This window comes from Zea mays, chromosome 1 (genome assembly GCF_902167145.1).
Source record: "Zea mays cultivar B73 chromosome 1, Zm-B73-REFERENCE-NAM-5.0, whole genome shotgun sequence".
Lineage (NCBI taxonomy): Eukaryota > Viridiplantae > Streptophyta > Magnoliopsida > Poales > Poaceae > Zea > Zea mays.
The window spans coordinates 94,749,257-94,821,345 of NC_050096.1; the positions used below are offsets into that span (position 1 = coordinate 94,749,257).

At 46.7% G+C, this 72,089-nt stretch overlaps 1 protein-coding gene across 1 annotated transcript; it reads left to right on the forward strand.

Annotated features, from left to right (window-relative positions):
- The first annotated feature begins 31,444 nt into the window (after positions 1 to 31,444).
- LOC103637669 (protein ARABIDILLO 1) lies at positions 31,445 to 46,133 on the forward strand. The gene is made up of 12 exons (XM_008660227.3): positions 31,445 to 33,207; positions 33,295 to 33,453; positions 33,534 to 33,614; positions 33,704 to 33,835; positions 35,875 to 36,002; positions 36,128 to 36,215; positions 36,789 to 36,883; positions 37,351 to 37,414; positions 38,175 to 38,350; positions 40,224 to 40,445; positions 40,610 to 40,694; positions 45,488 to 46,133. The coding sequence occupies exons 1-12, from the start codon at positions 31,846 to 31,848 to the stop codon at positions 45,662 to 45,664; spliced, it is 2,769 nt and encodes a 922-aa protein (XP_008658449.1). The 5' UTR covers positions 31,445 to 31,845; the 3' UTR covers positions 45,665 to 46,133.
- Positions 46,134 to 72,089: the final 25,956 nt, after the last annotated feature.

Here is a 72,089-nt window from a genome sequence, read left to right on the forward strand (position 1 = left end):
TGCTTTCATGAGGGTGGAATGGGGTGCCCTTAGCTGAATAATTAGAGGATCCGGGGTGTAGTTCACGTAGCCGTCGTGCCGTCAATGGGGCTCGGTGTATGCGGCTCGCTCTGCCAAGTTTGGGTTCGCCCCTTGGGGAGGAGTGCGGTGCATTTAGGAAACCTAACGGGTGGCTACAGCCCCGGGGAATCTTTGTAAAGGCTACGTAGTGATGCCCTGCTAGGCCACCTAGGTAGTGGTCAATGGGGAGTAGCTCTCTCCGGGCAGAAAGGGAATCACGGCTTGTAGGTAAAGTGCACAACCTCTGCAGAGTGTTTGAAAACTGATATATCAGTCATGCTCGCGGTTATGAGCGGCCAAGGGAGCTCCAGTGATTAGTGGTACTTGATCAGAGACACTTTGGTTTACAGGTGGCAATGAGACTGATGGTTTTGGTTATGGTTATGGTGCTGGTAAGTGGTATTCTTTCCGTTTGGAAAGGGTACATCGGGCTAATAACTTGGGTTAATGCTAAAACCTGGCTTTCTATTAGTAAATAATAATCTGACCAACTAAAAGCAACTGCTTGACTTATCCCCACATAAAGCTAGTCCACTACAGCCAAATAGGATACTTGCTGAGTATGTTGATGTGTACTCACCCTTGCTCTACACACCAAACCCCCCCCCCCATCCCCAGGTTGTCAGCATTGCAACCACTGCTCAGGAGAAGATGAAGCCGTGGAAGGAGACTTCCAGGAGTTCCAAGACTACGACGAGTTCTAGGCATGGGTTAGCGGTAACCCCCAGTCGGCTGCCTGTGAAGGCCGCGTTTATCTACGTTTCTTTTTCGCACTTTGATTTATTGTAAGGACTATATGGACGTCTCAGACGTATGATGTAATCGACTATTATTTCCCTTTTAATACTATTTTGAGCACTGTGTCATGATGTCCATGTTATGTAACTGCTGTGTACGTGAATAACTGATCCTGGCACGTACATGGTTCGCATTCGGTTTGCCTTCTAAAACCGGGTGTGACACAAAGTTGGCCCAAGTCACTCTTGAGAAGGATGAAGTCATCTAGGTTAGGGATTTGGCTGTGTTGGACAATGTGTTGTGGATTGGCGAATGTCAGGACTACCATACCTTGCTGGTAGAGGTCATCAGAGAAAGGAATACAGCTTTGTCTGAAGTAGCGCAGCTTAGGGCAACACAGGTCAACCTGATGCAGCAGCTGAACAATGTTGAAGCTTGGAATACTAATCTACACGAAGAGGTTCACTAGTTGCATGCCCAGCTCAATCCTGTCAACCCGCCAGAACTGGGGGAAGCAGATGTCGTCGCAGCCGACAATGGAGGTGCAGTCTCTGGGGCCAGCAGTGTGCAGGAGTGGTTGTTAGTTGTCGCTATAGGATAGGCTAACCCTTTTGGATAGTGTTCCTAGGAGTAGGAACAAGACTTATGGTGCAAGGCCGATGTAATGATGGCTTCTGACGCGTGTGTGCGTGTGGGGGAAAACACTCTTTGCTTGTATGTGCATTTATATATTATGAAGTATGTGATGATGATGTTGCGCATGTTGGGATGTGATTCTTGCCTTACGATTTTTCACATGAAGTTTCCTTCTATGAGATTGTATGGCATGATTTCCTTATTTCACATGTGTTACGACATAACTCACCGCCTACCCATAATGAAAATGTGTAGATGGTGACTACTCGCCACATTACCCGGGGCCACTGGAGCTTCTGGCAGTGGTAACCAGGAGGGTGACCAAGAAGCACCACTTCCTCCACCTCCGCCATACACACCCGAGCAGTTCTTCGCACAACTTCTTGGAGCTCAGAGGAACATGGAGAACTTGCAGCAGAAGATGGAGGCAAAACTTCACAACATTGCTAACAACACCCGCCATGGGCAACCACAAGAAGCACATGGAGTTAATCAATATAGTAGCTTCAAGGATTTCATGGATACCAGGTCGCCGATATTCAAGGAAGCAGCAAAACCTTTGGAGGCACATGAATGGATCAACACTATGGAATAGATGTTTCGTCTGTTGAGACTTTCAGACGACCTCAAGGCAGAATATGCAGTGCACCAGTTGCAGGGACCTGCAGGGATGTGGTGGTCTCATTTCCGCGCCGCTTACCCTAAAAATGGATCAACACTATGGAATAGATGTTTCGTCTGTTGGTACCAATTCACTGCAGCTTTTAGAGAAAATTATATTTCACCAAGCCTAATGGCAATAAAGGTGTCATAATTCATGAGATTGACTCAGGGCACGCAATCAATGACAGAGTATCTACATGCTTTCAACAACCTGTCTCATTACGTGCCTGACTATGTGGACACTGAGACCAAGAAGATTGCTAGTTTCAAGAGGGGCTTAAGCCCGAAAATGATGAAGAGTATGGGGATTTCTTCCCGCACTTCCTTCAACGATTTCGTTAGCGACTGTTTGACTCAAGAGAACGACAACAATCTTAAATGGTTAGTAATCTTAAAAATCTCAAGGTGAGATTCCTTTAAGGGGGGAGGATTCTAACACCCCTGATGTTTAGCATACTCATTCACGGCATGTGCATCATGAAAGCATTATCATGAGCATCATCAATCATTTCACCACTTACATTAGAATCTTAAATTGTCACTAATGGTTGTGAAGTGAACCCTTGCTTGAACCAATAGAAGACCTAGGTCTCATAGACATAGATTATCATAGAGTGCTAGTGTGTAAGTAAATCCACTTAGGTAAATTAGATTGATAATGGTTGATCTTTCAACTCTTGAGTTCATGTGATGGTAGTTTCTTAAACTATATGTGATGATATAATTTAGTGAGTGTTGTGCTTGATAAATGAATTTCTCTCAAACACCAAAACTTAGGAGGCAAGCATTTGACATATGAATCTATTAGTTATAAGGATTCAAATCCCAAAAGGAATGAAGCTTAACCAAGAATGAAAGATTGGAAAAATGGGTAAAGGATGGTGTTGGTCTCAAATGTCGTGAATCAAGAACAAGGCAACACAATTGTTAAAGATTAGGGACCTTCGTCCTCTAAGACATCACCTCCCTACGGATATGATGATCTTCAGACGAAAGTCATCAAGGACTCACCTTCATCACTTACAAGAATGACAATTCATAAAGATGATAAACATTATCCATTCATATAACGATTCATATATTTATCTCATGATAAATATATGAGTAAAATTCATATTACATTGATACCTTTGGCTTGTTCGAAGGTGTCGGCGCGAGAGCAATTACAATCCAGCGTGAACTGTACGGGGGTATTGTTCACCTATTTATAGGCACGGGACGCAGCTCAGGTAAAATTACATTTATGGTCCCAATATGTATACATAATCATAACATGAACCATCAAGGATTAACTAGTCTTTTCCTCTTTGGCTCGGCATCATGCTTTGACCTTCGTCGCCACCTTAAGCCGAAGCTATCATTCTTCAGTGGTAGCTTCATCATTCGTCGCTATAGCTCTTAGATAATATCTTCGTCTCGAGGACCTTTGGCAGGGAGGATCTTCAACATCACTTTGCCAGTGATATCTTTGTCTTGAGGACCTTATAAAATGGAGTAATAAATTTTGACCTGCTAAAATGGAGTAATAAATTGGTAATCCCCATTAAGTTGTTAATAACTTCCATAACTCTTGTTACTCTTGTAAAGCAAAAAGCCAACTCTAGATATACCTTGCATACTCCTTGGAGTCTTTTACTTTCTTATTTCCTAGTTTTGGACGGGTCAGTCTAGCTAAGTACATTCCAGTACTCAGGGTGCTATTCCCAATGATTTGTTGCAGGTGGTCAGATGTACTACGGGTACTACGAGCACTGCTTATACCCGGCTACGGGAGATGACTAAGCCCAGGGCAGGGCTTCCCCATTCTCGTCTCATGCTTTTGGTGGGTTGACATGCCTAGTGTTAGCACGGTATTTCCAAACCCCCGCACGTGTTGTGGGTGCTAGTTAAATAAGTGCTTCCGCTAAACTTATCACTTCGGTGAATGCTACTTGCAGTTAATTTGGGGCCTGTGTGCCACCTTTATTGTAATAACTCTACATACTCCGATTTATGTTGAAAACTCTATGGAATGTTGTAACACTTGATGCAGCTAATGTCAGTTCATTATGATCTTGGTTGTGAAGGAAAAGTTCGAGATCCTTCGCGATTTCATCAAAACATGTGTTTATATGGGCTTAAGTGTGAGAAAATCACTACGACAGGTGGTTTGCATACTTGATCCCTTATAAATCTGCTCGTGTTGGCACACCTAACCCCTAACCATAACCTAAACATAAACCCTAAACCCTAAGCATTAACCCCTAGCCCTCAACCCTAAATCCTAAATCCTAAGCATCAACCCTTAACCCTAACACCAACTCTTAACCCTAACTGTAAACACTAACCATAGACCCTAACCCTAAAATCATATATTTACACTCGATAATACATTTGTATCTTTAATGACATAAATACATACATGGCTATTACAAATGATACCTTGCTATGGTTATGATGTATTGTCTGTTCTCTCTCATGAACTCACACAAATAGAACCCACAAAGCATCGATCTGGGTGGTTGCTTGTAGCACTACATAATGGGAGATAGGTTATTTAGTTGCAACATTGTCCTACATATGTACTTTTATGATATATATTCATTAATTCACATACTTACCGGCCATTTATAATGGATTTGTAGTGGCACGAATTTTTTTGATGTATCGTACTTTCCACCTTGAATCTTATAGAATCTAAAAGCCCTATGATCTAAAATAGAATCACCGTGTTATTCTCAAACTCTCATCGATAAAAGTATGCATGCATAGAAAAGGCTTATATAGCTCTAAGTGGCTGATGAGTTCTGCATAGCTCGAAGGGTCATAATCTAAGGAGTCGAGCACCAGTACCTTTCCATCCTTGGGATAAATGATGTAGCATATCCAGTGGTCCCTGTATGAATCAAATTTATGATGCATGTGTATTGAGATAATTAATTTTATTTATGCAAAACCACACTTACTTAAAGTTATACGGGGCCACTATACGTTCCCTATCTTGAAATTCAAGCATTGCGTGTCCTAAGTAGGAGGTGTATCAGGCTTCAAAACCCCCCCTTCATTTTCTTTATATGATCCTCAACTTCATCATCCGTCTTTCCCTGTAATTCTTTGTTGTCTTCCCAATTCTGAAAGTGTGATTTTTCTCATATATAAGTATTGGGTTGAGGTACTAAACCCTTTTACAGGCACTAGCATGTGGATTGGGACCATAACGGATCTCCTGCTGATCATGTTGCATTCTATAACGCACACGTGCATGTTAGATATTGAAAATTTATACAACTCACTAATAATAACACATATATGTGGAAGTACGAGTGACACTTACAATGCAAACACCGCTACAAGTTGCACGTCGAGCCTCTAAAGATTCATCATTAACCAAATGTCCTCGAAGGTAACAATGGCCTTTTTCACTTAAACCAACAAAAGCATGTCTTGGTATATATACACTGATGTTGTTGATGCCAACTGAAGATGCCACATGTACCAGTCATGCAACCTTTTAATACCCGTCGAGACCTTTCTTAGTTTCTCCAAAGTGAGTAAAGGTATGTCCGACACATATTTTTAGGCACATTTTTATAATCCTCCTTAGTTGGTTTCTTTATCTTTATGGTCATTATCTCAGCCTTTTTTGCAGACTTCTCATGCTCATCGAAATCAACAATACGTGACGTGTAGCTCTGTGCAACCCCTTACAAAAATCTTGATGTACCAGCAACAGTTTTAGTCTTCTTTTTTTGGAACGGGGAAACCAATTTTTGTATAAAAATCTAGGCTTCTTTAGCTATGGAGAAGGTGGATCCCTTGATGGTTGTGGAGAAGGTGGCTCCCTTGATGTTGGCGTAGACAGATGGTCACAGAGAGGGTGAGTATGGGGTGGAGAAGGTGGTGGGTCCATTAATGGTGATTCTTGTGGCAGAGACGGTGGGTCAAAAAGAGCATGTGGAGCAGCAAGTGAAGTTTGAGGAGGTGATGACGGTTTAGCAATAGGATATACAAGTGATGACTCTTGCGTTAGGGGTTGGGCATGCGACGATGATAGTGGAGGATCAACCAATTGGACATCTCATCGAGGCCAAAGAATGAAATTCTTGATAGTCAGTCCAAGTGTTCCAATACCTTCAGGCCTAGGGATGTCTAGCATGTCATCACCGGATGCTTGGACAATCGTCGTCACTTATACCCTACAATAATGTTTTGGAATGTTGTTTCCATGGAACTTGTGTCCTAGGATCGCTAGGCCTGTGGCTACTTTCTTTGTACGAAGATTGTTAATTCCATATCTTATAACTAGGGTGCACGCCATAGGCCTTTTAATGTCATCAACTCGATAGCGGTCCATATTTCTCGTAGACACGACAGAGCTTGGGACGGTTGTACAATCTATGGAAGATGGCAGTTGAGCTGCTAGAATTAGTTGCATCTATAAAGCTTGAGTGGTCATCTGTTAAATAGACATCACACTCACTAATTGTTGCATCAATTCTGGAGGAGGATTCGACAGTATTTGAGACATCAGGTCTTCGAACTCTTTCTTAGCCTCCTCAAAATAATATGTCATCGCTTGCTTGTATCGATCACGTTTCTTGTATAGACCTTCCCATTGTGGTCTGAATACTTCCTTCCATTCTTCCATAGACGACATGCCTCGTACACGACTAGGATGCTCAGGTCTACTAAGACCAGCTTTAAGGATGCCTTTCTCCCTTTGTGGCTTAAATATTCCTTCGCCCTGCTTAGCTCCCATTGCACATATGTTCTTTTCTGCTTCTTCGACATTGGGATTATTAAAAGACACACTAGACTCGGTTTCCCTAGGTTATCGAGCACAGATCTAATTAGCCTTCCTTTCACCAAGTTGCTCGAACAACGTCTGCAACAATGTGCCCTTCTTCTCGGCATCTTATTGTCTCCATTTAGGAATCTGACGCTTGTAACCACATGTGCCTAGGTGGTGGTACTTGTTCTTCTTAGACAGTTCTGAATTTGCTTTGCTTAGAGATATGAAATCTAGATTATTCCTCTGCTCTAGAAATACTACCTTTATATTTTTTTTATCAGGACTAGGCCTTTCTTTGCAAACTTGGTATTCATCTCACACCTCTATTTTCGGAAATTGATGGAAAACTACTTCATTATGTATTCCTTCATGAGTTCTTCTGAACCCCGAGGCAGAACAAACCACATTAATAGCTAATTCTACATCTGAATCTTGACATCATCTGACACATCTTTTTGTCAGATTGTGATGTCAAGATTATATCTATCTGAGAACTCAAGTGCAGAACTTAGACATTTTCTCTTCAGGAGATAGGGGCCGACCTTTTGGGCTCACATATGAGATTTTATAAGTATTGTTTAGAAACCTATTCAGTCCTCTGTCACCTCATTTCTAATCTCTTTGCTTCCTTCTCCTTGACCTCTCGGTGGTTGTCTCGATCGGCTCCGGGTCTTGGTGTCGTGCCACAGCTTCATCCATTGTCGCATGAAATTTAGGCAAGGCCTTCTATTCATGTAATAAAATGCACATGCATGTGTAAACATTGTGAAATCAGCTACTTAGGTACACACACAAAAACAAGGACATGTACTTTACCTCATCTTCTTGTGGATCATAATTAGGGTCATGTTCCAACTCACGGAGAGCAACCATATTTATGCTAGGACAAGGTGAAAGGGAAATGTGCCCTTGGGCCATTTCTAGTATATTTTGGTGATTAACTGCTCAACACATATTGAGTGAGCAATTATGTGCCAAATGATGAATGAAGTGCAAATCAACAAGAAGGTATGATTCTAGACTTATTACATTGGTTTTTGTGTACTAATATATTTGTCTAAGTGCTAGAATCAGAGAAAAGATAAAAAGGAAAAGACGTGGCTGGAGCAGCCAAGACTCAGCGCAGTCTGGCACACCGGACTGTCCGGTGGTGCACCGGACAGTGTCCGGTGCGCTAGGCTGGTTTCTGGCGAACTGGCCACTCTCAGGAATTCGTCGGCGGCGTACGGTTATAATTCACTGGACTGTCCGGTGGTGCACCGGACTGTCCGGTGATCCAACGACCACCAGCGCAACGGTCGGCCGCCAAATCCGCGGGCGACGCGTGGCTCGCTCCAACGGTCGGCAGGAGGCACCGGACTGTCTGGTGTGCACCGGACTGTCCGGTGTGCACCGGACAGTGTCTGGTGCGCCAACGGCTACAACTCTGCAACGGTCGGCTATGCCATTTTAGGAAGGCAATCTGCACCGGACCATGAACAGTACCTGTCCGGTGGTGCACCGGACTGTCCGGTGCGCCACCCGACAGAAGGCAAGAATTGCCTTCCCAGATTGCCTTCAACGGCTCCTAGCTGCCTTGGGGCTATAAAAGAAGCCCCTAGGCGCATGGAGGAGACACCCAAGCATTCCTTGATCATTCCTAAGCACCAAGACTCCATTCTCGCGCATTCGATTCTTTGAGATAGTGACTTGAGCCCCATTTGAGTAGAGAACTCCTTGAGTTGTGTTGTGAGCTCAAGTTGTGGTTTTGTGTGCGTGATTGTGCTCTTGTTTTGAGTCTTGTGTGTGTTGCTCTCCCCTCCCTTACTTCTGTGCTTCTTTGTGATCATCAATTGTAAGGGCGAGAGGCTCCAAGTTGTGGAGATTCCTCGCAAACGGGAGAAAGTATAAGAAAGGAAAACACCATGGTATTCAAGCTGATCATTGGATCACTTGAAAGGGGTTGAGTGCAACCCTCGTCCATTGGGACGCCACAACGTTGAGTAGGAAAGTGTTATACTTGGCCGAACCACGGGATAAATCATCGTGTCTTTTGTGGTGTTCTTCTCTGTGATCATTGTGTTTCACAAAAGCTCGGTCCTTAGCCACTTGGTCCTATTGTACTAACTCTTAACCAAGTTTTGTGGCTACAAGTATTTGATTTTTATAGGATCACCTATTCACCCCCCCCCCCTCTAGGTGCTCTCAATTGGTATCAGAGTCGTTCTCTTCACAAAAGGGACTAATCACTCGAAGAGATGAATCCTAAGGGAAAGGGGATGGTGGTCGACGACAAGACAAAAGAGTCCATCGTCAACGAGCCAAGAGATGATAAGCCCTCAGACTCTGGCTCGAGTCATAAGAAAAGAGACGGGAAGAAGAAGAGGCGCATCAAGAAGATCGTCTACTACGACAGCGACGAGTCTTCTTCTTCCCCAAGAGACGACGACGACGAGAAAAAGAAACTGGTTAACTCAAACTTTTCTTTTGATTATTCTCGTATTCCGTTTAACTCCAATGCTCATTTACTTTCAATTCCACTTGGGAAACCTTCGCACTTTGATGGAGAAGACTACTCATTTTGGAGTCACAAAATGCGTAGTCACCTATTCTCCCTCCATCAAAGTATTTGGGAGATTATTGAAAACGGAATGCTTTTTGATAGTACTGACAACCCCATTTTCATTAATGAGCAAATCCATAAAAATGCACAAGCTACCACTGTTTTGCTAGCATCTTTGTGCAGGGACGAGTACCACAAGGTGAGCGGCTTGGATAACGCTAAGCAAATTTGGGGCACCCTCAAGATTTCTCATGAGGGGAACGACGCCACCATGATCACCAAGATGGAGTTGGTGGAAGGCGAACTGGGAAGGTTCGCAATAATCAGGGGAGAGGAGCCAATGCAAACGTACAACAGGCTCAAGACCCTGGTCAACAAAATCAGGAGCTATGGAAGCACGAGATGGACGAACCACGACGTCGTCCGACTTATGCTCAGGTCCTTCACTGTTCTTAATCCTCATCTTGTGAACTCAATCCGTGAGAATCCTAGGTACACAAATATGACGCCCGAGGAAATACTCAGAAAGTTTGTAAGCGGGCGTTTGATGATCAAGGAAGCAAGATACGTCGATGAGGCATTGAATGGCCCAATGCCCATCTATGAGCCTCAAACCGTTGCTCTCAAAGCAACAAGCAGCAGGGAGGCGCTACCTAGCAAGGTGGCACAAGTTGAGGCGGCCGGGCTAAACGAGGATGAGATGGCCCTAATTATAAAGCGCTTCAAGACCGCATTAAAAGGACGCAAGGAGCACCCTAACAAGAACAAAGCAAAGGGAAAGCGCTTCAGCTTCAAGTGCGGTAAGACATGTCATTTTATTGCTCAATGTCCCGATAATGAAAATGACCAGGGGGAAGAAAGACATGGGAAGAAGGAGAAGAAGAAAAGCTATAGAAAGGCGAAGGGCGAGGCGCATCTTGGCAAAGAGTGGGACTCGGACTGCTCGACATCCGACTCCGATGATGAAGGACTGGCAGCCTCGGCCTTTAACAAATCTTTGCTCTTCCCCAACGAACACCACACCTGCCTCATGGCCAAGGAAAAGAAGGTGAGTGTTCTAGATTCCCCCAAGTACTCTACTTCTAGTGATGAGGACTCTAGTGATGATGAAGTAGATTACACTAGCTTGTTCAAAGGATTAGATAGAGCTAAAGTAGAAAAGATTAATGAGTTGATTGATGCCTTGAATGAAAAAGATAGACTGCTAGAGAGGCAAGAGGACATTTTGTATGAGGAACATGACAAATTTATTAGTGTTCAAAAGTCTCTTGCCTTAGAGATTAAAAGGAATGAATTACTAGCTTCTGAGTTATCTATTTGCAATGAATCTATTTCTATCTTGAAGACTTTGAATGATGATTTAAATGCTAAGTTAGAAGTAGTTAATAAATCTAGTCCTTGTGTAGAGCACGTTGTGATTTGTAATAGGTGTAAGGATTTCGATATTGATGCATGTGTTGAGCACCTTACTTCTATTGCAAAATTAAATGATGAAGTGGCAAGTCTTAATGCTCAACTTAAGACTTGCAAAAATGACTTTGATAAACTAAAATTTGCAAGGGATGCCTACACTATTGGTAGACACCCCTCTATTAAGGATGGGCTTGGCTTTCGAAAGGAAGCCAAGAACTTAACAAGTCAAAGGGCTCCCATTCCCAACAAAGAGAAATGGAAGGCCCCTATGGCTAGTAGTAGTCAAAAGAATCATGCTTTCATGTACCATGATAGAAAATATTCTAGAAACTTTCGTAGTACTTTTGACTCACATGCCATGAATGCTTCAAGTTCCAATGTTAATGGTAGGTCTAGGAGAAATTTTGTGTCTCATGCTCCTAGGAAAGTGTGTAATAAACCTACCACTTTTTTTCATGCTTACAACACTGCATTTGTTCTTTCATGTAAAAATAAGAAAGTTGTTGCTAGGAAGTTGGGGGCCAAATGCAAGGGAGACAAGACTTGCATTTGGGTCCCAAAGGATATTGTAACTAACCTTGTAGGACCCAACAAGAGTTGGGTACCTAAGACCCAAGCCTAATTTGCCTTGCAGGTTTATGCATCCGGGGGCTCAAGCTGGATTATCGACAGCGGATGCACAAACCACATGACGCGGGAGAAGAAGATGTTCACCTCCTATGTCAAGAGCAAAGATTCCCAAGATTCGATCATCTTTGGAGATGGGAACCAAGGCAAGGTTAAAGGTCTAGGAAAGATAGTTATTTCATCCGAGCATTCCATATCTAATGTGTTCTTAGTTGAATCACTAGGATACAACTTATTGTCTGTTAGTCAACTATGTAATATGGGATATAATTGTCTGTTTACCAATATAGATGTGTCTGTCTTTAGAAGGAGTGATGGTTCACTAGCTTTTAAGGGTGTACTAGACGGCAAACTCTATTTAGTTGATTTTTCGAAGGAGGAGGCCGATCTAGATGCATGCTTAATTGCTAAGACTAGCATGGGCTGGCTGTGGCATCGCCGTTTAGCACATGTTGGGATGAAGAACCTTCAAAAACTTCTAAAGGGAGAACACGTGTTAGGTCTAACCAATGTTTCTTTCGAAAAAGATAGACCTTGTGTAGCTTGTCAAGCAGGTAAACAGGTGGGAAGTACTCATCACAGCAAGAACGTGATGACCACGACAAGACCTCTAGAGCTACTTCATATGGACCTCTTCGGACCCGTCGCCTACCTTAGCATCGGGGGAAGTAAGTATGGTCTTGTTATTGTTGATGATTTTTCCCGCTTCACTTGGGTATTCTTTTTGTAGGATAAAACAGAAACCCAAGGGACCCTAAAGCACTTTTTAAGGAGAGCTCAAAATGAATTTGAGCTCAAGGTGAAAAAGATAAGGTGCGACAACGGGTCCGAGTTCAAGAATCTTCAAGTGGAGGAGTACCTTGAGGAGGAAGGAATCAAGCACGAGTTCTCCGCTTCCTACACACCACAGCAAAACGATGTGGTAGAGAGGAAGAACAGGACGCTTATAGACATGGCAAGGACGATGCTTGGAGAATTCAAGACGCACGAGCAGTTTTGGTCGGAAGCTGTGAACACAGCTTGCCACGCCATAAACCGGGTCTACCTTCATCGCCTCCTCAAGAAGACGTCGTACGAACTTCTAACCGGTAACAAACCCAACGTTTCATATTTTCGTGTATTTGGGAGCAAATGTTACATTCTTGTGAAGAAAGGTAGGAATTCCAAATTTGCTCCCAAAGTTGTAGAAGGGTTTTTGTTAGGTTATGACTCAAATACAAAGGCGTATAGAGTCTTCAACAAATCATCGGGTTTGGTTGAAGTCTCTAGCGATGTTGTATTTGATGAAACTAATGGCTCTCCAAGAGAGCAAGTTGATCTTGATGATGTAGATGAAGATGATGTTCCAACGGACGCAATTCACACCATGGCGATTGGAAATGTGCGACCATAGGAACACAAAGAGCATGATCAACCTTCTTCCTCAACGACGGTGCACCCCCAACTCAAGATGATGAACAGGTTCCTCAAGATGAGACGTGTGATCAAGGGGGAGCACACGAAGACCAAGTTGTGGAAGAAGAAGCACCACGGGCCCCTCCCACTCTAGTCCGAGCGATGATTCAAAGGAATCATCCCGTCGACCAAATTTTGGGTGATATAAGCAAGGGAGTAACTACTCGCTCTAGATTAGCTAATTTTTGTGAGCATTACTCGTTTGTCTCTTCTATTGAGCCTTTCAGGGTAGAAGAGGCCTTGCTAGATCCGGACTGGGTGTTGGCCATGCAGGAAGAGCTCAATAACTTCAAGTGAAATGAAGTTTGGACCCTGGTGCCACGTCCAAAGCAAAACGTTGTGGGAACCAAATGGGTGTTCCGTAACAAGCAAGACGAGCACGGAGTGGTGACAAGGAACAAGGCTCGACTTGTGGCAAAAGGTTATGCCCAAGTCGCAGGTTTGGATTTCGAGGAGACTTTTGCTCCTGTGGCTAGGCTAGAGTCTATTCGCATTCTATTAGCCTATGTCGCTCACCATTCTTTCATGTTGTTCCAAATGGATGTGAAGAGCGCTTTCCTCAATGGGCCAATCAAGGAGGAGGTGTACGTAGAGCAACCCCCTGGCTTTGAGGATGAACAGTACCCCCGACCATGTGTGTAAGCTCTCTAAGACGCTCTATGGACTTAAGCAAGCCCCAAGAGCATGGTATGAATGCCTTAGAGATTTTCTAATTACTAATGCTTTCAAGGTTGGGAAAGCCGATCCAACTCTTTTCACTAAGACTTGTGATGGTGATCTATTTGTATACCAAATTTATGTCGATGACATAATATTTGGTTCTACTAACCAAAAGTCTTGTGAAGAGTTTAGCAGGGTGATGACACATAAATTCAAGATGTCTATGATGGGCAAGTTGAACTACTTCCTTGGGTTCCAAGTGAAGCAACTCAAGGATGGCACCTTCATCTCCCAAACAAAGTACACGCAAGACTTTCTCAAGCGGTTTGGGATGAAGGACGCCAAGCCCGCAAAGACACCAATGGGAACTGACGGACACGTCGACCTCAACAAAGGAGGTAAGTCTGTTGATCAAAAGGCATACCGATCTATGATAGGTTCCTTGCTTTACTTATGTGCTAGTAGACCGGATATCATGCTTAGCGTATGCATGTGTGCTAGATTTCAATCCGATCCAAGGGAGTGCCACCTAGTGGCCGTTAAGCGAATTCTTAGATATTTAGTTGCTACGCCTTGCTTCGGGATCTGGTATCCAAAGGGGTCAACCTTTGACTTGATTGGATACTCAGACTCCGATTATGCTGGATGCAAGGTTGATAGGAAGAGTACATCAGGGACGTGCCAATTCCTAGGAAGGTCCCTGGTGTCTTGGAGTTCTAAGAAACAAACTTTCGTTGCCCTATCCACCGCTGAGGCCGAGTATGTTGCCGCAGGACAGTGTTGCGCGCAACTACTTTGGATGAGGCAAACCCTCCGGGACTTTGTCTACAATCTGAGCAAAGTCCCACTCCTATGTGATAATGAGAGTGCAATCCGCATGGCGGACAATCCTGTTGAACACAGCCACACAAAACACATAGACATCCGGCATCACTTTTTGAGAGACCACCAGCAAAAGGGAGATATCGAAGTATTTTATGTTAGCACCGAGAACCAGCTAGCCGATATCTTTACCAAGCCTTTAGATGATAAGACCTTTTGCAGGCTGCGTAGTGAGCTAAATGTCTTAGATTCGCGTAACTTGGATTGATCTATAGCATACATGTGTTTTATGTCTTTAATCATGTTCCTTTATGCATATTATTGCTTATTTATGGTGCTCAAGTTGTGCAAGGGATCCCCGGACCTCACAAGTTCATGTGTGAATGATGCACATATTTAGGGGAAGAAATGCTACAACTTGACCCTTTGAGACTAATCGTGTGCTTGAGTTTACTTAATTTAGTCTCAAAGGTGGATTGAAAGGGAAAGGTGAACTTGGACCATGCAAGACTTCCACTGCACTTCGATGAAAGAATAATTTACTCCAAGATCATCTCTATGCTCTTATTGCCTTTTTGCTCTTAATTGACAACTTGGTGAGGCAATGGGGTTAAAGGGCCAAAAATAATCCCGTTTTGGTGCTTGATGCCAAAGGGGGAGAAATTAAGGCCAAAGCAAGCAAATGGATCAGCTACCACTTGAGAACTTTGAAAATAGTAGAGTTAGAACTTTTGATTTGTCAAAATACTCTTATTGTCTCTCATTGTCAAAAGTTGGTCTCTTGTGGGGAGAATGTTTGATTATGAAAAAAGGGGGAGTTTTTGCATCTTTGATCAATTTCTCTTGGAATACCTCTCTTTATGCCTCCACAAGTGTGTTCGACTTAGAGATAGGAAATTGAATTTAATTTGCAAAAACAAACCAAGTGGTGGCAAAGAATGATCCAAATATGCCAAATTTGAATCAAAAACAATCTTTGTTCTCAAGTATATGGATGTTGCACTTCTATTGGTTGTTTTTTGATGTGTAGGCATAAATCACCAAAAAGGGGGAGATTGAAAGGGAAATTTGCCCTTGGGCCATTTCTAGTATATTTTGGTGATTAAGTGCTCAACACATATTGAGTGAGTAATTATGTGCTAAATGATTAATGAAGTGCAAATCAACAAGATGGTATGATTCTAGACTTAGTACATTGGTTTTTGTGTACTAATATATTTGTCTAAGTGCTAGAATCAGAGAAAAGAGAAAAAGGAAAAGACGTGGATGGAGCAGCCAAGACTCAGCGCAGTTTGGCACATCGGACTGTCCGGTGGTGCACCGGACGGTGTCCAGTGCGCCAGGCTGGTTTCTGGCGAACTGGCCACTCTCGGGAATTCGTCGGCGGCGTACGGCTATAATTCACCGGACTGTCCGGTGGTGCACCGGACTGTCCGGTGAGCCAACGACCGCCAGCGCAACGGCCGGCCGCCAAATCCGCGGGCGACGCATGGCTCGCTCCAACGGTCGGCAGGAGGCACCGGACTGTCCGGTGTGCACCGGACAGTGTCTGGTACGCCAACAGCTACAACTCTGCAACGGTCGGATATGCCATTTTAGGAAGGCGGTCTGCACCGGACCATGAACAGTACATGTCCGGTGGTGCACCGGACTGTCCGGTGCGCCACCCGACAGAAGGCAAGAATTGCCTTCCCAGATTGCCTCCAACGGTTCCTAGCTACCTTGGGGCTATAAAAGAGGCCCCTAGGCGCATGGAGGAGACACCCAAGCATTCCTTGATCATTCCTAAGCACCAAGACTCCATTCTTGCGCATTCGATTCTTTGAGATAGTGACTTGAGCCCCATTTGAGTAGAGAACTCCTTGAGTTGTGTTGTGAGCTCAAGTTGTGGTTTTGTGTGCGTGATTGTGCTCTTGTTTTGAGTCTTGTGTGTGTTGCTCTCCCCTCCCTTACTTCTGTGCTTCTTTGTGATCATCAATTGTAAGGGCGAGAGGCTCCAAGTTGTGGAGATTCCTCGCAAACAGGAGAAAGTATAAGAAAGGAAAACACCGTGGTATTCAAGCTGATCATTGGATCACTTGAAAGGGGTTGAGTGCAACCCTCGTCCATTGGGACGCCACAACGTGGAGTAGGCAAGTGTTATACTTGGCCGAACCATGGGATAAATCACCGTGTCTTTTGTGTTGTTCTTCTCTGTGATCATTGTGTTTCACAAAAGCTCGGTCCTTAGCCACTTGGTCCTATTGCACTAACTCTTAACCAAGTTTTGTGGCTACAAGTATTTGATTTTTACAGGATCACCTATTCACCCCCCTCTAGGTGCTCTCACAAGGGTCGCTAGGCGTTTGATATCCTTCACCACTGGATTATTCTTGAGAAACAATCTGGTCCATGTGGTCAGGCCCTAATCCTTGGTCCTTGATTGCAGAACTCATTTAGCTATATGTATATAAATACATAGGTAGTAATTAAATACATATTAACATAAAGATATCTATCAAAGACAATAATGATTACATTAAAACATAGATAGAGTAAGAAAAATCAATAACTGATTACAATAAACCATAAACCTTAACCCTAACCCCTACCCATAAACCTAAAAATAAACCCTAAACCCTAAGCATTAATCCCTAGCCCTCAAGTCTAATTCCTAAATCCTAAATCCTCACATTAACTCTTAACCCTAACACTAACTCTTAACCCTAACCCTAAACCCTAAGCATAAACCCTAACCCTAAACCCTAACCCTAAACCATTAACCCTAACCATAAACATTTAAGCTAAACTTTGGATTTGAATAGAATGTATAGGACATATAGAGAGTGAGAGAGAGGGAGAGTCATATAGGATGTATAGAGAGGGATAGAGGGAGATTCATATATAACGTATAGAGAGGGAGAGTCATATGGATATTATTGAGTTGTGTCGATACGAATTGTTGGGGGCCTTCAGCTTCCGAAGGTCCTCAAAAAACATGATTTAATAGTGTTTCTGGAGTATAATACATGAACAGGTACCTTCAGACTTGGATCAGAACCACAATGCAAGAAACACAAAGAATATAAAGGTTGACGCAGAGTCGAAGCTATGCGCAAGGAAGCTTCGGCAGGATAGCAGAAAAGGGGAACCGACTTAAAAGGGAAAAGGCTATTTAGACCTCAATGGATCACTATAGAGTTACTAGCAGATGTAAAGGGCATGGGTGTAATTTTACATGGGTTGTGTCCCGTGCCTATAAATAGATGAACAGTGCTCCCGTACTGTTCACGCTGACTTGGCATTGGCTTTTGCGTCACGCTTGTACCCTTACCTTCTTTCGAGCCGAAGGTACATTTGTAACTTGATATCATTTATATTTTCCCATAATAATAAAATAGAAATGAGTTGATAATAATACATAATTGTTCATGTTATCTTTTATATTTCATATGATTTTCTCTTCATTATTATGTGCTACACTTATGAAGGTATGTCCTTCATAACCTTCGTCCGAAAATCATTATATCCCAAGGAAAATAATGCTTCGAAGGACGAAGGACTTTAACGTTTAACATTCTTTGTGTTGCCTTGTTCTTAATTCGAAGCATTTGAAAACAAGTCCCCAACATTGGCGCCCACCTTCGGTGAACTCTTTTCGACCACCTTCGGCAAGCATTGACCTTCGTCATGCCACCGAAGAAAGCTTCAGTGACAGGGGTTGCCGCTCTGCAGCCGCTGGACCCGAACCAGGAGACCCTTTCTCTTCGAGAGGCCCGAAGCCAGAAGAGGAGGGCCACTAGTCCAACACCCCAGGAGGACGAGTTGGATCAAGAAATCAGAAACATGGAAATGCTTCATCAACAAGTACAAAGGAAGAAGGAGAAGATGGCTCGTCTAGCCGACCTTCAAAGGCAGATTGATGAAGCCACTGAAGAAGTACGCCATCTTGCTCAAGATGAACAAGAACGAAGGCCCCAACACAGGGAGCTTCATCAAGAAGGCTTGTTCGATGATGATGGATGGTATGATGATTTTAATCATGGTACCTTTACTTTTGACGATGCTTCTCCCTTGGCAGCAGAACTGCAGGCTATCCCATGGCCCCCATCATATAAGCCACCTCAGCTTCCGATGTATGATGGGCAGTCAGACCCGAAGCAGTTTTTGATGAGCTATGAAGCAACTATATCCTCATACGGAGGCAATGCAGCTATCATGGCCAAGTCTTTCGTCATGGCAGTTAAGAATGTGGCCCAAACGTGGTATTCTTCTCTTCGGCCATGAACTATTACTTCATGGCAGAAGCTCAAGGATATGCTGGTAACAAGTTTCCAGGGCTTTTAGACGAAGCCAGTTACAGCTCAGGCTTTGTTTCAATGCACGCAAGACCACGAGGAATATCTCCAAGCATATGTCCGAAGGTTCTTGCGCCTGAGAGCACAAGCGCCTACAGTGCCCAATGAAATTGTCATTGAGGCCATGATCAAGGGGCTTCGTCCAGGACCTACTGCCCAGTATTTTGCTAGAAAGCCTCCACAGACTTTGGAGAAGCTGCTCCAAAAGATGGATGAATACATCCATGCTGACAATGATTTTCGCCAAAGAAGGGAGGAAGCCTACAGGTTCTCTGAGATGACCAGGGGCTTTGGAGGTAGAATCCACCCAAGACATGTCAGGTCAATTCACTCAACCCAGAATGACGACAGAGGAAGTCAACAACAGAGGCCACAATACTCCTCACAAGCTTCGGAGCAGCAACAAAGCTATCTTCGGCCGCCAGCTCCAAGAGGCAGAGGCGCCAGGGGCTTCGGAGGAAGGTTTGGGGATCAACCTAGAAAAAATTATTGCCTATTCTGTGGTGAGGACAAGGGCCATACTACAAGGATGTGCCATGTCACCATTCAGAAACAGAAGGAAATAGCAGAAGCTGCAGCTCAGCAGAACCAGCCGAAGCAGGTCATGCATACTGCTTCGTATCACTCACCCTACATACCAGAGTATGTAGGTAACCATCCTGCAGCGTCTGTTGCTTCGGCTAGTCAGCCACAGGCATCCTGGCCACAGCCTCCACCTCCGCCACCACTACAACCTGCATATTCACGCGGCCAACAGTCAGAAGGGAGTCAATAGACCCATCAACAGAGAGACTTCAGGGAGGAGTCCGAAGCTCGCACAGTCAACAGTACTGTGCCAGAATCGAAGCATATCTATTAAGAGATATCCTACCCCTGAAACAGTTTTTACATTCATTGTCATTTTCTTTCTTACTAAGGAACAATTGTTGAAAACCTAGTTTTCTTGTCGTTTTCAATTCCTTGTAATAGTTTCGTTTTTTTCCATAGTGAAAATATATCTTCTCCATAGACTTACGGAGTCCAAAAAAGTCGCCGAAGCACAAAAAGTATCTCCGAAGCTACAAAAAGTCGTTCTACGGAACGTAGTGTAAGTTTACCGAAGCTACAAAAAGTCGTTCTACAGAACGCAGCGTAAGTTTGCCGAAGTTACAAAAAGTCATTCCTAAGGGAGCGCAGTGTAAGTTTTCTGCTCAAAAGTCGTTCCAAAGGGAATGCAGAGCCAAATACTGCCGAAATATAAGGTGAAGCGTGAAAAGTCAACGCGAATACCGCCGAAATAGAAGGCGAAGAAGTTCAAAAGACGTTCCTAAGGGAATGCAGAACTTACAGCAAAAAGTCAGCGCTGATACACCGAAAAATAAGCGGTGAAGCCGAAAAATAAACGGCAAAGAGATTGTGTATTCCAATATGGGGATGTGAGTGTGTGTCTTCGGCACAAAGTATCATTTTGCATAAGCATAACATCATCACATCATTTTGCATGGCATAACATCATATATCATATCACATCAATGGCACAAGAAGGGGATACAATGATGACCTTCGGAGAATGCTTCGAAAAAGTGAAATTGTGCTAAGGCACAAAATAAGTTTTGAAGAAATACAGTGTTATCAGCTATGATGAGGAGGAAAAAGTTTATTGTTGACGAAGCATCAGTGTTTTGGCGACGCCTGGAGCATTTTTTATGAAGCACTCTGATATGGAGGAAGAAAGTCTATTACTGACGAAGCATTAATTGGAGGGTTTTCTACGAAGCATAAAAGTTCTTCTTTACGAAGCATGAAAAGAAGGGAAGGTGTTTTTTCGCCGATGGCTCAAAAACGGTATGTACATAAAAGTTTCATGCATCGCAAAGAAATGAATTGCAAAGCCATTTATACATTACATCAAGAACCCATGAGCACCAAATATTACGAGCATAGTCCAGCAAATGTTACATTAATATTCTAGCAATATTTTTACAATATATGTTCTTCTTCTTTCAAAACTTTGTCTGCAGCTTCGGTCAGCAGTTGAGTAACGACTTCGTCCATAATGGTTTCGGCCATCTTAATAATTTCTGCTGATTCTTTTGCCTCTGGGTCGACCAATGACTCGAAGGGCTCTGGGGGAGGATATAGTTCGGCTGCGGTAGAAAATGTAAATAAGTCCGAAGTCACAAAAATAAACAATAAAGTTAATAGCTACTAAGCAATACATATCCGCCTTTCGAATTCCGCGGCTTTTTCAGCTGCCTTTGTTGCTTCCCTAGCATCGTGAGTGTCTTTTTCACTCTTCTTTATTATTTCGTGGGCCATCCCTCGGCCGCCATTCTCCTAGATGTCAGTAAAGAATTTTCCACCAAGTAAGCTTGCTTCGACCGAGGGGTCCTTCGTATCATCAATAAATAAAGCAGCTTCGGCTTGCGCTAAAGTTTTCACATGTTCGCAACCTGACTTCTCCAAAATAGCTGCAATTCCCTTCGCGCCAGAGAAGGCACAGACGTCCCCACGGTCATTTAAAATCTCCTCAAACGCTTCGGCCTCGCTGCTGATCCGTTCAATTGGACCTTCGGGATCGCCTCGTACGAAGTTGTCTTCACTTGAATATGCGCCAACATTGGCGAAGCTAGTTTTTATTTTCTTCACGCAGCCCATAGATTTTTCAAAGCATCTTTCCTTGGATATGTGAAGTTCTTCAATGTTCTTCTCTAAATGATTTGTCCATTGTTCGCTAATTCCTCGTTTAGCTTCTGCAACTGCGCACTTCTCTTTAGCTTCGGCCAGTTGCTTCTGAAGGTCTTCAATCTCAATTTTTTGGGCTTCAGATTGGGTTTTAAAGTTAGCTTCATCCTTCTTTACTTTATCCACCAATGTAAGCAGAATTTTATCTTTTTCCAAAGCTTCGTTCCTCAGCTTAATAACCTATGTTCAAAGGTTGTTGAAAGCAATAGTGTAGCTCTCGTCTTCGACATTCTTTTGCGCCCTCAAGGCATTGCTAAGTATTAAACCCTATATGAAAAAAATAGTATAAGAGCAAAAGAATAATTCAAAATTTATAAACTTCCAAATATACAATTTTTGTACCTACAGACTGTTATATGCAAGGTTATCTATCAGATCGTCCTTCGTCATAGCACAAAGGCCAGCTTCGAGCTTCGGAAAATCCATACTTCAGGCCATCTCCCGGCAGACAGATAATTCTTTGTTGTTTGGGAGGCAATATAAGAAGTCATCTTTGTCTGTACCATTAAACACTAAGGCCCCTTTTGGATATTTCAGTTCTCGGGCATAGTGTTTAGCTTCAAAAATTTCTTCTTCAGATAATCTTTTTTCCCGAAGCGCGTCGAATAATATAATCAAGGACTTCGGAAGACGCCTCGGGAGCAGGAGCGGCAGTCTTTTCAGGCAAATTCTGTTCTATACCCCCTTCTTCCGCTGCCTTTTCTCCAATCTCTGATGATTTCTCCTTGGCGGGCACTGAAGGCCCGGCTTCGGCGTCAGCTTGGCTCGATATAGCTTCGGTTTCGGTTAGCTTTGTCTCGGTTTCAATCTGTATTTTCGAAGCCTTGGCAATTTTTCCTGGAGTAGAACTTGAAGTTTTTATCATCTCTAGCACATCTAATACATTAATCATCCTTTTTCTCTTGGGGGTCGCCGCCAGATCTTTCTGTGTCTTTGGTGCCTCCGCTCCTGCCGGAAGGCTTAGAGCTTCTGATGTTTTCGTCCCTTCGGCTATCGGTTCTTCAATTTTATCAGCCTTCGGCATTGCAGCCGGCTCTTCAATCTTCTACGTAAGAGTAGGTCCTTTGGCTTCAATAGCCGAAGAGGTCTCACCGCCAAATTCAGGCACTATGGCCGGTTCAATGTAGCGTGGTCGGTGAGTAAGAACCTTCACCTTTTTCCTCTTCGGCGCAGGCTCGCTTGAGGCGGTTGAAGCAACATCCTTCTCAGAAGCAGCACCTTTTCTTTTCTGACCCCGCGGCGGGTACCAATAGTCGGGGTACACAAATCCAATAGTGTCAAAAACCCTATTTAGTCTTTTCTTTTTCCGGCTCCCGAAGGCCGCAGATAACGCATTATCTTTCGCTTTGGAGTATAGCCCAAGCAGTTCATCACTTGTAGCTTCGATACATTTCAGCCAGTCATCATTTGGCTCATCAAATTTATCTTCATATCTGAAGGTGTATTTCAGTCGAACCAGTTCTCCTTCGCCAGTCTTAGTGACAGTCTCCTTCGACATTTCCCACTTCTCTACAAGTGGCCATACTCTGAAGGCTATATGCTCCTGGATTAGATCTCTTATCCTGATGAAAGAGCAAAGCGTGCCGAAGGCCCTTCAGCATCCTTCGGCTGCCTCATCAATCTCTACCTTCGGTTTTCGGAGGCCGAAACGCTGCCAGATGGGGCGCATGATGATCTCTTTAATGTTTTCTCGTGCCTTTAAATCATTTTTTACATAGAACCATTCTTTCATCCAGTCCCCGGGCCATCTCTTCCGAAAAGTTGGCACTGGGCAGCTTGAGCCAGAACGAGCAACGAAGCTATAGCAACCAAAATTATTATGATACTGCTCTTTACCCTAGGGCTTTGTCTCATATAAAAGTTCATGCATACTGCAGAAACTTTTTGCACTTGGCTCCAAACCCTGATGTGACACTATAAAAAATCATTAAATAAAAATAATGCAGTTAGTTTATTAACGATATTTATGGTAATAAATTTTTCATTGAAGTGTTGATTATTTATTTCATTTGGAGTAATAATTTTTTTTCGCACATGATTGATTTTTTGGTTATTGAATTACATTTCTTCTTAAATAAAAATCCTAGTAAATAAATAATATAATCAGTCCAAAAATAACTATTTTATTTATAAATAATTTTAGGTTAATTGTTATGAATTTTATGATTATTTAAAAGTGTATTTCGAAATTAGAAAAGGAAGTAGAAAAAAAAAGAAAAAAACTAACTAATCCTAGCCGGTCCATTAGGCCCAACTCCTAACCCTAAGTCGCGCGCGCCCCTGCTCCTTTGTTTGGCCGTCGCCGCCTCCCTCGTGTGCCCATCCAGTCGCCTTTCTCTTCCTCTCTCTCTTCCCTTTCGTTTCTCTCTCCTCCCTTTCTTCCCAGCAGAACGCACGCGCAGGAGCTTCCAGCTAGCAGCTAGGCGCGCCCAGGACCCCGACCAGGCCCCGCCCGACGCGCCAGCGCCCTGCACCGCGCCACCGACCCACCCAGCCGCTGGCCGAGTGCCGTGAAGCCTGACGCCGCCCAGGCCGCTCGCGCCCAAGGCCGCCAACCCTGCCCCTGCCAGGAACCTGCACGACCGGCCAAGTACTGCACCCATGCCGCCTGACGCCCGCGACGCACAGGCCGAAGCCCGACCGCGCCGTGCCGTGGAGCTGCCTCGTCCCTGCCCAGTCGACCGCGCAGTGACCCCGGCGCCAGGAACCGACGCCGAGCAGCCCAAGCAACCCCACTGTCCGTTCTTCATTGCGTGTAATGAAGAATCAATGTTGTCGTTTCTTCCTCCATTACTCCCTCCCCACGTTCATCCTCCATTAAGATTAACGCCATTGATGACCATGAAACACCCCGACGACCTCTGCTCTCCCTCTCTCTCTATAAAATCCCAGCTGAGCCCTCTCCTTCTCCCTGCTCGAGCTCGCTCTCTCTCCCTCGCTCTCCTCGTGTTCACGCCGCGCCGCAACCACCGCGCCCGGACCACCTCGTCGGAGCTCCGACTGACGTCAAGAACCCATGTCTGCCCGCACAGCAGCACCACCGCTCGCCGTCGTGAGGCTTGTCGCTGGACCGTCCTCGTTCCCCACCGGAGCTTCGCCGTCCACGCAGCACCCCGACCGGACCTCGCGCTCGTTCCCTGTCCGCCGAACCACTTTCTGCTCGTCGACGTTCATCCCTGCGCATGAACGAAAACACAAGGTCGAAGACAACCCCGAAATATTTATCATGTTTTGAATTTATTTTGTGAAATATTAATGTGATTTGGCGATTCACGTGTACGATTTTAGAGATTTGCGATGTATGCGTGTAACCAAAATGAACCCGCGACAATACTTTGAAAATGCGTATGATTTTGTAATTAAAAAAATGAACACAATCACTATTCACTACTTCCGTGGTTTTCGTACTGGAAATGTTTAAAATTGAATTTCGCTTTAGTGTGTGTGGAACAATAATTGTTAGTAGTATTTTAAGTGTAAACTTATGGATATAAAAAAATTGAAATAGGAATTAAACCACGTATTTCCGGTCAAAAGAAAATATAAATTTCACTATTCATAATAAATGAATTCATAAGTATGACACTTAAGTACTTAGAATTAGTAAGGCATTTATTTATGTCATAATAACCATGATTATGTTATTAAAAGTCCTATTTAGTAATCTACAATTAATTCTTAGTATATTAATGTTAGAAGAATTAAATAAACAATTTTTAGTTATACTTATAAATTCTATTTAGAAAAGAAGCGAGAAAATCGAAAGCGTAGAAATTATAATGATGTTAAAATGACTTAATAGACACTCATACTTTTCTAATAAGGAAATTGATAGTTATGTTGGTAAATATAGGTTTTTTACTAAAGAATTAGAAATTTTGTTTCTAACGGTAAAATGACCCTTTTAATAGACATCATATTTTTGATTTAATTAGATTCATTATAGATGTTTAAGTATAGCCGTATTAAATAGAAACTTAAAAGTAATATGTCATATAACTTTTCTAATAATGATATAATGGCTTAATTAAGTGCTCGCACTGTCATAACTAAAACAATAGTTTATAACATACCAATAAATATAATATCTAGGTTATATGTTTCTAAACTAAATGTAAAGATAAATAATAGAGTAATTATGTCCTCTCATAACCTAGTTAATTAGATTTATATTTATCTACAACTGGTTATATAGGCTTAATTAATCATTTAATCAAAATTAGTTCATATTATTTATATATGTGTCACTTAGTTTTTCCTAAAGAATAAACTAAGGAAATTAGTGTTCATGTTCTTTAATAATAATGTTAGTTTGTATATTGTTTTGTATATAGCTTTCTTAATAAAATATAGGACATGTACTTTCTAATAAAAATAAAATATAATTGTTGTTCATTGTCTTTTACATAAAAGTTCATTAAAGCATATATCATAACTTTCCATAAATAGGTGTTTAATAATAATGATCTTTTCACATAAAACCTATTTAGACCTATATCTTAATTTATCATAAGTGATGGGTTTAACAATGAATTATATGTTCCATAATGCTTCGTAAATTAACAATGTATTCCATAACGCATTAATTCTAGATATATAACTTATATCTGTTCTAAAAGGTTAAAAAGGTTTAGTAATGTTATAACATGTTTTATCGTCTTATAAACCCTTAATATTAGACATATCACGTATGACGATTTATAAAAGATTAATTTGGTGAACCTAATATTTGTATATTTTAATTAAGATATTTTTTAAACTTATGTCTTGTTTTATAAATTATAGATCACACATTTTTAAAAAGAATACCTTCTTAATTATAACCATTACTTACAACGTTTTTGAAAAGTGAACGCTCTTTTCGTTAGGCTTTCTTTTAGCTCTACGTATGGTGACTGTTGTACGTTATTGAATGGTGTTTGTTCTTCTTGTTTGTTTGTGTGATATTCAGTGGTTGATCTAGTAGTTGAGAATCAAGATATATTTCGTGGAAGAACCTCAAGTTTTCAATAAGCAAGGTAAGTGGACTTCTCCCTCTGCATATTCTGTTTGATCCCAAACAATACATTTAATAAAGTTTACTCTTCGATATATATATATGCATAATTTGATGTGTTACCTATTTAGATACCCCTAACCTTTCCAACCTTACTCCTTGTTTAACCTGGGATTATGATCTAATCAAGTAGCTATGCTATTGCTACAACTTAACTTTATGCAGTCACTCCTGTTTATGATATTAATGTTCCAAATGGTAAGTTTACTTTATTGTTGTTAACCCGATGGTTAAACAAGATTATTGCATATTAATTGGAACATGGAGTGACCACCCGGGAAAACAGTGCTACCATGAGAACTATCATGGCTCTAGTCTTGGCTAAATAACTAGGGAAGTCTTATGTTGGGTGCTGGTCGTGGTCGACAGGAACGAGGGCATCTGGCAAGCTCTTATAGTTCCGGCTCAGGTAGATTGGATACGGGCATAGTTCCCAAATCTTTACCCTGTAGTCTGGACTATAAGTTGGTTATGGTAGGTGTGCCTTATGCAATTTGACCATTTCCAGCATTTGCGTAATGAGGACTCCAGGGAGAAGCCTCGTAGTGAGACCCTGGTCATTCACCTCGGAAGTGAATACGGGTCTAGCTAAGCCGGGCTAGAAGGGAATCGCGACTCATGGGTAAAGATGTGCCACCTCTACAAAGTGTAAAACTGATATATCAGCCATGCTCACGGTTATGAGAAGCCTGGACTCCTCACATGATAATTGAACTTGAAGATGGAAATAAATCGAGATCTGATGATCCGCCAATGGTTTGCTTAAGTGGTTTCACTTAAGTGTTTTTGATATACTCTTATACCTTTGTTTAATGGGAATACTTGGGATTCACACTTATTAGTGGACATGTGTTGATAATAAAATGTTGACCAACTAAAATGCTTACTGCTCAGCCTTAGCCTCACCTTGTTACCTTGCATTAGTTTTCCCCCCACTTGCTGAGCCCCAACCATAAGTGAGCTCACCCTTGCTTAATTTTGATCAGAAGTTGCAGATGAAGTTATGATGCTGGACTCCATGGATGCTAGTCTAGTGATACCCCCGGTCATCTTCCTGTGGATGGATGTCCTTGTTTCGTTGTACTTTGATGAATAAAGGTTAAGACATTATGTCTGTTCAAAGTGTAATATGTTAATATAATCGTTATTTACGCTTTTATGCAGTGTTCTTTTGATATATTACACTTGTGACGTCAACATATGTGTGGAAATAGATCCTGGCACACATATGCTATGCACCCGGCTCTGCCCTTTGGAGACGGGTGTGACACCTGACTCCTCACAGCCCAGATGAAGATTCACATTCTTATGATTGCTTCGGGAGTAATTTGGTAAAGGAAAATCTGGTATATCTTTAAAACTTCAACCACAAATCTGATTAAGGGGAACCGAAGCCCAGCTTTGAAAAAGCTTCGGTAGATCACGACTTCATTCTCTTCGGGAACAGGAGCAGTCCTGTCTCCGTTGTCAGCCCTCACAATAGACATATCTCGAAAATATCTTCCCCTCATATTATCAAGATGACTCTGTTTACTAGTTGATTTTCCAAAAACTGCATGACTTGGTCGCCAGGGTCGATCTTCGGAGTCTTCACCCCCATTTTCCACATCATAACTGTCGCTGTCACCGGTGTCTTCAGATAAGCCTTCTAAAATCTCCCTAGTAATCTTTTCTGTATTTGTCTTTGCTATTGATTCAATAAAGCCAGCAGTCTTCTCCTCAGAGAGCTTCTCCTCCTCGCTCAGCTTCGTCTCAGCAACAACTTTCTTATCTTGAGACATCTTCTCTTCGGAAATGATGAAAATGTGCTCTTAAAGCCGAAGCTTAGAAAATCTAAAAAACCAAGCAAGCGTTGGTAGGCAAGAGCTAAAAATTGAGCAAGCAGAGCAAACGGCAAAAAGCGTGCCAAATGAGCTCGTGGTGTGCTCTTATTTATACACCTAGTGCGTTGCAAACTGGAGGGCCCCGCTTGTCATTGATTGTTGCTATTCTAGCAAAGGGAAGGTGTTTTTTCGGACCTTCGTCTTAGGGCCTTTGTCCATATCGCAATCTGAATTTGTCATTCTAACAAATTAATATTGTGAGGGGCTACTGTTGGGGGCCTTCGGCTTCCGAAGGTCCTCAAAAACATTATTTAACAGTGTTTCTGGAGTATAATACATGAACAGGTACCTTCAGACTTGGATCAGAACCACAATGCAAGAAACACAAAGAATACGAAGGTTGACGCAGAGCCGAAGCTATGCGCAAGGAAGCTTCGGCAGGATAGCAGAAAAGGGGAACCGACTTAAAAGGGAAAATGCTATTTAGACCTCGATGGATCATTATAGAGTTACTAGCAGATGTAAAGGGCATGGGTGTAATTTTACATGGGCTGTGTCCCGTGCCTATAAATAGATGAACAGTGCTCCCGTACTGTTCACGCTGACTTGGCATTGGCTTTTGCGTCACGCTTGTACCCTTACCTTCTTTCGAGCCAAAGGTACATTTGTAACTTGATATCATTTATATTTTCCCATAATAATAAAATAGAAATGAGTTGATAATAATACATAATTGTTCATGTTATCTTTTATATTTCATATGATTCTCTCTTCATTATTATGTGCTGCACTTATGAAGGTATGTCCTTCATAACCTTCGTCCGAAAATCATTATATCCCAAGGAAAATAATGCTTCGAAGGACGAAGGACTTTAATGTTTAACATTTTTGTGTTGCCTTGTTTTTAATTCGAAGCATTTGAGAACAAGTCCCCAACACGAACATTATCGAGTTCAGATCAGATTCGGATCGAATACAGATATTATTGAGTTGTGTCGGATAAAATCAGAATGGATATCGACATATTAAATACTCCCTTTGTTCCAAAATAGTATTCGTTTTTAGGACTAGTGAGGCAACTAGAGTGGGGTGAATGGGAGCCACTAAAATATCTCGACTTGCGAGCACGTGACTTTGGTCCCAAAGTTCAACCCGGAAACCCTCTAGGGACTCAAAGCACCAGATCAGAGTACAATGCAAACCAGCGTCGTTTGTATGCAACAAAAACCTTAAAACTGCAGACCTAACTTTCTGGAAAAAACAGAGTCAAAATCAGCAGGAAATTAGAGCGGCAATGTCAGCCTCCGGTAGTGCAGGGCACTGAAAAATGCCTAGAACGATCTCAAACTTCATATATAGTTTGCGTAGGGTAGAAGATGGTTACTGGTGAAGTATGAACCTGAACAAATCAAAAATCAAAGAGCAGATCAGAAAACCCAAGAGATATGGGGTCTTGTTGGGGGTTTCTCAAAACGAATTCAAATGAGAATAAACTCAGATCACGGTCAAGAACTGCACCATGAGGGCATACACAGTGATCCAAAGAGTCTATCTCCACCAAAATCAATCTCCAACAGTACCCATGTCACAAGAAATCGAAGGTTCTCTATAAATTCACAAGAGAAGGGAAAGGGAGAAACTAAGAACACAAAACTTCAGAATTTCAGCAAGGAAGTGACCAAAACATGTAGGCTGTACCGACGACTCTTGTCGGATTAAACTCGAAGAACGCAAACACAGTCGACAGTTACAAAATCGTTGTGGATCCTTGGCTAAAATTAGAGCAGTCTAGAGATGGAAAATATGAGAGCTAGAACCCTAAGCCAAAACAATTGGTGACCAAGTAATTCTAGACTAACCAACCCTCCCCTCTATTTATAGAGGATTATTTCTATTTCCTAAACTACCACTATTTACATAGAGACTATCCACTCCGCCAGGGGCAAAATAGACCAACTCATAGGTTTTCGAGGACGTGAAGGACGACAACGACTGCATGACACTGCTCGACGCATTTGTCTATATCGGGATGACTTCCCCTGTCCTGTGCGTCTAGTGATAGTCCCATGACCTATAACAACAGTAGATCTTGATTTTATGGAGTCGAAAATTTTATTGTTAGTGTAGCATTATTATAATTCTATGTAGAGATTCCTGTTAGGCCTTGTTTGTTTCGTTGGAATTGAATTCCATTTTAATAATTATAATTTAGACAAAACTAATTAAGTTCATATATTTATATATGTAATATATTTGCATATTATCCTAAATCATATGAGAGAGATAATTATATAATACATTTATGTTGTAGCAAAGCAAGTAAAAGAGTCTGTTATAAGTTGTACATCGGAAAAATAACATGTAAATCTATAGAATCAATTTCCATCTCTCACCCATGAATTTAAGATAACCTTATATAATAACTTTGGAAAGTGGTGAAATATCACGTTCTAAAAAAATAGCCTATTCCATTAGTAAGATTCCAATTCCTACAAATGAAAGAAAACAAACGGGACCTAACAAAGACAAAGATAAAAAAAATCTATTTCTCTGCAAATATCTCTGCAAGTGTTTGTAGGGATCTACAAGAAATATTTTAATCACAGAGACAAAAATAAAAATCTATTTCTCGACAAACAATTCTCGGTTGCTATTCCTAGTTGTAGCAAAAGGGAGGAGACGTAAACGCTAAAGCCGACGGGTGAGCGTCTCAGGGTGTGTTTGGTTTGGCTTTTGGCTTTGGCTTTTGCCCCCTAAAAGCCAAAAGCCAAACCAAAGGGCTGGATCCAGAAAACAGCTTTTTCTAAAAGCTGACTTTCTCGCAGTGCAAAACTGAAAGCACCCTTGGACCTGCTTTTAGTGGCTTTTGGATGGAACTGTGAAAACATATATTTAAGAACTTTTAACGGCTTTTAGTGGTTTCCACCAAACGGTTTTTAGCTTTTTAACAGCTCACAGCCCACAGCAGCTTTTTCCACAGCTCACAGGCCACAGTAGCTTTTTTCACAGCCACAACCCAACCAAACATACCCTCAGTGAGGCGTTGGAGAGCGTCGGAGGGCTGAGCCCCCTACGCTTGCCATTGCCGGCAGGCGTATTTGGACTGGAGCTCGGAGTACGCATACGCAGGTGCATATACGCATACGCCATATATAATGTCCGAACCCACTTCCACCTCGTCCTGACCTCCCATCCTTTCTCTTAGCAGGAGGTGAGGAAAGGGGACGGAAGCACGCAGACCGGGTCGGATCCACCGGCCCGCGGAACGGATCGAGGCCACCGGCATCCTCGGCTCGCGTCGCGTCGCGGCGCCGAGCTCGAAATCCCCGGATCGGTGCAGCTGCCCCCTGCCGCCGCCCGATAACGCGGCGGGAGGGTGGTGGCCTGTCGATCTCGCGGCGGGAGCTGGTTAACTACCTGCCAATTTGTGGATTTGTGTGCGTGCTTGATTTTGGTGCGTGTGTGGTGGTGTTGAGTCGCCGGCGTGGGGTGTCGGAGCTAGGGTTTGGGCGTTCAGGATGACGCGCCGGGTGCGGCGGCGGACATGCAGGGAACGGGAGGGTAAGGTGGTGCGGGGCGCATCGCGTGTTGTTTCGGCTGGGCCGGAAGGCGAGGAGGATGCGGCGGCGGTGGAGGTGGACTGGAGGGCGCTGCCGGACGACACGGTGCTGCAGCTCTTTGCGCGGCTGAACTACCGCGACCGCGCCAGCATGGCGTCAGCGTGCCGGGCTTGGCGAGCGCTGGGCTCGTCACCCTGCTTGTGGAGGACGCTCGACCTCCGCGCACATCGCTATGACAGGGAGGTGGCGTCGTCGCTTGCCTCGCGGTGCGGGAGCCTGCGTCGGATACGCTTGCGCGGCCACGAGGCGGCAGAGGCCGTCCTGGGCCTCCGTGCGCGTGGTCTTCGCGAGGTGGTGGCCGATGGCTGCCGCGGCCTCACAGATGCCACGCTCGCTGTCCTCGCCGCGCGGCACGAGGACCTCCAGAGCCTCCAGATCGGGCCCGATCCTCTCGAGCGCATCTCTAGCGACGCCCTCCGCCACGTCGCGCTTTGTTGCTCGCAGCTCTGCCGCCTTCGCCTCTCGGGTCTCCGTGAAGTTGACGCGGAGGCCGTCGGAGCGCTCGCCCGGTGCTGCCCCCTCCTCGAGGATGTGGCTTTCCTCGATTGTGGCACCGTGGATGAGGCCGCCCTTGCTGGTATCCACTCTGTCCGATTCCTCTCTGTAGCAGGATGCCGGAACCTGAAATGGGCTACTGCATCCACCTGCTGGACCCAGCTTCCCTCCCTCATTGCCCTTGACGTCTCCCGCACTGATGTTCCGCCAAGTGCTGTTTCACGCCTCATTTCCCATGCCAAAACCCTCAAGCTAATATGCACGCTGAACTGCATTTCTGTTGAGGAGGAACAGCTTCACAATCCTGCTGTATTTAGTAACTCTAAGGGCAAGGTCGTGCTAACGATTAACAGCGATATCTTCAAATCTTTTGAGACCATGTTTCCAGTTGTGGATGTGAAAGAGCATGAGTTTTTCAATCAATGTAACTGGAGTCACAAAGACAAGATACCTGGTGATACGATGACATGGCTCGAATGGATCCTGTCACAGTCACTTCTCCGAATTGCAGAGTCCAACCCACAAGGCATGGATGGTTTCTGGCTGCAGAAGGGCACTACACTGCTGCTTAGACTGTTGAAGAGTTTACAGGAGGATGTGCAGGAGCGGGCAGCTACGTCGCTTGCTACGTTTGTAGTTATGGATGATGAGAGTGCAAATGTGGATCCTGCAAGGTCGGAGGCAGTGATGCAGAATGGGGGCATTCGAATGTTGCTGGACCTTGCAAGGTGCTCAAGGGAGAGCGCACAATCTGAAGCAGCAAAAGTAATAAATTGTTCCTCTCTTCCCTTCGTATTTAGTGTTCTTGCTTGCATTTACCATCTTCTCACATTAGTTAATGTCACCATGCAGGCTATTGCCAACTTGTCAGTGAATACCAAGGTTGCCAAGGCAGTTGCAGATGAAGGCGGCATTACAATACTCATTAATTTAGCCAAGTCGATGAATAGGCTTGTTGCCGAAGAAGCTGCTGGTGGCCTTTGGAATCTCTCTGTAGGCGAGGACCACAAGGTTGTTATTCTTTGGATGCTGCATTGTATAACTTGTTATTGGGGTAATTTTGTAATAATTCATTGGTTGCACTTCTTCAGGCGGCTATTGCAGTATCTGGTGGCATTAAGGCCCTGGTCGATCTAATATTTCGTTGGCCTGCTGGAACTGATGGAGTTCTTGTATGAAGCCTTTAATTCTCATATTTCCAATCTAACTAAGGTTCTGTACCAACTAGTATCTATATATGTTGCTATTCATTTTTCTTTAGGAACGTGCTGCTGGCGCGCTTGCAAACCTGGCTGCTGATGACAAGTGTAGCTTGGAAGTTGCAAAGGCTGGTGGTGTCCATGCTTTGGTTACACTTGCTAGATCATGTAAACTTGATGGTGTCCTAGAACAGGTAAACATCACATGGCACCTTCATGCTTTTTTTTCCCTGTAAACAACCAGTATTCATTTATCATAGGTGTTTTGGTACTGCTAGTGATATGAGTTCCATGAAACTAACATGATGTGATAAATGCCAATCATGACAAGGAGCATGCAAGCTCTCATCTTCAGTTCATCCTTCATACCTACATACCTATGCATCTGGACATGTTACATGTACCATCCGCATCATATTGCTTAGGCATCAATCTTTGTTGTACCATATAAAAAATAAACTGCTCATGAGATAGATGTCTCATTAAACACAAATCACTAGCAAAAACTTGTGAGTTATCATTTCCAATGTTTCATAAGTATATGCCTTGACACATGTCAATGACTTATTGCTCGCCTATAGATTTTTTTTTGTACGCCATAGGTCTCAAATTGGGTCATATAATGTATTTATCAGGATTTGTGAAGGTTTAGCATATTTTTTCTTACTTGATATACTGTCTACTTTTGATATGGCTGAGTCAGAATAGGAACAGAGGAGGCAAGTGCCCTCCTCGTCTCCCTTGTGGTGGTGAGATGAGAAACTTCTTGCTTGCTTTATTCATTCTTTCCCTGGCATTATATAGCCAAGGCTGCCTAATACATCCTCTTACAAACACTAACAATCTCCTGATAAGATCTAACAAACACTAACAACCTCCTGATAAGATCTAGCAAACACTAACAACATCCTGATAAGATAAGGGAAATCAAAACTACTAACTAACTGCGAAAGGGCCTCTAGCCGAGTTGGTTAGGTGGTCTGAGTAGCATTCCTCAGGTTCTGGGTTTGACTCCCATGGGAGCGAATTTCAGGCTGTGGTTAAAAAAATCCTCATGGTTCCACGCCAAAGCACAGGTCTAAGGCTCGTTCGCGGTCGTTTCTCACATGGGCTACGATGCCGCTGTGTATGGGTGGGGCGGGGGTTCGGGGGTTTTCTCGACCTGCATGAGAAAGTCTTCTTAGTATAATGCCTGTGGGCTGTCTTACCCCCCGCAGGTCGAGTTTTTTTTAAAAACTATTAACTGACTCACACCCTGACGCTGCAAAGCAAGGCAACAGACTATTCTGTTTGTGATCTAGCCACTTTCAATTGTAGGGCCTGTTTGGTTCGTGGCTAACTATGCCACACTTTGCCTAAGGTTAGTCGTTCGAATTGAAGAACTAACCTTAGGCAGAAAAGTTAGGCAAAGTGTGGCAACTGAGGCTGCGATCCAAACATGCCTGTAATCTTCCTAGGACGCCTACTATATTGCCTACCAAAGAATGCGTCCATAACAACATTCTACAAGCTTGCGTGTTTCCCTTCATTGCAATGCAGTTACATATTTATGTCTCGTGTTCTCATTAGGAGAATGGAACTCTTTTAACCTGCATTACAGTTGTAGTTTTCTGCTGTATTATTGATACTTCACTAACCCAACCATACTGTATTAGACACTTCGATACACCAGTGCTTTCTCTATATTACCGTAGTGTTATTCTTCAAAGTCGTATATCGCGGTACCCTTATCATGCATTGACCGCCCTCCCTGTATTATATTAAGAAGAGACCAAAACATTGGTCCCGGCCGAGAAAATCTTCGAACCCTGCCCCCCATCAGTAATAGGTCGGCGTCAATCGTCCACTCTGCAACGACCCAACAAGATGGTGACGCACATGACATCATAACCGAGAGCGGATGAGGCACAACGAGGGGATTTTTTTAACTAAGCCAGAAAATTCGTCCCCGAGGGGAATCAAACCTAGATCTTGGAGGTGCTACTCGGAAGCCTTAACCACTAGGCTAGAGGCACTTTCACTTTTCAGTGTTCACCTAAATGCTAAATAGTCAGTCACCTATTGTTTAGCCATTTATTCATGCTAAATGGCTGTTTAAAAAGGATAAGCAGCCTATTAAAAGGATATGGCTGGTCACCTTGTAGCATTTAAACAGGCTAAACATCTGTTTAGTCGAGCAGTGATACTTCTGCTGTCTTGTTAGTTTCTAAGGCTACTTTTCTTATATTTGCAGGCTGCAAGAGGTCTGGCTAACTTAGCTGCACATGGGGACAACAATGACAACAATGCTGCTGTAGGTCAGGAAGCAGGGGCTCTGGAGGCACTGGTGCAACTAACAAGTTCTCAAAACGAGGGTGTAAGGTATACATATAACTGTTTTGATATGCTCCAACTTCCATGGCGTCCAAGTCTTAATGCCTGCATTCTTCCTGAATAGTTCGCATGAATCTACATTAATAATTCAAAACTTCTATGTATCAAATTAGACAAGAAGCTGCTGGTGCTTTGTGGAACCTGTCATTTGATGACAGAAACCGTGAAGCCATTGCTGCAGTGGGTGGCGTTGAAGCTTTGGTAAGCCCTTTTGCTTCCACATCCTCTGTATCTCATGCTTTTTGGTGGCTATTACCTGTCCTTTTTAGAAAAAAAAGAATATAATATTCTGGCCTCCAACATTCACAAGTGGATGGGTATAGCCAATTACAACTGACCCATAGTATTTAGACTACGCTTCACCAGTCAGCACAAAACACGGAACAAAGAAAAGAGATTGAAATCCCTGTCCTATTCCTTCACACATAACTTGCTGAAGAGCTTCAATATGTCACATTTGAATATAAGACATATCTCTGAAGAGGCTTGTACCTGTATACTTTGTAGTGATGCTGTCTTAATATAGCAGTTAAAGTAGTCTAAAGTTATTTGGTTGCAATCTTTGTAGAAGAATTGTCTTGACTTTTATGGTGAAGTACGATGCCAAAGACACTAAGCCTATGCGAACAAGAGAAAGTTATTGATAATACTGCTAGGATGCCAAGATATTTCTAGGAACTCTTCTATCCAGCCCTTCCATATATTCTCAATTTCACTTGAATAGAATAGAAGATATATAGTTCTCCTTTTCAGTTAATGACTTCTGTTTCTTAGGTTGCCCTAGTGCAACAATGTTTGAATGCTTCAGAAGGTCTTCAGGAGAGAGCTGCTGGTGCATTGTGGGGATTATCTGTTTCAGAAGCTAATAGGTAACTTTAAATGATAACATGTTCCTTAAGTTGCATTTACACTTCACTGTAAAAGGCATTGCCAGTTTATCACTTTTTTTTATAATTGGTTCTTATGTGCTAAATGAAAGAATCTTCTAAGTTTAATTTTATCTCCTTGACTTTAAGCAAGGCTGCATTGCTGATGAAGTACACTTGAGGCTGTTACTATGTTGTGTTCCATGATATCCTCGCAATTTACCCTTTTGTTGATAACATATGGTAGTTAAGCTTAAATTGTGTGGAAATTTCTAATTAACTTTTGCTGATAAAGTAATGAAAGGTAGCATAAGGTCACCTAATGAAAGTACATGGATATGTAATTAATGTTTATTGTTCCATTTGAGAGGTGCCTGATTCTTTAACCTTGTGAAGCTTCTTTGTGCCATTTTTTAGTCATATTTGATCCCACATTGTTGATAATTTCAGTTTTTCTTTGCATTGGTTAGCATTGCAATTGGGCAGGGTGGTGGGGTTGCACCATTGCTCACATTGGCACGCTCAGAGGTTGAAGTAAGTTCTGTTTGCACTTTATGTAGTCAACAAGTTTGACAAATTTACCGAAGAATTTTGTGTTGTTTTTACTTTATGAATAAAAGCCTTCTGTTGGTAGTACATAATATTGCCATGAGATTTCCCTGTATCCTTCATGCATTAGTCAGGAATTCCCAGATGTACAAAAACATTAAATATGTGGCTGAAAAAGTCCGTACCCGGGTTCTAACCCACTTGACTACACCATGGCAGCTTATGGTTTACCTAATCTTCTGTTTTTTAAAAAGTTAGTCACATGGTAGTGTTAGTTGTACCTTTGAAATGTGCAAGCTCTTGATTCATTCTTCTGGATATGGATATGTGCAAAGACTTCATAATTTGTTGAATTTCTTTGGTGTATTTATTTCAAGTGACCTCAGATTTGTTGGCTTTAGAAAGCATTGGCTGTTGTGACATAGTTTAATTTGTATGAACACATCATTCAGTTTTATTTGTATGAACATGTCGTTCTGTCACTTTTTGAATGCTTGGAAAATTTAGAAGGTTGGCATGTTGCACATGTGCCATTCATTTCTAGTTTAACTGCCTGGTTTCAAGTCAAGGAAACTGTTTATTTAATCATCACCATCAATTTATTTTGGTAACTTTTGCTTGGACTTTGCAATCCTTAAGTGATATTATAGTCTATAATAGAAAGTTTTCATACATAGTACTTCTGCCTTGGAGTTGGAAACAAAAAGACATTTGTTGCTTAGACAATGATTCCCTGTTTCCACAGGATGTTCACGAGACAGCTGCAGGGGCACTATGGAATCTTGCATTTTATTCTGGTAATGCTCTCCGCATAGTCGAAGAAGGCGGGGTTCCTGTTCTTGTAAAAATTTGCTCATCATCACGGTCCAAGATGGCACGTTTCATGTCTGCACTAGCACTAGCATATATGTTTGACGGAAGGTACCATTTTTGCTATTTTTTCTTGGTTGCTTAACATGTTTTCCATTTGATATTAGAATATGTTTTTTAGTTCTTAGTTGAGCAAGGCCTACAACCAGCCAGCACTTTAAGTTTTGTTGTCGGTTTAAGCATCAAAACTCTGTATGTTCTATTGATTTATTACTACTGGTAGAATGGGATCCATATCATGTTTGTAGGGTTAATGTGCATTTGTTTATGAAATAGTTTCCAATTTCCATCAAGTTCATTTGAAGATTGGAGGATTTCTGTGTTGACATTTAGAAGAGAGCCATCTGTTAGACCTTTACCAAGCCTCCCGGCGACGGGCCTCCGCTCCGCTTGCCAACATGTCCTCCGTATGCAGAATTTGGATCACAAACTCAACACATAACATGGAGCATTGCTAGCTTAAACACACTCACATTAAGAGTCTATTGGATCTCCTAAAACTTATGAGAATGAGACCCAAACAAGTGGATTCCAGGGGAAGATTCTTATCAAACCACCAGATCCAGCTAACCACCCCCACCATACTATTTGCAGATAATGGGGGTGAAGCACCTTCAACCATCTAGAATCTGTCTATAATTTCGTTTTAAAAAAAAGAATCTGTCTATAATCCAGGGATCCAAACATACCTTTTTGTTCTTAATCCAGAATCGATGTGATTCTGCAACCGGATACTCCTGATGTTCATGTTTGGCGGTTTATCTCATCTGGTAAATTCTCTACCAAATCAGCATATGAGGCTCTCTTTTATGGTTCTACCTTCTTTGATCCAGCAACTCTATTTGGAAGACTTGGGCTCCGGGCAAGTGCAGATTTTTCGTTTGGTTAGTGGAACATGATCGTTGCTGGACGACAGACATACTTTCTAGACGAGGGTGTTACATCCGGGGAGATGTTCCCTCTGTGACCAGCATGCGGAAACTATTCACCATCTCTTGGCTTCATACGTTTTTGCTAGACAGTTCTGGTTTGAAACCCTTTGTTCTGTCGGCCTGCAAGCCCTGCGCCGCAACAGGATGACTCCTTTGAGGTTTGGTAGAGGTTAAGGAGTTTCCACCTTGATGGGTTGACTCAAAAGGGTTTTAATTCTTTGTGCTTGGGTTCTTTGGAAGCATAGGAATAAGTGTGTGTTCTAGGGTGCCTCCCCTAGTCTCGCTGAGGCTCTCTTCAGTCCTCACTGCTAGGGAGGAGGTTTGTGCTTGGTGTTTGGCTGGCGCGAAGGGTCTGTCCTTCCTCCAGGCGTTTGATCCGGGTTAGTGTGGTGTTGTGGTGTATCTGTAAGGCTCTCTCAGGGGTATTCCCATGGTTTTTAAAGCGGTAAGGCGGTCCAAGGCGTTGGAGCACTGGCTGGATGCCTAGGCGAGGTAGGCGGGCAAGGCGGCTAGGCGTTAGACCACCGCCCGGACGCCTAGGCGTCGCCTAGGCGACGCCTTAAGAACAGAGGGTATTCCCCCCTTTTTCCTCTTTTAATATAATGATACACAACTCTTCTGCGTGTTCGATAAAAAGTTTTCTGCAGTTTCTATATATAATCTAGATTCTAATAATCTCTAGGATATCCAAACATGCCCTAAATTGTATAGGCCATAAGGTAGATTGTACTTTTGGCATTTGTCAAATTTATATAGATGGGACCGATGGTATCTTTCAAATAATTTTCCATTTCCTTTGTTACAACTCAAGTTAACTATACATATGCAGTAATACTGTAATAGTGGCTTGCTATATACCTCATAAAGTATTGGTCCACTGAAAAATTGTGTTGTAGGCCGTATATGAAGCATCTGGGTACTCTGTACAAGATTTTCCTAATGAGATATATATGATCATCACACGTCTAAATCTGAAACTTTTGAACTTACAGAATGGATGAAGTTGCTTTGGTTGGAGCATCCTCAGATAGCAGTTCCAAGAGTGTTAATGTTGAGGGAGCTAGAAGAATAGCATTTAAGCATATAGAAACCTTTGTGCTCACTTTCTCAGATCCACAAATGTTCTCTATGGCTGCTGCCTCCTCAGCCCCAGCAGCGCTGTCTCATGTTGCTGAAGCAGTGTTTATACACGAAGCTGGACACCTGAGATGCAGGTTTGTCTCTACATTTAGTTCTGAGCCTTTATGAAGTTCTTATTCAGAACATATGAAGTTCCTTTTGGAGGATTCGTATTTGTTGCATGCATCTTATTTTCATCTTTTGTCATGATATTGTAGTTAGAGCAACATAGTACTAATATGGTGCTTACTTTTGCCAGTCGCTCTGAGATTGGTAGATTTGTTTCCATGCTTCGGAATCCTTCACCAATTCTTCGTGCTTGTGCTGCCTTTGCCCTTCTTCAGGTTTGTTTCCTTTTTCCCTTCTCAACTGATAATGCTGCTTATCTTGTAGCTCTATCTAGAGTCATAATTGTGAGACATGGGGGCATACTGTCCATTACATAACAGTTCTGGCTGCTTTGTTGACAGTGATATTGTTATCTCTTTCTTTCATGTCTCAACATCTTGTATAATACTATATGTTAGAAACCCTAACTCTGATTAGGTTGAGCTGCTATATACATATGAAGACAATACATGGGCTGGGCCAAAGCCCATTACAACAGCAGATACACACAAGTAATCTAACACCCCCGCAGTCGTAACTCTAGCCATTACAGATGTTGAGACTGGATCGAAACTCCAATAACATCATGGATGGGAGGCCCTTGGTGAAGATATCAACGAATTGGGAGGTGGTCGGGATGTGGAGGACGTGGTCGTCGACTGTGACACGCTCGCGGACGAAGTGGAGGTTGATCTCCACGTGCTTCGTGCGCTGACGCTACACGAGATTGGTGGAGAGGTAGACTACGCTGACGTTGTCGCAATATACAAGGGTAGTGTTGCAAGAGGGCTTTGAAGCTCCTGGAGCAGCCGACGGAGCCAGGATGCCTCGACCACGTCGTTGGCCACAAAGTGTTACTTGGCCTCAGCGCTGGAGCGGGAGACGATGAGCTGCCACTCCGAGGACCTAGAGACGAGGTTGGCGCCTAGAACACGACGTAGCCTGAGCTCGGCCGGTGCGTGTCGGGGCAACCCGTTCAGTCAGCATTGGTGTAGACAACCAGCTTAGAGGCCAGAGAGGCCTGAAGGAGAAGGTTGTGGTCGAGGGTGTTGCAGAGGTAGCGAAGGATCCGCTTCGCAGTGGTGAGGTGCCAGCTCCCTGGGGTGTGCATGTGAAAGCACACCTGCTAGATTTGTGTAAGCGATGTCGGCCTTGGTGAAGGTGAGGTATTGGAGAGCCCGGTGAGGCTTCAGTAGGCCTTCATGTCGACGACCGGGGTGTCGTCGTCAGAGACCTTTGCCTGGGTGTCGACATGCGTCGAGCAAGGCTTGCAATCGGCCTTGCCAACCTGCTCTAGGATGTCGAGGATGGACTGTTGCTGGTGAAGGAAGAGGTCGTTCGAGCGGAACTCCACGACAACCCTCAGGAAGTGGTGAAGACCTAGGTCTTTCATCATGAACTCCTGCTGCAGGGAGGCGATCGTGTGCTGGAGCAAGGCGGGTCTAGACATCGTGAGCACGATGTCGTCGACGAAGAGTAGGATGTCGACATTGTCAGCACCGCACCAGAGGAATAAACAGGGACCTACCTGACTTGGCCTCGACGAAGCCTAGTGGGACCAAGTAGGAGGCGAAGCGACTGTACCAGACTCGTGGCACTTGCTCGAGGCCATATAAAGAGCGGTTAAGCTTGCACACTATACTTGGGTGAGTGGACTCGACGAAACCGGTGGGCTAGCTGCAGTACACCGTCTCGGTGAGGGTGTCGTGAAGGAAGGCGTACTTGACGTCCATCTAATGCATCACCCCGTCCAGGAGAACGCTCGGGAGAGGACGAGGCTTCATGACGGGCTGAAGGTCTCCTCTCCAGGGCGCTGAGTGAAGCCCCGAAGGACCCAACAAGCCTTGTATCGATCCAGGGTACCGTCGACCTTGAGATTGTGCTGAAAGATCCACTTGTCGGTGACCACGTTGTTGCCAGGGGGTGTCGTACTAGGTCCCACATGTGGTTGGCCAGCAGGGCCTTGTACTCTATGGCTTGACACCAGTAGGGTCGGCGAGCGTGCTATGGACCAAGGACGGTACATGCGAGAGAGAAGTGATGGGGCCTGTGAGTACCAGTGGTCGTACTCGTGACCATTGTCACTCTAGAGAGCACGAACAATGTGGCTGAACTGTGTGCAGACCCAAGCAAAAGAAGTGCGAGAGGCGGTGAATGTGTTGGACTTCAAACGCAAAGGGAACATCTAAAGAAAATAAGAGAAATCATCCATATGAGCAAGTGATACTTATACCTCGAGATGCTGAAAACAGGTGATGTCCATAGTTCACGTGTACAAAATCAAAAGCCTGAGTAGCCCGAGAGGAGGAACTGGGAAAGGGAAGGCGAACATGTCGATCTAACTGACAAGCATGACACAAACTATCGAAATCGCCCCTGCTACGCAAAGGGAATGTCTAAAGAAAATAAGAGAAATCATCCAAATGAGCAAGTGATACTTATACCCCGAGATGCTGAAAAGAGGTGATGGGTACAAAATCAAGAGCCCGAGAGGAGGAACTGGGGAAGGGAAGGCGAACATGTTGACCTAACTGATAAGCATGACACAAACTATCGAAATTGCCCTTGCTACAAGAGATTACTAAGTTGTAGATTGCTTGGACATAACATTGTACCTAGGATGTTTGAGACGACGATGCCAGGTGATGGACAGAGTAATAGCAGTCAAGGCATGCGGGGATGACATGGCGGTGGAGGAAGCGGGCAACCGGAGAATGTACAACGGTCCTAAGTCGTCACATCGGGCGAGAAGGGTCTTAGTAGCCAGATCCTTCACACATAAACCAAAGGGGTCAAACTACATAAAACAAGAGTTGTTGGTGGTAAACGGATGAACAAAAATAAGATTCTGGATGATATTGGTAGCAACAAGAATATTTTTGAGGTGGAATGGTCCCAGAAGAACCGAGTCACCCACTGAGATAACCAGGAGGGTGGAATCGTTCCCCATAATGATCGAGAAGGGAAAATATGGGTGAGGGGGATGGGAGTGAGATAATGTGTCGATGTCAGGAGTGGTATAGTAAGAGTCTCTAGAGTTCGCCACCCAATTTGTCGCGGTGGGTGGTGGTGCCAACTCCAAGGTGCTGAACGAGTCGATGAGGGACTACTGATCCTAGCCGCCACCCAACGGGGACCATGTGGGCAAGGTGGTGGTCTCCGGGACGGAAGGAGAGCTGGAAGCGACGAATGGTGCTGAACAGGGGGTGTCTGAGGTGAAGGGGCACCATAGTGGGGTGTGGATAACAGAGCTGGCTACTGAGGGCACGTCAAAGAGGCACCTGTTGCTGGGACTAACCTCATGGAGATGGTCCTGTTCCACGTGTTGTAGAAGGACGACCACATGGGGGCGCTGTGCCCAGGAGGGATACCACTATGAGTGCCACCCACCCCCATGGTCGCCCTTGTGGTGTCGACGACCGCCGCCAGAGCTGAGCCCCGAAAGTAGGAGTGGAGGCATGAGGGCACGAAGGAGGGTCCCCCTCAGCGATGGAGGGCGAGGGGCTGCCTGCCGGAGGACACACCATAGAGGGCTGTGGCAGACGCGGTGAACTCGGTGTCCAAGGTGAGCTTTGTGAGAAGTAGCTTGGTGCGGACGTCGTGGAAGGCTGAGAAGGGTACACCACGCTTGATGAAGGCCTTTAGGTGGGCGTAGCACTATCTGAGACCACACAGAAGGTTGAGGACAAGCGTGCATTCAGAGACGGGCTTGTTGAGATCCTGAAGAGAGTCTGACAATGCCCTTCATCTGACGACAATACTTGGTGATGGAGAGACTCGGTGATGGAGAGGTCACCCTGCGAGAAGAGCCGGAAGGAGGCGTCGAGGTGGAGGGCGTGGGCCTCTCGGCTGCTGAGGAACTGGGCCTCAAGGGCAACCCAGGCCTAGTGAGCGGTGCCGTAGACGATGTCCTAGAGCTCGACTGTGTGGGTGCCGAGGATCCACGATAGCACCACGCTGTCCATCCGGTGCCAGGACGGGAGCAGACGGGGAACAACGTCGGCGAGGACGTGGTCGTCGAGGGCGTAGTGCTACAAGATGAGGAGCACCTGATCGCGCTAGCGAGCGTAGTGAGTGGACGTGGGGTCAAGGGCGATGAGACGAACGAGCAAATGTTTTGGACACTCATTGCCTATGCGTGGAGGTTAGCGATGATCGTGGCCTCATACTCCGATGGAGGAGGGACCACTAGGGGCGCCGGAAGAGGCTTGACGATGAAGGAGCCGGAAGAGGCATGGCGAAGGCATCCGCTGTGTTGCACTCGTGCTCCCATGCAAGGGCGACATCACGTTTGTGGTCCCATATAGCAGCCACAACGGCCTTAGCATCAGCGAGTGACGCGACCAAGGTGGACTGAGTTGCGGCGTGCCGGCGACGTCTAAGAGAAGAGCCGTCGAAGAGCTGTCGGAGCAGGTGGAGACCATGGGGCCGTAGCAGCGAGTGGGGTGGAGGCATGTTGGGCCCCTGCGTGCGCGTCGGAAGCAGGGCTGGCGCATGCACGTGTGCTCCAGTCGGAGCGCCTACGTGCGGGTCGGTGGCCAGGACGTCGGTGGCCAGGACAGAGCCAGGGGCGGGCGGGGCAGGGATGGAGGTGTCTCGTGCCCTTGCGTGCACACCAGTAACAAGGGTGGGCGAGTCAACGGCGAGTGCTGAGGGATTAGCGGCGGTGAGGGCGTGAGCAGGGGTGGCCTAGGCGTTAGCGGACACGCCTGGGGCCGCCATTCGCCTAGCTTTGGGCATTGGGGCAGCGGCCGGGAGGGGAGGGGATAGGGGCTGATGGGCGTCTCCATGCCGGTGAGGGTAGTCGGGGAGGGGGGAGGTCGACAGGAGGGAGGGAGAAGAGTCCTGACGGCTAGAGGAGAGGGAGAAAGGAGTGACTTGATAGCATGTTAGAAATCCTAACATTCATTTTGGTATGTCTTCTCTCTCGGTCTCTCCCATATAGTGCGCACAACGAAAACTTCACTTTGTAACTTTGTGTATCTTCCTTGTCATCTGATCTAATGAGAAGTACTCTGAAATAATGCAGTTCACAATCCCAGGAGGTCGGCATGCAGTGCATCACGCAGGTCTCTTGCAGGAAGCAGGGGCAGGTCGGGTGTTGCGCGCAGCAGCGGCAGCGACAACAGCTTCTATTGAAGCTAAAATCTTTGCCAGGATTGTACTCAGGAACTTGGAGCACCATCAGTTAGGGATGTCAACATGAACACCCAGCAGAGGTTCATCCTCCAATAAACAAAGGCCTCTGCATCGATGGGCTGCTTGGCCAATGCAGAATCAAACAGTTTGGCCTTCGGAGCCTTTTGACATCACAACAGTTTTGGTCTGTGCAGACAGTGACTGAAGGAGCTCCACCGAAGGTATAACCCACAACTGTGAAGTGACTGAATGAAAACATAAGTGGCGACCCTTCGCGTATTGGACGTTTAAGGTTGAGTGTGCAATTTTCTAGAGTTCATTTTGCGTGTACAAGTAAAACTTTTTTAGAGTCGATGAGAATTATAAACTGGCATATAGCTTAACTTATGGATATTTATTCCTTATTCGTTAGCGTTGAGGTGTGTGGCGGCGTCATGTAGAAAGTTAGGTTATTCCTCCTAGGATACATGTAACTTTATAAATGTACTGTTATGTATTTTCTTCCTTATGATTGATTCTGTGCATTTATGGATCGAGTTGTAGATTACCACTTAACGAAACAAAGGTTTAATTTGTTCATCAACATGCGCATCAGTAAGCTTATTGAGTATGAATCCTCGTTTATTTTTTTTTCTAAAAATAAACTTACAAAATTTTTAGTAATGCTCTTAGAAAAAAGCTTACTCAGAGAATTCTCATATTTTTTAGATTTTAGAAAAGATTCTTAAATCTCCATTTAAAAAATAAAAAATGTGATATTTTTGCAAAATCTTTTTTAAAATAGCTTCATTTTACAAGGTTTCAAGATAAAAAACATAGAAAAATGAACCTATGGTTAGATTCCGAACAAAAAGAGAATTGGGGAAGCCACACTCGATTAATCAGACGTGGGTTCCATTATATAGCTCCTCAGGAGCAAATCAGGGATTACAACATATCCTATAACCAAGGAAACTAATTTGCAGCGACCACGGTGGATAGAAAAGGCGAAATCTTTATTGGCTTTCGTGGACGACAACATCGTGTAGAGGTGAAAGAGCAACTCTAAAAGAAGCCCTAAACTAATCCGAAAATCAATATTAGAGGAAAAATCTTGTTTTCGTCGCTCCAACAACTCCTTTCCCTTAAAATATCCATGTCCCGCATATGTGTCCCCCCTCTCCCTCGTATTTGCGTGTGATGATTGCTCCCCTAATCTGGATGCCCGTGTTTGTTTCCAGTGTTTCGTTTTTTTTGCCGCATAAGGCTGTCCGCAGCCATGTACTGCAAACGGTGCGCTACAAGTATCCAGTTCGTTGTGCAGTAAAAAAATACCGCAGCCATGCACCTCACGCCATACGCTAAAGTTAGAGTAGGTGAGAGAAACCTCATTTGTGGAGTCCACTCCATGCACCTCACCGTAGTCCTGTTGGGTGGAGTGGGTCGGGCACAGTGACAGTGTGACAGTGTGGAGCTGTGAATAGTGTGGGAAAAATATAATATAATATATGGTAGTTGGTATAGAGTAGATATATAGAGTAATTGTGACCGCGGAGAATTGTTGAATAGAGTAGAGAATCTTGCTGACCAGGATAAAATATTCCTTTTAGAGTAGAAATTTAGGGTTACATGAGTGCGGATAGCCTAAGGGCAGGCTGCGACACTAGAGCATAGCTTTCCCCCTCCCTAGAGCTTTTATGTGCGGTGATGGAGGTGTCTTTTTTAATTTGACACAATTATCAGTTTTTAGCATTTATTTAAAGAAGCTGTTGTATGCACGTTAAAAGTACCTCTAAAATTTTTAGCCTACTCCAATAATTAATTTTTGGAAAAAACTTTTTGGCATGCTTTTGGAGCTGCTCTAACACCCCAAAATCTTAATTTTGAGATTCAGAAAAACTTTTGAAAGGATTTAGATTAAAATGTCCTTTAATACATATTCTCTTACTTTTGAAGTTATGTTCTTAAAAAATAAATAAAAGTAATAATGAATTTTAATGTCTCAAATTTAGATTTGACTTTTGAAATTTAAAATATAATTTTGAAACTAAAGTTAATTTGAAATTCAGAAAATAAATTATAGAAATATTTTCTATTTAATTGAGTAAATATTCGTTCCATTAATATTACTGTCGGGTACCGTAATTAGGGGTACCCCCAACACTCCTAAACACGGCTGGTAACCACCATCAGCACAAACCGCAAAGGCTGATGGGCACGATTCAGATCAAGGCTTCGTCTACTCAAGGGACGCGATCTCGCCTCGCCCGAGCCCAGCCTCGGGCGGGAACAGTAGTCCCAAACGAATTCTCGCCTCGCCCGAGGGCCTCCTCAAGCAACGGGCGCACCCTCGACTCGCCCGAACCCCAGCTCGGACAGGTTTCGTCGAGAAGCAACCTTGGCCAAATCGCCCCCAACCGACCGTACCGCAGGCGCATTTAATGCGAGGATCGCCTGACACCTTATCCTGACACACGTGCCTCAGTCGGCAGGGTCGAAGTGACCGCAGTCACTTCGCCCTTCCACTGACCGACCTGACAGAAAAACAGCGTCGCCTGCCCCGCTCCGACTGTTGTGCCACCCGCCAGGGTGAGGCTGACAATAACCAAGTTCAGCCTCAGGCGCAACAGGAAGCTCCGCCTCGCCCGACCTTGGGCCTCGGCCTCGGAAGGTGGTCTCCGCCTCGCCCGACCCCAGGGCTCGGCCTCAACCTCGGCCTCGGAAGGTGGTCTCCGCCTCGCCCGACCCTAGGGCTCGGCCTCAACCTCGACCTCGGAGGAATCGCGTCCTCACCCGACCCCGGCCTCGGCCTCAGGAGGAGTCTCCGCCTCGCCCGACCTTGGGCTCGGACCGACCGCGCCACGGGGGATACATCATTACCCTACCCCTAGCTAGCTCAGGCTACGGGGGAACAAGACCGGCGTCCCATCCAGGCTCGCCCCGGTAACAAGTAATGATGGCTCCCCGCGTGCGTCCATGACGACGGTGGTTCTCAGCCCCCTACGGAAGCAAGGAGACGTCAGCAAGATCCCAACAGCCCCGACAGCTGTGCTTCTACAGGGCTCAATCGCTCCTCCGACGGCCACGTTACCGCGTACACAGGGCTCTAGCACCCCTCCGACAGCCACGTTGGCATGTACACAGGGCTCAGGCACCTCTCTGCCGGGCACGTTAGCGCATAGCTACACCCCCATTATACACCTGGACCCTCTCCTTGCATCTATAAAAGGAAGGTCCAGGGCCTCCATGCGGGAGGGTCGCGCGGGAGAACGAGCTGACGAACAAGATCACTCTCTCTCTCTCTCTCTCGAACGCTTGTAACCCCTACTACGAGCGCATCCCCCTGGCGCAGGATAACACGAGCCGTGTTTTCCCCCCTTGTGTTCCATCTCGCGCCAACCCATCTGGGCTGGGACACGCAGCGACAAATTTACTCGTCGGTCCAGGGACCCCACGGGGTCGAAATGCCGACAGTTGGCGCGCCAGGTAGGGGACTGCTGCGTGTTGACGAACAACTTCCCGTTGAGTTCCAGATGGGTAGTCTCCAGCAACCTCTTCAGCCCGGGACGGCGCTCCGCTTCGGGAGTCTCGAGTTCCTGTCCCTCGACGGCAGCTACGACATGGTACTCCTCCCCCCGCAGCGCGACAGCAACCACGACGGCCGTCAGCTCGCCCGGCGGCGGCGAACTCGACGACGTCTTCCCCCCGTGGCGGAAGGGCAGCATCCAGGCTCGTCCCGCTGTCTTCCTCGCCGCAGGAGGAGGAGGAGGCGGGGCAACCGTGGCCAGGCAGGAGGCAGCACCTCGTCGGCTGTCGAGCGAGTCGACGACACCGACACCCCAGCGGGGGACATGTCGAGCGTTGTCCTCGCGCCTGAGACAACGACAAATGTCGTTTCCCCGCAACATGCCAACCCCAAGCAGACAGATGACGCCAGCACCCTCGCGGAGGACTTGCTGGGCGTTAGCCTCGTACCTGAGATAACGGTGCAATCCGGCCCTGACGTGACTTCGCCACCGTCCATCGATCAAGAGGTACCGTCCGTATTCCATCCTGTGCCTTTTAGATTCAGCTTCGATCCACCAAGCGACTCCGCTTCGGTGAGCGCTTTCGTAAAGGCATATCCTAACCTTCCGGGGTACCATATGTGGTCAACCTAGGACCGACTGACGACCGTCTCAACCTACGGGCCCCCGGGTTCCGAGGAAGAAGACGAGTCCGACTTTGGTTGGGATTTCTCCGGGCTCGGTAATCCCAGTGCCATGCGAGACTTCATGACCGCATGTGACTACTGCCTCTCCGATTGCTCCGATGATGGCCACAACCTTGACGACGAGGGTTGTGGCCCAAGTCGCGAATGTTTCCACGTCGATCTAGGGGGTCACGACGAAGGCAACCACCTCGGTATGCCGGAGGATGACAACCCCCATGGGCCTGCGCCTCGCGTTGACATCCTGCGGGAGCTAGTTGTGGTCCCAGTCCCTGCGGGGGGTCAGGACACACAGCTCGAGCAAATCCGCGAGATGCAGGCCAAGCTCGACGAGGAAGCAGAGCAACTTGTGCAGCTTCGGCAAAACATCGAGCAGGAGTGGGCAGGCCGAGCACTCGCCGGAGAAGCGCGTCATCAGGCCCGGGACGTCCAGCGCCGTATCGCTGACGATGCCAGGGCAAGGCTGCCCCCGGCCTCCAGCGGGGTCGGCGAGAATCTGGCTGCAGCGGCGATACTACTCCGAGCGATGCCGGAGCTAGGGATGGCAACGGGTACATACCCGTCGGGTAGTACCATTCCATACCCGTACCCATTAAAAAAAATTCTACCCGTCGGGTTACCCATATATACTCGCGGGTATAAAATCTTACCCATACCCGTACCCGCGCGGGTATTTTTACCCGTCGGGTAACCCGTACCCGCTAGTAAAGAATTAAATTCCAATATACCAATCACTCAAAATATTAAATAAACATATAAAAACAACTTTAATTTCACATATAACAAATCATATGATTACATAACTTGGTATCTAGACAAATGATAACTAGAGAAGGGTTTTATTCTAGCTAAGTTGGACTCTATTAGATGTTTATAGTGCTATTGATGCGGGTATATTTTACCCACGGGTAGACGGGTATGGGTAGTACCAACCCATACCCGTACCCGTCTACCCAACTGGTAGAGATTTTTACCCATTAACATACCCGCGGGTAGAGAAATCATCCCGTACCCGCCTTTATATCGGGTAAAATCCGTCGGGTTTCGGGTACCCATTGCCATCTCTAGCCGGAGCCATCCACCACCGAGGGGCGGCGTATCCAGGGAGAACTCAAGAATCTCCTGGAGGATGCCGCGGTCCGACGAGCTGAAAGCTCTGCCTCCCGAAGGCAAGGGTGCCCCCCCGGAGCATTGCGCAACGACTTCCCGACTCATGCGGGAGGCCTCGGTCCACACCGGGCGCACGCGGAATGCGACGCCTGCAGCCCCGGGTTGCCTCGGCAACGAGCACCACCGCCGCGACCGTCGAGCCCGACTTGACGAGAAGGTGCGCCGAGGCTACCACCCCAGGCGTGGGGGACGCTACGACAGCGAGGAGGATCGGAGCCCCTCGCTCGAAACACCAGGTCCGCAAGCCTTCAGTCGGGCCATACGACGGGCGCCGTTCCCGACCCGGTTCCGGGCCCCGACTACCATCACCAAGTACTCGGGGGAAACAAGGCCGGAGTTGTGGCTTGCGGACTACCGGATGGCCTGCCAGCTAGGTGGAACAAACGATGACAACCTCATTATCCGCAACCTCCCCCTGTTCCTCTCCGACGCCGCCCAAACCTAGCTGGAGCATCTGCCTCCTGCATAGATCTCCAACTGGGACGACCTGGTCAAGGCTTTCGCTGGAAACTTCCAGGGCACGTACGTGCGCCCTGGGAACTCCTGGGATCTTCGAAGCTGCCGCCAGCAGCCAGGGGAATCCCTGCGAGAGTATATCCGGCGGTTTTCGAAGCAGCGCACCAAGCTGCCCAACATCACCGACTCGGACGTCGTCGGGGCGTTCCTCGCCGGCACCACCTGCCGAGACCTGGTGAGCAAATCGGGCCGCAAGACTCCCACCAAGGCGAGCAAGTTGATGGACATCGCCACTAAGTTCGCCTCTGGTCAGGAGGCGGTCGAAGCCATCTTCCGGAAGGACAAGCAGCCTCAGGGACGCCAGCAGGAAGACGTCCCCGAGGCGTCCGCCCAGCGTGGCACGAAGAAGAAGGCGAAAAAGAAGTCGCAAGCGAAACGCGACGCCGCCGACGCAGATCTTGTCGCTGCCGCCGAGCACAAGAACCCTCGGAAGCCTCCCGGAGGGGCCAACCTGTTCGACAAGATGCTCAAGGATTCGTGCCCCTATCACCAGGGCCCCGTCAAGCACACCCTTGAGGAATGCGTCGTGCTTCAGCGCTACTTCCATAAGGCCGGGCCACCGGCGGAAGGTGGAAAAGGCCAAGACAACGACAAGAAGGAGGGCGACAAGGCAGAGGAGTTCCCCGAGGTCCACGGCTGTTTCATGATCTACGGTGGACAAGTGGCGAATGCCTCGGCTCGGCACCGCAAGCAGGAGCGCCGGGAGGTCTGCTCGGTAATGGTGGCGGCGCCAGTCTACCTAGACTGGTCCGACAAGCCCATCACCTTCGACCAAGGCGACCACCCCGACTGCGTGCCGAGCCCGGGAAAGTACCCGCTCATTGTCGATCCCGTCATCGGCAACGTCAGGCTCACCAAGGTCCTCATGGACGGAGGCAGCAGCCTCAACATCATCTACGCTGAGACCCTCGGGCTGTTGGAGATCGATTTGTCCACGATCCGGGCTGGTGCGGCGCCCTTTCACGGGATCATCTCCGGGAAGCGCGTCCTACCCCTTGGGCAACTTGATTTGCCCATCTGCTTCGGAACTCCCTCCAACTTTCGAAAGGAAACCCTCACATTCGAGGTGGTCGGGTTCCAAGGAACCTACCACGCGGTGCTGGGGAGACCGTGCTACGCCAAGTTCATGGTCGTCCCCAACTACACCTACCTCAAGCTCAAGATGTCGGGCCCCAACGGGGTCATCACCGTCGGATCCACGTATCGACATGCGTACGAATGCGACGTGGAGTGTGTGGAGTACGCTGAGGCCCTCGCCGAGTCCGAGGCCCTCATCGCCGACCTGGAATGCCTCTCCAAGGAGGTGCCTGATGCGAAGCGCCACACCGGCAACTTCGAGCCGGCCGAGGCGGTTAAGACCGTCGCCCTCGACCCCAGCAACGACGCCTACAAGCAAGTCCGGATAGGCTCCGAGCTCGACCCCAAATAGGAAGCAGTGCTCATCGACTTTCTCTGCGCAAACGCCAAAGTTTTTGCGTGGAGTCCCTCGGACATGCCCGGCATACCGAGGGATGTCGCCGAGCACTCACTGGATATCCGAGCTGGTGCCCGACCCGTGAAGCAGCCTCTGCGCCGCTTTGACGAAGAAAAGCGCAGAGCCATAAGCGAGGAGATCCACAAGCTGATGGCTGCAGGGTTCATCAAAGAGGTATTCCATCCCGAATGGCTAGCTAACCTTGTGCTTGTAAAAAAGAAAGGTGGGAAATGGAGGATGTGCGTGGATTACACTGGTCTAAACAAGGCATGTTCGAAGGTTCCCTACCCTCTGCCTCACATCGATCAAATTGTGGATTCCACTGCTGGGTGCGAAACCCTATCATTCCTCGACGCCTATTCAGGTTATCACCAAATCAAGATGAAAGAGTCCGGCCAGCTCGCGACTTCTTTCATCACACCTTTTGGCATGTACTGTTATACTACTATGCCATTTGGCTTGAGGAATGCAGGTGCAACATACCAAAGGTGCATGAACCACGTGTTCGGAGAGCACATCGGTCGAACGGTCGAGGCTTACATCGATGACATCGTAGTCAAGACGAGGAAAGCCTTCGACCTCCTCTCCGACCTTGAAACGACATTCAAGTGTCTGAGAGCGAAGGGCGTGAAACTCAATCCCGAGAAGTGTGTCTTCGGAGTCCCCCGAGGCATGCTCCTGGGGTTCATCGTCTCCGAGCGGGGCATCGAGGCCAACCCGGAGAAAATCGTGGCCATCACCAACATGGGGCCTATCAAAGATTTGAAAGGAGTACAAAGGGTCATGGGATGCCTTGCGGCTCTGAGCCTCTTCATCTCGCGCCTCGGCGAAAAAGGCCTACCCTTGTACCGCCTCCTAAGGAAGGCCAAACGCTTCACTTGGACCCTCGAGGCCGAGGAAGCCCTCGGAAACTTAAAGGCGCTCCTTACAAATGCGCCCATCTTGGTGCCCCCGCTGCGGGAGAAGCCCTCTTGATCTATGTAGCCGCAACCACTCAGGTGGTCAGCGCCGCGATCGTAGTCGAGAGGCGAGAAGAAGGGCATGCACTTCTCGTCCAGAGGCCGGTCTACTTCATCAGTGAAGTGCTATCCGAGACCAAGATCCGCTACCCACAAATTCAGAAGCTACTGTACGCAGTAATTCTGACGCGACAAAAGTTGCGACACTACTTCGAATCTCATCCAGTGACTGTGGTGTCATCCTTCCCCCTGGGGGAGATCATCCAGTGCCGAGAGGCCTCGGGTAGAATAGCAAAGTGGGCAGTGGAACTCATGGGCGAGACAATCTCGTTCGCTCCTCGGAAGGCCATAAAATCCCAAGTCTTGGCGGACTTCGTGGCTGAATGGGTCGACACCCAACTGCCAACAGCTCCGATCCAACCCGAGCTTTGGACCATGTACTTCGATGGGTCGCTGATGAAAACAGGAGCAGGTGCTGGCCTGCTCTTCATCTCACCCCTTGGGAAACATCTCCGCTACGTGCTGCGCCTCCATTTCCCGACGTCAAACAACGTGGCCGAGTACGAGGCTCTGGTTAATGGGTTACACATCGCCATCGAGCTAGGGGTTCGGCGCCTCGACGCTCGTGGCGACTCGCAGCTTGTCATCGACCAAGTCATGAAGAACTCCCACTGCTGTGACCCGAAGATGGAGGCATACTACGACGAAGTTCGGCGCCTGGAAGACAAGTTCTACGGGCTTGAGCTCAACCACGTCGCTCGACGATACAACGAGACTGCAGATGAGCTGGCTAAAATAGCCTCGGGGCGGACAACGGTTCCCCCGGACGTCTTCTCCAGAGACATACATCAACCCTCCATCAAGATCGACGACATGCCCGAGCCCGAGGAGGCCTCAGCCCAGCCCGAGGCACCCTCAGCCGCCGAAGGTGAGGCCATGCGTGTCGAGGGAGAGTGGAATGGGGTTGCGCCAAATCGAAACTGGCAGACCCCGTACCTGTAATATCTCCACCGAGGAGAGCTACCCCTCGACAAGGCCGAAGCTCGGCGACTGGCGCGGCGCGCCAAGTCGTTCGTCTTACTGGGTGATGAAAAGGAGCTCTACCACCGCAGCCCCTCAAGCATTCTCCAACGATGCATATCCGTCGCCGAAGGACAGGAGCTATTGCAAGAAATACACTCGGGGCTTGCGGTCACCACGCAGCACCTCGAGCCCTCGTGGGAAACGCCTTCCGACAAGGCTTCTACTGGCCGACCGTGGTGGCCGACGCCACTAGGATTGTATGCTCCTGCCAAGGGTGTAAATTCTACGCAAGACAGACGCACCTGCCCGCTCAGGCCCTGCAGACAATACCCATCACCTGGCCGTTTGCTGTGTGGGGTCTGGACCTCGTCGGTCCCTTGCAGAAGGCACCCCGGGGCTTCTCGCACCTGCTGGTCGCCATCGACAAATTCTTCAAGTGGATCGAGGTCCGACCCCTAACCAGCATCAGGTCCGAGCAGGCAGTGGCGTTCTTCACCAACATCATCCATCGCTTTGGGGTTCCGAACTCCATCATCACCGACAATGGCACACAGTTCACTGGGAAGAAGTTCCTGGACTTCTGTGAGGACCACCACATCCGTGTGGACTGGGCCGCCGTAGCTCACCCCATGACGAATGGGCAGGTGGAGCGTGCCAACGGTATGATTCTACAGGGACTTAAACCGAGGATCTACAACGACCTCAACAAGTTCGACAAGCGGTGGATGAAGGAGCTACCCTCGGTGGTCTGGAGTCTGAGGACAACGCCGAGCCGAGCCATGGGTTTCTCGCTGTTCTTTCTAGTCTATGGGGCCGAGGCTATCTTACCCACAGACTTAGAATACGGTTCCCCGAGGACAAAGGCGTACGACGACCGAAGTAACCGTACTAGCCGAGAAGACTCACTGGACCAGCTCGAAGAGGCTCGGGACGTGGCCTTACTACACTCGGCGCAGTATCAGTAGTCCCTGCGACGCTACCACACCCGAGGGGTCCGGTCCCGAGGCTCCGAGGTGGGAGACTTGGTACTTCGGCTGCGACAAGACGCCCGAGGGCGCCACAAGATTACTCCTCCCTGGGAAGGGCCGTTCATCATCGCCAAGATTTTGAAGCCCGGGACATACAAGCTGGCCAACGACCAAGGCGAGGTCTAGAGCAACGCTTGGAACATCCAACAGCTACATCGCTTTTACCCTTAAGATGTTTCAAGTCGTTCATATACCTCGTTCTCTTTACATACACAAATAAAGTCTAACCATCAAGGAAGGGTCAGCCTTGCCTCGGCAAAGCCTGACCCTCCCTCGGGGGCTAGAAGGGGGGAACCCCCTCTGCGTCAAAATTTTTCCTCGGAAAAGTCTTCTACCAAAACGACTTTCATGCTTTCCGACTATATCGATAACAGAATCCTGCAAGCGAGTAAGAGCGCACGTAAGCGGCAAGGCCGACCGAGCCGAGGGACTCCTACGCCTCCGGGATACAGATACCTCACTCGTCACCTTCTGTGAAGAGTAACTCTTGCTCGGATAAACGATTCTGCTATCGACGAACAAGTCCGGATACTTGAAACAAGAGGAAAGGAAACACATCTTTATAGCACGACAGTAAGATGTTTAGGCCTCGGCGGCCGCGAAACACACATGCATACTCCAAACAAACCGTTCTGGCAGGATCAGACATTGACAGGGCCACCCTCAGCGTCTTCTCCACCCTCGGCAAGATCTGGCCCGGCCCCAGACGACGACGCAGGCGGAATCATCTCCACCTCGAAGGGGGACGCCAGCACCGCGCTTGGGCCATCGCAGCCAGGGTCTCCGCTAGGGCCCCGGCCCGAGCAGACACCTCAGTTGGCCGCTCCGTAGCCTCGGCCAGCTGTCCCCCGAGGATCTCAGCCCGGCTCATGGTCTCGGCAGCACGACTCCGGGGTTGGTCCCGCTAGCGGACAACTTGACCAAGCTCCTGCCACCGCTGCTGCACTTCCTCGGCCAGGGAAGCCACGTGCTCCCGGGCCGATGAAGCCTCTTTTCGAGTCGACTCCGCCTCTGTCCACGCCGACGCCGCTGCCTCCAGCTCCGGCTCATCACAGAGCGGTCGAAGGTTCTATAACTGAGCAAGAGAGGCCTTGAGTGGCAGGGCCGACCGAGCCGAGGGACTCCTACGCCTCTGGGATACGGATACCTCACTCGTCACCTTCCGCGCGAGGCAACTCACGCTCGGTTAAGCGGTTCAGCTAGCCGACAGGCGAGTCCTAGTGCTCAAAATGAGGAAGAAACACGGTATTACACTCAAATACCCAGATGTTCAGGCCTTGACAGCCACAATGAACATACACCCACACTCAGGGTGCCATTACAAACAGAACTCCGGTTCCATTCCCGCGGGTATGAACAACCTCCACACCAGAGGGCCTGCGGGACAACAAACTCCAGGTAGCTCACCGCCGACCACTGCAGCAGCGACAACGACCTCCGTCTCGGGCGACAAGACAGATGCAGCGACGGCCTCAGGGCAAACGCTGCTGCTAAAAGGCCCTCGTTCACGTCCCGTCGCAGGAGACGAGAACCAGCCATTAAAGCCAAAGAGCCGGAGGCCCGGACCGCAGGTGGCGCCGATGGTTTCGTCGGCGGAGAAACCTTCTCCGACAGCCACCTGCCCACCAACACCACACCAGCAAGCGGCAGTCGCTCCAAAGAGCACCGGCAGGTCCTCACTCCCGTTCTCGCCACGAGAACGAGAACGAGACCGTCCCAGAACACGAGTACCACCCTCGCGGCGTACGACGTGTTGTGCGACCCCCCGGTGCAGCCGGCCACAGTCGCTTGGGTGGAGGACGGACAGTTGCACCCTGTCCAGGAAGCAGCAGTTCGCCTTCCCCCGCATGGCTGGAGGACGCCTCCTCCGTAGAGCTGGAGGATGTCTTCCTCCCCCGAATGCCGGAGGAAGAAGCGGGTCGTCGGCCCACGCGGAGGCAGGCCCCGACTCGCCCCGCCCGCCGCCGCAGCAAGGATGATGAAGATCCTTGAAGCTGAGGGCGGGGCAGAGGCTGCAGCCCGGCTTGCTTCTCCCCACCACCGAAATGGTGGTCATCATCCTGGATGACCATTGGTGGGGGAATGCAGCCGGGCTGCATGATGAAAATCCTTGAAGCCGAGCGATGGCTGAAGGGTGCCGACCCCCGCGAGGTTGCGCTCCTCCAACAGCAGCAAGACGAAGGCAACGTGGACGCTCCCCATCCGGGGCTCGAAAGGTGGAAGGGCGCGATGCATGAGGGGAGTGCGAAGGCATGGCTACCGCCCGGGGGATCGATCCCTTTTTAAAGGCGGCTCTCCCCACTCGCGTCCTCAAGCGTTGCAGGCAAAGTCTTCACCGACGTACTCCAGGGTCCTCCCCCTACGACACGGGGGCTGGGTCCCACACGTCATGCAAGCTGACCAGAAACGGAAGAAGCCAAACCACTGCGCGTGAAGCAGGTAACCACCCCGCGGTTATAAGCGTTCCCCCATTCTCGCTAAAACCAGTAGGCGAAAGGACGGACCGCCATGCAGGAGGCGTGCAACCGCACCACGGTTGTGCACCCTTTCGGCTTCATCACATCCGGTGGGTCAGCGTGAAGGCCTTGGCCCACATGTCATGTAACCGGCGCGCCGGTTACTACGTGCAAGAAACCGCACCGCCACGCGCCTCCTCGACTGCGGAACTGGTGCCGCGACACGAGGCAACCCTGCGCATGGCCCAACAGGGCTAATCGAGCACAACGATCACGGGTCAGTCAGCCGCGGGAGGAGGCGCGACAGTTGATGTGGCCAAAAGTGGACCGGCAGTAATGGCGGCAGCAGACGAGCGAAAGCAGTGGTCAAATCGCCTGCAGGCTCGCGTCCCCTCCTGAAGCAGAAGGGGAGCCCTCTCCCACGGCGTGAAGACGACACGCCCGTGTTCCGTTCCTCGAACGGCTCGCACACGCGGCCGCTACGCGAACCGCCCGTCCCGTCGCATTAACTCCTCGGCAGGGCAAGCGACACCTTTGGCAGGCGAAGCGGGCATCGTTTCACCTCCGCCATGATGACCGCGTCAAAAAAGGTGCGCCACACCGTTTAAATTCATATCCTTTTCCTCTTCCCCTTTCTCTCTCTTGCTACAGGGACCGAGAAAGGGGATATTTCGAAAGGGACCCTTCTCCGCGAAGGAAACGGGCCCCGATCCCTCCTACTGATTAGGGGTTCGAAGGCTGGCCCCTCGGAAGGGTTCGACAGCCGCTCCAGAGCACGCAGAGCGAGGGATGACTCTGGGTAGGTCCGTTACATGGCTGAGGCTCGGGCTACGCTCCTGAGGTACCCTAGGACATTTCTGAGACCAGCAGGAGCGATTTTGTAATGGAATCCCATCAGAGGGAGGCATCGAGCCCTCGAACCCTATCGAACGGGTCCGGGTCCGGCAAATCACCTGCAGGTACTTTTGGAGCGCGCCTCTGGGCCACTAGCCGACCCTTATCGAATGGGGCACGGGCGTCCACTCGGATCACCCGTTAGCAACTCACTGGAGACACCATGTTCGGCGCCCTCCGAGGGCAACATGGCGATTTCCCCCCTCCCTCCTTGCGGAAAGGCGACGAAGGGGCGTATAATAAAAGTCGAGACAGTCCTTGATCGTCCTCTCGCTCCGTGCAGAGGCTCGGGGCTGCTCTTGCAACCCGGTTACGGCCAAACCGTTGACAGCGTCAACAAACCAGCCTGAAAACTCGGAACCTGACCATGCACCCGGGCTACAATCAGGTCGCATGAAGGAACAACCAGGCCGGCCGAGGCATCATGAAAGGCATTAAGACCTCAGAGGAGTCAAACCACTCCTCTGAGGCCTCGGGGGCTACACCCGGCGGGTGCGCTCGTGCGCACCCACCGGAACAAAGTGTAACCGAGAAAGGCCGATCCCCTCGCAAAAAAGTGCGGCAAAGCCTCCAAGAGAGTAAAAACACTCCCTTTGAGGCTCGGGGGCTACTGTTGGGTACCGTAATTAGGGGTACCCCAACACTTCTAAACACGGCTGGTAACCACCATCAGCACAAACCGCAAAGGCTGATGGGCACGATTCAGATCAAGGCTTCGTCTACTCAAGGGACGCGATCTCGCCTTGCCCGAGCCTAGCCTCGGGCGGGAACAGTAGTCCCAGACGAATTCTCGCCTCGCCCGAGGGCCTCCTCAAGCAACGGGCGCACCCTCGACTCGCCCGAACCCCAGCTCGGGCAGGCTTCGTCGAGAAGCAACCTTGGCCAAATCGCCCCCAACCGACCGTATCGTAGGCGCATTCAATGCGAGGATCGCCTGACACCTTATCCTAACACACGTGCCTCAGTCGGCAGGGTCGAAGTGACCACAGTCACTTCGCCCTTCCACTGATCGACCTGACAGGAAAACAACGCCGCCTGCCCCGCTCCGACTGTTGTGCCACCCGCCAGGGTGAGGCTGACAACAGCCAAGTTAGGCGCAACAGGAAGCTCCGCCTCGCCCGACCTTGGGCCTCGGCCTCGGAAGGTGGTCTCTGCCTCGCCCGACCCCAGGGCTCAGCCTCAACCTCGGCCTCGGAAGGTGGTCTCCGCCTCGCCCGACCCCAGGGCTCGGCCTCAACCTCGACCTCGGAAGGTGGTCTCCGCCTCACCCGACCTCAGGGCTCGGCCTCAACCTCGATCTCGGAGGAATCGCGTCCTCACCCGACCCCGGCCTCGGCCTCAGGAGGAGTCTCCGCCTCGCCCGACCTTGGGCTCCGACCGACCGTGCCACGGGGGATACATCATTACCCTACCCCTAGCTAGCTCAGGCTACGGGGGAACAAGACCGGCGTCCCATCTAGGCTCGCCCCGATAACAAGTAATGATGGCTCCCCGCGTGCGTCCATGACGACGGTGGTTCTCAGCCCCCCTACGGAAGCAAGGAGACGTCAGCAAGATCCCAGCAGCCCCGACAGCTATGCTTCTACAGGGCTCAAGCACTCCTCCGACGGCCACGTTACCGCGTACACAGGGCTCTAGCACCCCTCCGACAGCCACGTTGGCATGTACACAGGGCTCAGGCACCTCTCTGCCGGGCACGTTAGCGCATAGCTACACCCCCATTATACACCTGGACCCTCTCCTTGCATCTATAAAAGGAAGGTACAGGGCCTCCATGCGGGAGGGTCGCGCGGGAGAACGAGCTGACGAACAGGCTCACTCTCTCTCTCTCGCGAACGCTTGTAACCCCTACTACGAGCGCATCCCCTGGCGCAGGATAACACGAGTCGCGTTTTCCCCCCTTGTGTTCCATCTCGCGCCAACCCATCTGGGCTGGGACACGCAGCGACAAATTTACTCGTCGGTCCAAGGACCCCCCGGGGTCGAAACACCGACAATTACATTTTGAGGTATTTATTTAAATAAGTAATAAATAAATAAATAAGTAAAATAAACTTGCATCTCATGCTGGACTTTTGTATGTTGCATTTAACTTATGTTTTAATTTTAAATCAGATTCACATTTGATTTTGAAAATAAAAAGGAAAAACAGAAAAAATAAAAAGAGAAAAGAGAAAAAACAAAAAAATTGACACTTGGGCCGAAATGCGATAGTCGGCGCACTTCCTCTCTTTCTTTCCCCTCACCCGCTTGGCCCAACCAGGCGACACACCGACGGCTAGAGACACCCTGTGTGCCTAGGTCCGTTCTGCGTTCACTTGCACGTGGGCCCTCTTGCCAACCTCACACTGCCGGACAACTCTTACTCCGTTGGGTGGGACTCCTTCGACAGGATAATCATCTCCATGCCGATTTCGTTGTGATCCTCCGCGATCTCCGTAACAAACCAGGCCATCGGCTAAGTGCCAACCAACCTTCCCTCCGGGTATAAGTAGCCAGGCTCCGCAACCCCGTTCAGCATACCAGGTCGCATCGGCAACCCGAGGGAGACACCATCGACCAAGCAGAGAACCGAGGGGAGAGGGAGGTACCCGCCACCGTAGAAGATGGACTACCAGCGTCATTGGGTCCACAGAGACTGGTCAGGACACTTCACCGAATCCCCAGGAAGGAGTACAAAGTATGCATGTGATTGGACGTCGAGTGGGGATCGATGAATTCCTCACCGGAGTATTTAATTTAGGTCCTATTTTTTTATGTTTTAACCCCTGAGCTTCTAAAAATAGTAGCCGAAGTCCATTAGGCTCCGGGAAGGTATAAAATTAAAACAGACAATGATTTTTAGTATAAAAATAATTCTAGAAACTTAGAAAAATCATATCTTCTTCATTTTAACTCGGATTTTAGTGGTTCTTGAACCTACAGACTCGTGTAGACGTGTAGAATATTCTTACAAAGTTTGTTTCCATGTTTGGTGTAATGTTATTTGCCTCTATGTATGTTTTGCTGTGAATAGAAGTGAGGTTACGAGGAATCTAAAGCCGAACTTGGAAAAGTAACTGGAGTTGCACCATAAAGGCATGTCCTTGATCACATTCTTGACATAATAATATTGATGTTCTCACCATGCATGCACTGTTAGGTTAAATTGATGGGACCTAATAGGTTACCTAATCTTGTTTACCCTATGCCTTGCTTATAAATGAATTATTGGATAGAATTGCTATTCTTTGCTTGGTTTTGGGTTAATAAAACTTATGAATCATGATCATGTTCTAATTATGATTTATTATTGCTAGATTATTTATCATGTATGACAAGATTATCTTAGCTTAGTGTATTTTATTAAGTTATTTTTTGTAAAGACGTTTCGTTATTTAATAAAGCTTGTGACATTGGTTTCTATACACTAAGTCGTCATATGTCTAAAACTTGATTTCTCCTTAAATGAGATACATATCCGTGTGTGATAGGTCATTGGAGCTATTACAGCGAAAAATTACGTTTGTCGTGCAAAGATCCTTCATGGAAAAGCCAAACGAATCAAACTCAATAGAGCAAAGTTTTACATGAGTAAATTTGTGAACAGATAAAAGGTTACGAATTAGTTTTGGAATGTGAAGGACCTTGTTCAAAACAAAAAGTAACTAGAGGGTGTATGAAGGTTGGTATGGCCAGAGAAGGAAACCGACATAGACACAATGTTCTCGACTGTGACATGATGAGGGATAGAAAGAGGACGAGTAGAGGGAAAGATACCGCCATCGTCATCGGAGGACATGTGGTGGACGCATCAGATTTGACAACCCGACCACCATTCTTGGTGTGGCTGTTCAGCACCACAACCAACCTAAAGGTGTCCCAGGAAGGTGAGGATGATGTGGAGGTCGTCGAGGCTGAGTTGAACAGTGACACAATGGTGGTCGTCAGGGGATGTTGGGGCGCCACACCGAGGATACCAGGGCGACCAAGGCCAAGGTCACCTAGGTGTTCATCGACGGGTTGTAGAAGATCCATAGACTGATGCCGGTAAGAGGGGGAGTAGGACTGCTGAACCTGATGAAAGGTAAATGTGCCCTTGGGCTATTTCTAGTTGTTTTGGTTATTAAGGCCCAACACACCACTTTGAACTAACTATATTGACAAGAACATGAGCATAGGTGTAAAGAAAGCAAATTGAAGATATCAAGTTCAAAAGAGCACAAATTTGGATCCAAGTGAGCAACTTGATGTAAAATGGTTCAAGTGTGAGGTTTGTACTTTAAATGTGTTGCATATGTCCATTACAATGTTTCTAGTACTTGTGTTTGGGCTCTAACTTATTTTGTAGAGAAAAGCACCTTTTGAACTTGAGTTTACACATATTGCAAATCCTTTTGAAACAAAGTGAAAATGTATGGTTCCTACACTTAGTCATTTGTTTTGTGTACTAACCATGTTTGTTTAAGTGCTAGAGAACCTCTCAAGAAGAGCCAAAAGAAGTTGGAGAAGTTTGGCTCAAAAGAATGTCTAATGTGCATCAGACTATCCGGTGATGCATGTGTAGTGGAGTGTACAACTGAAGACGCCGCTCTCGAGAATTTTATTTATAAAATTCATCGGACAGTGAACAACACACTGTTCGGTGCACATGACATCACCTCCAACGGCTCTCTCTATGGGCGGGTGACAGCTACCAACGGGTAGCTGACGTGGCAGCTCTCCGGTGGTGCACAGGACTGTCCGGTGCTACGCTAGAAAAGGAAACCAGTCAATCAAATCATGGAGACCGTTGCTGGCCAGAAATCCAGTGGTGCACCAGACTGTCCAGTGAGCGCACAATCAAGGAAGTTTTTCAGCTTCCTTGTGAAGAAGGCAACGGCTCATAGACTTCTTGGGGCTATAAAAGGAGCCACTAAGCGCTCTCTCCTGGTACCCAAGCATCACATGTGCAAACAACAACTCTGAGACTCCACGACCACGCCGTTAAGGGATTTGAGAGAGTTTTGAGCGTATGAGCTGTTACTCTGTCATTTTGTTGTTGCACTCTCGTCTTTGCTTCCGCGAGTGTTGTTGCTACGTTGTGTACTTGTGCTGTCGTTAACATACATTACAATCATTAGTGGCATGAGAAAATGAGTTGTGCCACTTGCAGTATGCGCGACACTTTAGTTCGTCGGCGGGTGGAACAATATGATTTATTTTAATGTTGCCATTTCTAAGTAATTCATCGAATATCTTATCACATTTACCATCATTAAATGTAAATTTAACCTCCTCTTGTCGTTTCTTTTGAACCGGCTGTAAGGAGGAACAAGCCGAAGAATTGGCCAGTTTTGGCCAAACTATTTCAGCAGTGTATACTTCTTTTGATTCGTCGTTTGAGCTACTTTGGTCGCATTCTACTATATGGACATTGTGACGAATCGTTTTGGCAGTTTCTTTGCTTCGGCTTTCACAAGCCAAAGCTCTCTAATCTAACTGTGCTAGCGTGATAAACTGGATACCTTCTAATATTTCTTTTAAATAAAAGCGCAATCCATTAAAGGCTAATCATGCTAGTTATTTTTCTGCCAAATGAATTTGAAAGCATCGGTTTCTTGTATCCCGGAATCTCCGGATGTAATCATTAACTGTTTCATCTTTACCTTGTCGCAGGGCCACTAAATCTACCAGATCTAGTTCATAGTCACCGAAAAAGAAGTGATCATGGAATTTTTGTTCTAAATCTTCCCATGACAAAATAAAGTTAGAGGGTAGTGTGGCATACCAGGCGAATGTGGTTCCTGTTAAAGACAATGAAAATAAATGTACACGGAATGCCTCGATGTCAGCCAATTCTCCTAATTGGGCTAAAATTCGTCCTATGTGTTCGTGTCGCGTGTGCTCTTTCATTGATCTCCTGAAAACTTTGCGAATTCGGGTATCCTGGTTCCCTGTGGGTATGGGTGGTGGACAAATCGGCTGTCATAAGGTCTCCGATATGACTGCTCCCCCAGGGATCATGCTTACTCCGAGATTATCTCGAAACACCCTGGTTATTTCTTCTCTTACTATATCGATCGCAGCCGGTGGGAGACTACCGTATCTTTGGTCTGACATGGGTGGGGTTGTTTGGATATTGGCATATTGTCTCCCCCCATTGGTTTGGGTTTTGTGGCGTATTGATATTGGCACTTTGTGGCTCATAGGACCGGCCGTCTCTTTCCAGCCTTCTATGGGCCGGAAAGTACTCACCCCTGTGTGTTTGGAATGTTGTATTATGGTGCGGGTGTGCTGTAGGATATCACAGGATGTTTAGCTGAGATGGATGAGGATTTGGGTAACAATCCTCATCGAAAAACTCTATGCCAGACTGTCCGGTTAGATACGCGGACCATCTGGCTATGTGCACGGACTGTCCAGCCATATGGCCGGACCATCCGTTGTTGTATGCAGACCGTCTGTCGCTATATGCGGACGGTCCGACTGGGTAGTTTAGGGTTTGCGCAGTACGTGGTGGCTCGGGCACATGTCTCGGTAATTTATTAAAAATAGGATCGGCCGCCGCTGGGCCGGATGGTCCGCGCTCACGTGCGGACGGTTCGGACATGTGCAGATCGACGAATTTATCGTCGATGTGCGTGGGAGGCTATGGTTGCCAGGGTACGTGTCTATCAACATCCCATAAAGGGGTTGTGACTGGTCGTGACAACCTGTAGCTGATGAATCACGAGTGTTTTCCCCCAATTCAACCTCGTGCGAAGGAAAATTTGCAATAGTAGATTTATCAAATGCACGTACTAGCCTTCTATAATCTTTTTGCATGCCCCTATGATATTTTGCATTTGGTCTCACTGCTCATATATATAATTTTTAAAAGATTGGAGCTCGTTTGTGTCGCTCACCTTGGGGGTAGTCGTAATAGGTCAGAGCGAAGCCATATCTGTCGCCCGTTGCCGAACGACTTTGTTGTTCCTGTCCACCTTGAAGTTAGCCAGGAACTTTGCTTTTGCTTCCTAGATCAGCTGCTCCTTGTGCTCCTCGAACTGGAGCAGTTCTTCAGCCGACAAGATTTCCCATCTCGTCTCGATGATATTGCTGGGGGAGACATCAGTTTTATCCCTTGAACCGGCTATTGAGGGACGATCTGATAGGTCTATATGTGATTTCCCCAGCGGAGTTGCCAAAAAGTGTGTTGGCGCCGATCCGGGCGCCAATCACTACGTTGAGAACCGGTGGCGGTGCTGTCTGCACTGGCGCGGACGGTCCACGGCTAGGGGCCGAACGGTTCGCGACCTAGCGCAGGGCTCGGGTTCCCTGCTTGATGGGCCGGACGGTCCGCGCGTGCGCAGGGGCAGTGGAGTTCGCCGGCAACGCCTGAATCTCGCTCCCGGGTGGGACCCCATCGGAGAGGAGAGATGCTAGGCCTTGTCTAGGGTCGGCATGCCACCCTAGACACCTCTAATCGACGTAGAGCCGAAGAGAAGCAGAGAATTTGGGGTTGAGGAAGGCTAATCTAGGGATAAACTAGAACTACTTCTAATGCCTAAGGTAAAAAAACGAGAGGTAAACTGAATATTGATTCGATTGTTGATGATTAATCGGCCGTAGTCCTCTATGTATATATAGAGGGGAGGTCTGGACCAGTTTCAATTTGTATCCCGAGCTAAATCTGCGCTTTTAGCTAACAAATCCTGCAATAAACTCGAAACCCTAACTGATTCTGTGTGCGCGGACCGTCCGCGCCACCAGTGCGGACTGTCCGGAACGCGGACCGTCCGACCTCAGGGCCAGACCGTCCGCGCGACTGTTTTGCCGCTCAACACCGATCTACGGCAAGAATTCAAAGTACAAACAACAGACCAATCAACATATGCACATAAATGATAAGCAGTAGCAAAAGGTTATGACAAGACCCGCCCAAAGCATTAGCATACATGATAAGCAGTAGCAACTCTTGAACCCTCTCACTACAGATGCACCTCAAATCTGCACATTTGCATAGGTGAAAGTATGTGAAGCAAACTAAAAAAACTATATATACTTATCACATTTTGACCAATTCATATATGATATTGCATTAAGGGAAAGTATGTGAAGCAAACTAAGAAAGATGCAAACTAAAGCCCGTGTGATTGGTTATCAGCACTACTTCTTATGTGTCATCGTATTTTTAGGGTCTGTTTGGTTGGGCTGTGGCTGTGAAAAAAGTTGCTGTGGGCTGTGAGCTGTGGAAAAAGCTGCTGTAGGCTGTAAGCTGTTAAAAAGCTAAAAATCGTTTGGTGGAAGTCACTAAAAGTCGTTAAAAATTCTTCGATATATGTTTTCACAGTTCCATCCGAAAAGCCACTAAAAGCAGGTCCATGGGTGCTTTCAGATTTGCATTACGAGAAAGTCGGCTTTTAGAAAAAGCTGCTTCCTGGATCCACCTCTTTGGTTGGCTTTTGGCTTTTATGGGGTAAAAGCCAAAGCCAAAAGTCAAACCAAACACACCCTTAGATACAACATGTGCATCTTGTCATGGTTACAAGACTAGCTTGTGCAAGGCTGAGTCTAGCAGGTATCGCACGAGACCTCGGACGTGGTCTTTTCGCGGCCTATCTACACTGTTGATGCATCCAACAGACATCAACTGCGAGTGCGGTAAATCGGAGATCACATTATCTGGCACAGAAAACTCTCGATTCTCTCTCCTCATCCCCAGTCCGTGCTGTAACGGCGAAGGTGCACATCTCGAGGCCATCGGAAGGAGAAGTTCGCGTCCGAATACGATAGCTGCTGGAAGCAAGCTTCGATTCTCGGCATCGCTATGTGGGCCCGATTGCGTAGACGACCATGTTTTCACACTCCGCGGTGGGGATCTACTGGAGTAAGCAGGGGCCTAAAGTGACCTACATGCTATATTGTATGTCTGCATCTCGTGTCAGCCCTGTAACATCGCCAATCACGTATTTTTTGTGGGAGACTTATCTGCTGAGTTATCACATTGAGATGGTCTTTAAATCTTCTTGATGTGGGGCCTATGTTTTTGTGCCATATTATCCCTGGTGGTCCCTCCATACCCTTCAGCCTTGGTAATTGGAATAACCCAAGGCAATTACTAAGGGCGTGTTTAATGGTCCTAGTTAATTGCTAGCTATTTAAGGCTTGTACAACAGTGACACTGTGACATGGTACTCCAAGCATAAGACACAACTAAGACACAGTGTGATACAGTAGGCTGTGTCTAAACCGTGTGTCTTAGTAAATGTGTCATATTCTCTCATTAATTAACAATGCTTGATCTAGTGTGCACATGAACTCTATATACAAATATGCACTATAACTTTAAACTTTATTTGAATACAAATATAATTGATAATACCAACTTGATAATATTTAAAATATATTATGATAGATACAATAGTTCAAACATAAGATAAAATTCATAACATTAAAGTTTGACTATTTTCGACATATCGCTGCCATATATGTTCCACTAAATCTTTCTTGAGCTCGATGTGTTTTGTGTTGTCATGAATTTCTGCATTCCTTCGAAGAACGTCCGCAAAACATGGATTAGATTGAGTGCTCACTTCAGGTGGTAGGGCGATAGATGCGCCTGCATTCATGTTCAAGTCGATGGGGATTCTCGATAATTCATTCTCATCTTCAATTATCAGGTTGTGCAAGATAACACAACATTGCATTATATTAACCACATCTTGTCTTTTCCACAAGCGTGTAGGACGACAAACAATATTAAATCTTGATTGCAATACACCAAATGCACATTCGACGTCCTTCCTTACACTTTCTTGACGAGTTGCATAACACTTGTCTTTATCATTTTGAGGACATGGAATTGTTTTCATGATTGCAACCCATTCCGGATATATTCCATCAGCAAGGTAATATCCTATATCATATTTGTTGGGACCATGCTTCGTCGCCGAAGGTCCTTCAGGAAGAAACACCTTCGGCAAAACCTGTTTATACGTGATACCAAAGCTACCGCTCATGAAGTTTCGATATTATAGCGTATCCGAAGATGAAGGATCGAACCGACTTAAAGATGGAATGACTTTTTAGTCCATAAGGGTCTGATTCACAATTGTAATCTTTTGTAAGGGGTATGATTGTAATTTCTTACAGGCTGCGTCTTGTGTCTATAAATAGTGAACAATACTCCTTTACTGTTCACGCAATCCTGTAGTTGTCAACGCATTACTCTGGAATTATTGTTTTCTGCCAAGGCGAAGGTATAAATGTAACTAAACATCATGTTTTAATTTTTTAGTTTATATTATAAAATAAATAAATAATGTTATTTATTCTTGGTATTCTTTAACGTTTTATATTTTTATATTTCATTTCGCATTGTTTTATTTCTGAACACGAAGGTAGGACCTTCGTGATTTATCACCCATTACCTTCGTCCGAAGCTCATTAAATCCCCAGGGAAATAATGCTTCAGCGGACGAAGGGCTTTAACATTTAACATTCTATGTTGCCATGTTCTTAATTCATAGCATTTGAGAACAAGTTAGAACAAGTTCCCAACAATATTGCTTTCCATTCACAACATATTGCACCCGAGGAGCTTCCCCTCTCAATTTTTGGATAAACAATGGTGATTTGTGAAAGTCGCCTAGAGGGGGGGGGGGGGTGAATAGGGCGAATCTGAAATTTACAAACTTAAGCACAACTACAAGCCGGGTTAGCGTTAGAAATATAAACGAGTCCGAGAGAGAGGGCGCAAAACAAATCGTGAGTGAATAAAGAGCGAGACACGATGATTTGTTTTACCGAGGTTCGATTCTTGCAAACCTACTCCCCGTTGAGGTGGTCACAAAGACCGGGTCTCTTTCAACCCTTTCCCTCTCTCAAACGGTCACTTAGACCGAGTGAGCTTCTCTTCTCAATCAATCGGAACACAAAGTTTCCCGCAAGGACCACCACACAATTGGTGTCTCTTGCCTCGATTACAAATGAGTTTGATCACAAGAAGAATGAGAAAGAAAAGAAGCGATCCAAGCGCAAGAGCTCAAATGAACACGACAAATCACTCTCTCTACTCACTAAAGCTTTGTGTGGAGTTGGGAGAGGATTTGATCTCTTTGGTGTGTCTTGTATTGAATGCTAGCTCTTGTAAGGTGTAGAAGTGTGAAAACTTGGATGCCATTGAATGTGGGGTGGTTGGGGGTATTTATAGCCCCAACCACCAAAAATGGTTCCCAACATTGGCGCCCACCTCCGGTGAACTCACTTCCACTTTTTTGAGACGATGGCTTCGTTCAAGAACCAAGCTGGAACTGCTTCGGCTCCGAAGCTGATCCTCCCGATAACAGGCGGTTCATGCTCAGAGCCGGCTAACAAGAAACAGAAGAAGGAGGCACAGAGAAGAGTACAACATGTAGGGGTACAAGGACCCTTCATCAAGTCAAGATGGTCTCACATTCCAATTACCTTCTCTCAAGAGGATCTTTAGCTCAAGGATTACCCACACAATGATGCTATGGTTATCTCTTGTGTGATCAAAGGATTTCTGGTCCACAATGTTTTGGTTGATACAGGCAGTGCAGCGGATATTATATTTGCTAAGGCCTTCAGACAAATGCAAGAGCCCGAAGACAAGATTCATGATGCTACGCACCCTCTTTGTGGCTTCGGAGGAAGACAGATTGTAGCGCTTGGTAAGATGACCATGCCAGTGACCTTCGGATTCGTCAACAATACAAGGACTGAGCAAGTTGTGTTTGACATTGTCGATGGAGTATCCTTACAATGCTATCATTGGTCGCGGAACACTCAATGCTTTCGAAGCAATTCTTCATCCAGCATATCTTTGCATGAAGATACCTTCGGATCAGGGACCTATTGCTATTCATGGGAGTCAGGAAGCTGCCAGAAAGGCCGAGGGGAATTGGACTGATTCAAAAGCAATCTACAATATAGATGAAGCCGAAGCTTGTGAGCAGTACAAGTACAGAAGGGAGAAGGATGCTTCGGCCGATCAGCCGAAACCCATGCTTTTATGCAAAGATATCGCAGAGCAGAAGGTGCTGCTGGGATCTCAATTGTCTGAGCAACAAGAGAAAACCCTGATAAGGTTTCTCTTCAACAACAAAGATGTCTTTGCATGGTCGACTAACGATCTCTGTGGCGTCAACAGGGATGTTATTGAACACTCGCTCAATGTTGATCCATCTTTCAGACCCAGAAAGCAGAGGCTTCAGAAGATGTCTGATGACAAGGCCGAAGGTGCTCGAAATGAAGTAAAAAGACTCCTCAGCGCCGGAGTCATTAGAGAAGTGAAGTATCCAAAATGGCTGGCTAACACTGTTATGGTAAAAAAGGCCAATGGCAAATGGAGGATGTGTATTGACTTTACTGATCTCAACAAGGCTTGTCCGAAGGATGAGTTTCCATTGCCAAGGATAGATTCCCTAGTTGATGCAGCAGCTTTATCAGAACTTATGAGTCTGTTGGATTGTTATTCAGGCTATCATCAAATTTGGATGAAGAAGGAGGATGAGCCAAAAACCAGCTTCATAACCCCTAGCGGAACATATTGTTACCTTCGGATGCCTGAGGGGCTCAAGAATGCCGGAGGAAGATTCAGCAGAATGACAACAAAGGTTCTTCATTCTCAGATAGGCAGAAATGTGCTAACTTATGTTGATGATATCATTGTAAAAAGCACGAAGCAAGAAAAACACATTGATGATCTGCAGGAGACTTTTGCTAATTTTAGACAGACTGGTCTAAAACTGAATCCAGAAAAGTGTGTTTTCGGGGTAAAGAAGGGGAAATTCCTTGGCTGCCTAGTTTCAACAAAAG

What these genes read in the sequence shown, in the direction of transcription:
- LOC103637669 (XM_008660227.3), top strand. Translation starts at nt 31,846, where the DNA reads ATGACGCGCCGGGTGCGGCGGCGGACATGCAGGGAACGGGAGGGTAAG. An exon ending in CTGGAACTGATGGAGTTCTT is followed by an intron (nt 33,615 to 33,703) that starts GTATGAAGCCTT and finishes ATTTTTCTTTAG; the next exon opens with GAACGTGCTGCTGGCGCGCT. An exon ending in GCATATATGTTTGACGGAAG is followed by an intron (nt 38,351 to 40,223) that starts GTACCATTTTTG and finishes TTGAACTTACAG; the next exon opens with AATGGATGAAGTTGCTTTGG.